Here is a 72089-nt window from a genome sequence, read left to right as displayed (position 1 = left end):
GCGCTTGGCAGTGAGCCCTGCCCTGTTAGCAGTTCCTGACAGGTGAGACCCACGGGCCCAAGATCAGAAAGCTTGCTTGCTTTGCAAAAGGACCCGCCTCACCTGTCAGCTGTCACAGTCACTCTATTTACACTGCTCCACTCCAGGAAAGGCGGGACCTCAGTCCCGAGAATAACAGCCTGTGGTTCTGAAGTACAAATGAAGTGTTGGCTGTTGTTTATTGGATTGTGCGTGGTGTTTCCTAGAACGGGTTTGCTTTCAATGGATACATTGAGAAATGGCCTCTTCCGTGGCACTTCAGGGTCACACCTGAAGGTTGTGAGGCTGACTGCCTAGCTGCAAAAGTGGGGTTTGTTGCTTAAAAGATCCCCAAATTCATCCGTCTATTCCAGGTGACAGGCTCAGGGTATGGTGGCTGTGGGAGCACGGTGGGCCCCACCTGTCAGCTGGGCTCCTGGGCAGTCTGTCTTAGTGTAGAGACCTGGTCTATCCATGAAATACTGAGCTGTGTAAAGTCAGTGGTCTACTCTCAGCATCCAACTGAAGGAGAACATCCTTAAGAAACAGAAAATAATGTTCAAGAGCACATCCTGCCTCCTCAGTACTCAATAAGCATAAGCACCATCTAAATTCTACTAAAACTCTAGGCTGTAAGAACTATGGCAATGGCATCTCTTCAGCTACTGACATGCATAAACACACACACAAGGCAAGCCCATGCACACACACGTGAACATGTGTGCATGCATGCACATGCACACACAAGGTTTTTCTTATTTTTGGTCCCCCCAAAGATCTACTCTCTCAGAAAAGGTCTTTCAAATACCAACTACCTAAAATTAGAAATAAAATAATATACCCAAATATTAGAGTAACACAATCAGAAAGACAAAAACAACAAAAGGAGAAACAATAGTAACAATTTTAAAATGCACAATTTTTGTTACACCAGTAATTCAAAAATTGGAATACATAAAATAGAACATTGACGCATCTTCTTCCCTCAGCTGCTTCCAGAGATCCCTATGACATAGCTTTGTAATGTAGCTTTTTAACTCACACATGGACTCATTGCCTCTTCCCTCATTGAGATTTCACTTCAACCAGAGTTTACTGTTTGTCTAGCTCACCATAATTTCACCAGTGTTGAGCTCAATGCCTGGCATGACTCAGGAGCAACTGTGCCTGGGATATGTGTGATGTGATCTACTGGCTGCCAGGTTCTCAACAGTCATATGACCTATTGGTCTCCCTTGGGAAGAAGGAAGTATGGAGTAGAGACTATAAAGCCAGAAATAGTCCCTTCAAAACTCCCCAAACTGGCCCCTTGTATGGGAATCCTATCTAATAAAAGAGTAATATGTAAATTAACCATCACTCTGCAACAAAGATAGCAGCGCCCATAGTGGCCAGGGCAGGACACTGGCATTGTCGCCCTAGCAACACGAGACCAGCATCCGCACCCCAGCTGCATGGAGGGAGGGGCCTCAGGCCAGAGGCCGGGGGAGGGATGCTGGTGTCGTTGCAGGCCAGGCTGAGGGGACCCCCCCCACACACACACACCCCATGCATGAATTTCATGCACCAGGACTCTAGTATAAAGATAAAGGATTCCTCCTTTAAAAACCTACCTGGCAGGACTGGTAAAATGATTAAATGAAGTATACATGGAAAGCTCCTAAATATAACCATCCACATAGTAGGTATTACATACAATTAGTCTAAAAGTAAGGATAGTACTTTAACTACTATGTCTGAACTCCAATGGGAAGAAGTTGCCAGTAATTACTAATTACTAATAATGACTAATTTTTCAACAAGCACTTTAATCAATCCTTATATATCATTGCTATCATTAAGTACCTAATAAAGTTTGTTGGCATAGAGCAATGAATTGCCTTGAATTGAAAACAGGCAGCAATTCAATAGAAAAATTTATAGGCAGTGTAGAACCCTTTAAATTGAATTGGATTCTTAAAATAGTGCTTATAGTACTCTTGATGTAAGCTTTGTTAAAGCATTAGGGGGGTTAACAAAGTCTATATTTTTGCATAGGGTGTTTTATGTTCAATGCTGTAATATTTGTGTTTGGCACTATTCATTCCATAGGAAAATATAGGCTGTGCGTCTTTTATTCGCTTAATAGTTTAGACTCACTGATACCCAACCACCCAGAACCTCATTGTGTTGAGGGTTTAATGCTTAAGTGAGTGGATATGTAGGGGAGAAGGAGGTGGGTCAGTCAAGGTGCTGGATGGATAAGGCCAGGCAGAGTCAAAAGGAAGGAAAAGAGAAAAGTTCGTATGAAAGAAATAAAGTTTCTGTGTGGTTACATTGTTGTCATGTGAGAGAAAAGCTACACTCATCAAATTGATCATTGGTGTTTAATTTGTACAGAAGTTCTGAGCTATCCAGATTCTAGTCCACTGCCATTTACCAGCACTATTTCTGTAGGGAGAAACTACACTAATGTCAGCTCAGTCATGCTGATTTAAAGGATGTATGATGATTAAAAACAACAACAAAAAACTCTGGGATTCAAAAAGGTTCTTCCATTTTTTCCAATCTATCAAGTTGACTCTTTGCTTTAGAATCAGACACTGCTACATAAAGTGTTGCGTGTTCATGTAATCTTTTTAACAACGAAATGGCATTAAGACTCATTATAACAGTTCTTACGCAAGAATTTGCTTTTTTGATCTTAAAAGAAATTTATGGGCATGTATATTGGGTTCATTTTATGAAAGAGGAATTAAAAGCTCAGAGAACAAGCCAGCTGCCAAAGAATACAGAGAAGGCCGGGTCTAGTTCTCTTAAACAGAGTGGTGGCTACACAGACAGATGGAATGAGACAGGCCTAGGGCCCAGACCCCACAGTGCCCTTCACCATAATATGCCAGGCTCTGGACTAGACACAGGGACACCAAGGAAGACTAAGTTCCTTACACCTACTTTGCTAATGGCAGCAGCATCTTTGATGACCCAGTTCTGTGGTACAGGGGTCATTATTAAGAGTCATTATTGAGAGCTCAGCCAAGAGTCCATTTTTTCTACTCTTAGGATGATTTTGCAACCCATCGAATTCCCTGTAGAGAACTCCTTCCTGCTTAAAGAAGCCGGAGTGGATTGGCTCTCTGTTATTGAATTACTGATACTCTTGTGAGTTGAATGGGTTATTGGCATTTGTGAATCAGCCTACATAATTTACACCTTAGTATTCCTTAATATTTTAGACTTTAGACATCACAATTTATGAAAATGTGTACCTTCGCTGTTTGTTTACTGAAGTGGCAGAGGGTTTGACTTCTCTTTAAACTCAAAAAAACTGGGAAAAGATGGGACTAAATAAATTTTTAAAAATGCAACAGAGGCAGTAGATAAGATGGCAACCAATGGTTTGTTTGTAGCATTTTTTCCTTCTTCTTACTTTGCTTCATCCCTTTGTGTGCAGTGAAAAGAGAAAGACTATAGGGGAGAATGAACAGTCATAGAGAACATATTTTAAAAAAATAGAATAAAAACGAAGAATAGGAAAAATACAAACAAAAGAAAACACAAGAGCCAATCCACAGAAAGTTTAAATATTGTTTAAAATTATCTCTTGATGTTATTTTAAGACCTACAAATGGATTAGAAAATGAAGGTTTAAACACACTGTTCTAAAGAGATGGTGTCCAAAGAAGTTCTAATTCCTCCCCCACCTTTGGTTAGCGATGAAGTCCAACCACAGTTCGGAGATGTGTCTCTCCCACAACTCCTGCCTTTCTATACTTGGCTTATTTTCCTAAGAAGTCTTTAGTGTGTCCTATTAGTTGGAATCTTCCCACTGATATCAACCCTTCTTTCTAGCCCTGCCCTTAACCATCCAAAATGTTAAACTTGTTGACTTTTTTTCTTATCCCCAAGATGTCAAGAAACCAAATATTAAAGTAAATCATGCCCAAACTTAAAGTAGCAATTCTTATGACAATATCCCTGAAGAATGGCCATTTCGCCTCGTCTGAATAGTTGGTTATGTTAATGCTTTTGTTGCATAATTAATTAAGAAAAGGAATCCAGGTCAGAGGTGAAGGACAGTCAAGTATTCTTCCCTAAAAGCAATTAGCCACTTGGTTTTAACATTTATAATCATTTTAAAACATTATGTTTATTTACATGTGCTCCCCCACTCCACCTCCCCAATTCGTGTGTAAACAAAGTGATAAAGTGTTAGCCATTTCTGGTGCATCTGTTAGGAGAATACTTGCTTCTAACAGCTGAAGATGACTGGACCTTCACCTCTACTTGAATTCCTGAAAATAACAGTTGTCAGATGCATAAATATGTCTATATAAATAAAACCTCAGAAATAAGCATATGCAGAGAATCATATGCTCATAATAAAATATCTTACCACAACTCAATTAATTGAGCTTTTAGCTTTTTCAAGTTCAAGTAATTGTCAAAGATCTATTCTGAGGCAGGTTGATACAGTCAAACACATGCAAATACAAGATAACTGGGAGCCCTAGAGTGTTTGGGTATGCTAGAATGAAATAAAATCGTTCTTCTAGACCGGGAGCAGGAGTTACAAACTCAAAAGGCTACAGGGGCCCGGCAGATGGCAGAAATGAGTGAAGTGGTGGAGAATAGTGGTCAGCTAAGGAGCCTGTAGTCCTACCCAAAGGAACTCCCATTATTAAGCACGAGCAAAGCTTTTCTATCAAAAGATGCAATCTCAGTTTTCTAGCTTTTTCTATTTTTTTTTAAGAGATGCCAGACAGCTTTTTTTTTTTTTTTAAGGAAATCTCTCATTTTTAAATGTTGGACACTAGCTCAATGAATAAGTAACAAAAACTCAAACAAAATCCTGGCCAAACAAAATATATATGCAGGCTCCTGTGTCTCCTTTTAGGTAAACTTGTCTTAGGCAGCGAGGCCAGTTTCAGCTCCTTCCCTAAATTTCAACATTTATATTCATCTATTTATATACTTACACTTGAGCAAATTATTTTTTTCTAATGTTTTCAAAGTGCTGAGGTTAAATTAGATAGGAAATTTCTTCAAGCTAAATCATCTTAGATCAGTGTCTGCTAGTTAAGGTACTGACAGTTCTGTTAGGTTGTGGAAGAAGGAGGGAAGCCAGAAAAAAAATATTTCCTTGTAGAAATTTTTGTTAAAAAGCATTAGGGTCACTGTCTCATTGAAATACCTGCAATGATGAAAATGCTATACAGGATGGGGGAAAAGTAGGTTTACAGTTGTGAGTATGTGAAACACAGAGTTTATTCCCATATTATTCTTTATTAATTATTAGAGGCCCGGTGCACAAGATTCGTGCACTTGGGGAGGGGGTTCCTCAGGCTGGCCTGTGCCCTCTCACAGTCCGGATGTGGTGAGCAGGACTAAGCTGTCAGTTTGACATCCTTAGCACTGCTGCAGAGGCAAGAGGGGCTCCTGCCACCACCACTGCACTCGCCACGGCTTCTGGCTGAGCGGTGCTCCCCTTGTGGGAGCGCACTGACCACCAGGGGGCAGCTCCTGCATTGAGTGCCTGCCCCCTGGTGGTCAGTGCACATCATAGCGACCAGTCATTCCACCATTTGGTCAATTTGCATATTAGCCTTTTATTATATAGGATTGTATTATTTTCCATACGAACAACTGTAAACCTACTTTTGCCCCACCCTGTATATCTGCTCAATTCAAAAAGTTGAAGGGATTAAGAAGTACAAATTAGTGTTACAGAATAGTCACAAAAATGTAAAGTTCAGCATAGAGAATACAGTCAATAATATCGTAATAACTATGTATGTGGCAGGTGGGTTCTTGAAATACCAGGGGAAATGCTTTGTAAAGTTTAGGACTGTCTATCCACTATGCTGCAAACCTGAAACTAAAACAAAAAATTTTAATATAAATTGTAATAAAAAAATAAATTGGTAAAAAAGGGGAATTCCTAGATTCTATTAAATCAGTCTTTGAGGAAGGGACCAGGGACATGCTTTTCAATAAAGCACCCCACGTGACTCTTGTTCTTTTTAAAACACGAGAAGCCATTATTTAGTAGAACCCCATGAAAACAGCCTGGGAGCCCCCAAAGCTCGGGCTTTTGTCATTTGCAGGAGTCAAACCCGCTGGTGAACAGATCTGGGCTGAGACCTGGACTCCTCTGAAAGGTGATAGCTATTCCGAGTCTGAGCTTTCAAGACAGAAAGACTTGAACTCGAATCCTGGCTTTGCCACTTCCTTGCTGTTGAATCCTGAGGTTACCAGATCGCTGTGAGCCTCAGTTTCCTCCTGTGTAGGATGTGGGTACTAATGATAGCTACCTCAGAGGGCTTGGGGGTGCTTAAAGGAGGTCATGATGCAGGTCAAGTACAAAGTATGACACCTGGAATAGAAGGATTGCCCAATAAATGGCTGTCATTTTCATCAGTCACCACTGTCATCTGCTCTCGGGAAAGCACTGGAAGTTTTCAACTAATAAAGCGTTTCTTGAACACATCCAACAGTGAAGCTGTGGAAGGGTTAGTTGCTCAGCGGGACAATAACTAGAAAATAAATTTTTGACCTACAATTGGGGTGCCATGAAACTTGCTATCCAACTGGGCCTTTTTTGTCCAAGACAAATGCTAAAACCAGTGGACTGCCAAGACAACAGATGAAAATCGGGATCTTCCCAGGAAAATCAGGAGACTACACGACTTACCCTATTTATAGTCCAACCTCCATACTACGAAGAGCCTGTCTTTGAAATGGAAATTCCCAATATGGCACAGTCTGTCATCTTCTGCTGGTATCTAAAAAAAATGATCCCTGTATTTCCCCCAATTGTAGAATAAACCAGGGCTAATATTATTCTTTTCAATTTTGCATTAAATAAACTATCTCATTGTTTAGCAGATTGTATTTGCCAGGCGAAGTTACGTTATAGATTTGTCACCTAGGCACAACAGATACTACAACGGATAAAAATTACAAAAATTGGTGGCTAGCAGGTCATAATTCCATTTCTGTTGTTGTGGGGTGACATAGGATGTCATGGAGAACCGTAAATAAGGACAGTTAAATCCCTCGGATTCTCAGCCTGGTGCCATCACCAGCTGGCTGTGTGATCACAGGGAAATGACTGTGCTCTACTGTGTCACCGGCTGCATCAGCTGCAAAATGAGAAAATGCCACCTGCCCTAAGCCCCTCAGAGACTGGTAATAAGATCAAATGAGAATGTCAGAGTACGTGCTTTGAAGAAGTATGACAGAAGAACGCATTTCCAGTAAAAGATGGAGCCTCACTTCTTGAGCAGAAAGCACCCACATCTCTTTGTCAGCTAACCAATGGTATTGAAAGAGGGCGGGGAGAATTATCATAAAGACCTGGTCTCGTGGGCTTCATTTTCCTCGTGGCAGAGGATTAATCACCAGGTTTTTGACTTCCCCCTTTTCTGGCTGGCCACCCTAGGGTCGCAGCCACTTTTCAAACCCATCTTTGGGCTTTGCCGCTTTTCAGAGCAAAGAGCCTTCCCTGGTGTTAGGTCAGGCCAGAGCTCAACCCAGAAGCCCCATTAGCCTAATTGACAGCATGACTTTTCCTTGGGGAGGAGAGTAATCATCCAGCTATTTATCTTGTCTGGAGGGCGATCACCACGGTGCTTAGGCAGCCACGTTTGCCTAGAAAGACGAGGTGAGGCACATTTCCCAGGCCAGGTGACATGAAAGCCAGGTCGGGGGTCAGAAGAATGAAAGGGGAGCATCTGGGTTTGTTTGTGGTCCTCTCTGCTGCTGTTTAATGTCTCAAGTGGCCTTGGAGTAAGTGGCTGCTCAGGAGGCCACTAAAGGACATCTCTTTGTAATTGGGAGCAGGCTGGAGCGGCGTGGCCACCACGAGCCATGGAGCTGCTGCCCGGAGGCGGCTAGATTGCTGCTTCTCTGCAAGGCAGGGGAGGCCCATTAGAACCGTGAATGGGGTGGTTTCACTCTGCAACAAGATGTGTACAAATGTATGCCTCCTATTGAAACCCATGCAACAGCTTCCAAAGTTAATTAAAAGCTAATTTTCTAATGAGGTGGCAACGCTGGCAACATGTCATCAGTGTGAGAGTGGCAGCCAGCAGCCGGCGAGGGACCAGGCAACCCCCCTCCCTCTGACAGAATGGAACATCCTACCTGCATCTATTAATTAGCCTCCAGCAGTATCGCTTTAGTATTAGACACCAGTATAGACTGTCACAGAAATCATAAATTGCTTTAAACCGTGTTGCCAAAATATTGTTGCTACTTATTTTGCAGCGAGACTCTTTCCAGCTATAACCTCACAGGCAATCAAATGCATTCCGGGAAATATTAAATCCAGGCAGCAGTGCCATGTGACGTGAGCATTTTAATCCTTTGGGCAATTATTAATTAAGCCAGGATTGCAATTAGCTTTAGTAAATAGGAAGTGTCTTAAATTAACTCCACCTATGTTGGTTTTTGCCTCTTATTTTGACTTCAAACACATAGTCCAAGTAAGATGACTCATGGTCATTATCCTAACGATGTGGCTCTCCTGGCCATAGCCAGAATGTGCCAGACACCTGTGGCCATTCCTTGGCATTCTCCACAAGAGGTGTATAATGATGTTATTCAAGCAGATACTGACAATTATAAATCTATGATAATAAAAGCATAATATGCTAATTAGACCGGACATCCTTCCGGACGACTTTCCAGATGAAGCGAAGCCGGGGCTGCAAGGGAAGCCCGGGTCTTGGGTACCTGCCGGCAGCTGGAGGGAAGCCGGTGCCGGCAGCCAGGCGAAGGAAAGCCTACTCTTGCACGAATTTCGTGCATCAGGCCTTTAGTAAATAAATAAATAATACAATTTCCATAGAAACTCCAGGGTTCTGGCTATTTAAGACATAGCTTATTTGTTCAATTATTTCAATAAGTACTTTGAAGACATATTTAGGGTCTCTGTGATAATCTAATAAATTGAATCGTTTATTACATAGTCATTGAATAGTAAGCAGCAGTTAGAAAGATTCATTTTGAATGTGCTGCTTCTGTAGGAAGCTGCTTGTTCTCAGCTCAATAGGAGAGTAAATTTTTATTATGTGCACATCCTCTTAGAAAATAGGATAGGGTTAGGTCTTTTCAGTTGCCTGGTCTTTATGTTCGCTTTTCTCTCTTTTATTCTCAAACTCATTCTCTCTCTCTCTCTCTCTCTCTCTCTCTCTCTCTCTCAGCTTCTCTCTCCTCCTCTCATTCACTTCTTATTCTCTGTTTCTTGTATCTGTTCATTGTTTCTCTTTCTGTCACTGTTGCTCTCTTGTACTCTCACATGCTAGTGCTCTCTGAAGGTTATAATATGGTCTATATCAGTGATGGCGAATCTATGACACTATGACACGCGTGTCAGAGGTGACACACGAACTCATTTTTTTGGTTGATTTTTCTGTGTTAAATGGCATTTAAATATATAAAATAAATATCAAAAATATAAGTCTTTGTTTTACTATGGTTGCAAATATCAAAAAATTTCTATATGTGACACGGCACCAGAGTTAAGTTAGGGTTTTTCGAAATGCTGACACGCCGAGCTCAAAAGGTTCACCATCAGTGGTCTATATTGTTATGTCTATGGAAACGTCAAGAAATGCCCCTCACTGGCCAGTACTGAGTCACATATCCATATTAAAGCCACTCATCAGAAAAGGGAATGAAACCATATGACTAAATTGGATTATAATGCCCCATTCCCTGGGACTGGGACTTGCCTGACTTCCCCTGTAGCAATGGCTGTGTGGATGTGAGGACACCTAAACAGATCTCCGGTTCTGTTAGAAAGGAGAAAGGGGAAAATGGCCGCTGAGTCAGCAACAATAGCATCTGCTAATGAGGATCATAAGCAACATTCAGAGTATGGCAGAGAGAGTAGAACAGGTTCTGAATAAAAGAGCTCATGGGATTGTTCCCAGAAGAATACAATGACTAAAGCTGGACCTTCTAGAGAAGGCGTCTCATATTCTGTGTGACTAATATCCACAGGTGTTAGCAGGTGTGAGGAAAACCTTAGCTTATCCTAGGAGGATTAAGAGTTACATATCATTTATACGTTCTTTAATAAATGTTGATTGGGTGCTCACTATGTGCCTAGCACTTCAGTTGACTTTTGGTTATGACACATGAACAAGACAAAGTCCTCACTCTCATAAAACTTACTCTCCATCAGAATGGTGAGCAAGTTAAACACAAAGTAATTTTAGATGATAAAGAAACTGAAACGGTGCAAAATAGTAGAATTCCTGGTTTAGAACAGGATCAAGAAACCTTAACTAGCTTTGCCAAGAAAGGCAACTCTGAGGAAGTGACTACAAGGAAAGGGAATTAACAATGAGTCAAGTAACTGCTGTGACTGCACTATAGCTAAAAAGCACGTTCCAAAGAATTCTTAACTTGCCTGGTGATGATTTTATTTCTGAAACAATATTGTAACCACTGTGGGATTTAAAAATCATTACTAAGGACATACCATCTGCTAAGAATTTGGGTACTTTATTGATTCATTCAATATGTATTCATGAAGCACCTACTATATGCCAGGCACTGTTCTGGACTCCACTAAGAAATAGCAATTAACATATCTGCTACTGGGGAGCTGACATTCCCATTAATCTATTTCTCATCAATTTAAAAATAAAAAACTAAGAAGTATATCCTAATCACATTTAGCAGATGGGAATATTACAATATTAGAGATTTAAATACCTTCATTAACATAATATTTCAAACTCTTGAATTTTGCTACCATACACACTGCCTTTAAATAAACCAATAATATAAAAAGAGTTGTAGTAGAAGATGCAAGTGGTAATTAAATCGTCTGAAAGCAGCCTTCAAAATATTCAGAGTAAAGACAGGTGTAAACCTGTGATGTGAAATCTTAAAATAAATACTATTAAATTATTTCTATTAAAAATTTAGTTGCCTTAATACAGTTGTGATAATCCTAATGAAGACAAAAATGAGAAAGTATTTAATAATGGAGGTTTTAATTAGAACTTTGTCCACAAGGGTTTGTGGATGAAAGTCATTATTTTACATAAAACTCCTAGAAGAAATCGAAGACAGGAAAATCTCAGACATCTTTCTTAGTATTATTTTCTCTGATACACCTCCTCAGGCAAGGGCAACAAAAGAAAAACATAAGCAAATGGGACTATATCTGATAACTGTTCTTAATTTTTTGAGGAGCCTACATGCTCTTTTTCACCATGGTGATACCATTTGACATTCATGGTGATAGCATTGTTCTCAGCTAAGGAGTTTTTGCACATCAAAAGGAAACCATCAACAAAATGAAAAGACAACCCACTGAATGGAGAACATATTCACTACTGATACATCTAACAAGGGTTTAATATCCAAAATTTATAAAGAAGTCACATAACTCAACACCAAAAAACAAACAATCCATTTTAAAAAAATGGGCAAAGGACCCAAATAGACACTTCTCCAAAAAGGACATGCACATGGACAACTGACACATGAAAAGATGCTCAACATCACTAATCATCGAAGAAATGTGAACTAAAACCACGAGATATCACCTCACACCTTTCAGAATGGCTATCATCAATAAATCAACGAACAAGTGTTGTTGAGAATGTGGAGAAAAGGGAATCCTTGTGCACTGTTAGTGGGATTACGGATTTATGCAACCACAATGGAATACCTCAAAAAATTTAAAAATAGTACTACCTTAGCACCCAGCAATTCAACTTCTGGATATTTATCTGAAGAAATCCAAAACACTAACTTGAAAATATATACACACCCCTTTGTTCTTTGCAACATTAGTTATAATAGTCAAGATATGAACGCAACCTAAGTGCCCATCAATATATAATTGGATAAAGAAAAAGTGGTACATATATTCAATGGATTATTACTTGGCCATAAAAAAAGAATGAAATATTATCATTTGCAACAGCAACTGAACCTAGAGGGATGACCCTAGCAGTGGTTCTCAACCTTCCTAATGCCGCGACCCTTTCATACAGTTCCTCATGTTGTGGTGACCCCCAACCATAAAATTATTTTTGTTGCTACTTCATAACTGTAATTTTGCTACTGTTATGGATCATAATGTAAATATCTGATATTCAGGATGTATTTACATTGTTCACAACCCACAGGTTGAGAACCGCTGCAGGCCTAGAGGGTATTATGCTAGTGAAATAAATCAGTCAGAGAAAGACAAATACCATATGATTTCACTTCTATGTGGAATTAAAGAACAATATAAATGGACAAACAAACAGAAACAGACCCATAGATACAGAAAACAGACAGATGGTTGCCAGTGGGAGGGGTGGGGAGTGGGTTGGAGGACTGGGTGAAAAAGATGAAGAGATTGAAAAGTACAGATTGGTGTATACAAAATAGTCATGGGGATGTAAAGTATAGCATAGGAAATATAGTCAACAATATTATAATAACTATATGTGGTTCCAGGTGGATACTGGTAATAACAGGGGGGACACTTTTGAAAATATATGACTGCCTAACCTATATGTAGCACACCCGAAACTAATACAAAATAATATTGAATGTAAATTGTAATTGAAAAAGAAAGAACTGTAAAATTCTCTCTAAGTCCAAGGCCCATATTTAGCACCTATATTTTCTTCTATGTAATTTATTGTTTCAGGTCTTATGCTCAACTTCACTAGCTCCTGGGAAAATGCAAATCAAAACTACTATGAGATACCACCTGATAGAATGACTGTTATCAATAAGACAAGTAAAAACAAGTGTTGGTGAAGGTTATGAGGTTGTGGAGAAAAGCTCTCATTCACTGCTGGTGGGAATGTCAAATGGTATCACCATGGTGAAAAAGAGTATGTAGGCTCCTCAAAAAATTAAGAATATTTATCATATGGCCCCTTCTTCTTCATATACACCCCAAAAATTTGAAAACATTTATTCACAAACATATATGTACCCCTATGCTAATTGCAGCATTATTCATGATAGCCAAGGCATGGAAACAATCAAAGTGTCCTTTGATAAATGACTGAATAAAGAAGATATAGCAGGTATATACAATGACTATTCATCCATCAGAAAAGATGAAATACTGCCATTTGTGACAACATGAATGGATCTTGAGAATATTATGCTAAGCAAATAAGTCAGACAAAGTTACAAACCATATGATTTCACTCATATGTGGGATATAAAACTGAAAGCAGCAAATGAACAAACAAGAAAAACAAACAAAAACTCATAGACAGACAACAATATGGTGGTTACCAGAGGGGAAGGGAGTGAAGGTGTAACAAAGGGAAAAGGGGATCAAATATATGGTGACGAAAGAAAATCTGATTTCTGGTAGTGGGCCCACAAAGCAATATACAGATCATGAGTCACAGAATTGTAAACTTGAAACCTTATAATCTTGTTACCCAATTCATCTCAATACATTTAATTAAAAAATAAAAATAAAGTCACTGAACTTAAATTAAATGTGAATGTGTAGGGGAGGGATGTCCAGAGCTTCCATCAGATTCCCAAAGTTTGTTCATTCAAAATGTTTTAGAAACATCTCTTTAGAAGTTGCATATGTCCCCAAAGGGAACTTTCTAATACATTTCAATGTTAAAGGGTTTCTTGAAGGAGAAAATTTAGCAGAGATTTCTACAGAATACCATCAGGGAGCCTTAGCTCCTAAAAGAACTGAGGTTAGTGAAAATCGTTAAAGACAAATACTGAAAAGTTTCACTTACTTATATTTCAAATAACAACCAGGAAGGTCCATGTTTGCTACTGCTCAGGTCTGGTTGTAGAATATGGACAGATGACAAGTTGATGACAGATGTGATAAAATCCGACTTGTTTTCCTGCCTGGGTTGCCCAGCAGTCTTCAGATAGGAAAAGTAGGACAAATGCTGGGAAGAGGAAATGGAAGCCAGAAATCAATGAAAGACTGGAAGAATTCCTATCTGTATCCATTGCACCTGTCTCTTAGCTTTCAAATATTATTTGGATCTCAAAGAACACTTAATATCAGTTCATTAGTCTAGTGTGAATATCCTTAAGAGATTATGAAGATTTGAAATTTTGGAAGACTGGAGGTGAACAAATTTAGCTCTGGTATTCTAAAACAGGTCAGAGAACTTGACTGAAGCCAAGAACCTGAAATGGACTGTTTAAACTATAGCTTGTGAACACTTAACGTGAAGCTAACCTATCTCAGGCTCATTTTCTTGTACACTAGTGTTTCTCAAATAAAAGATTAGGAAAATGCAGGAAACATACTGCCTACAATAGCATGTTTAATGAGTTCCCTATTTAGGAACATTTATTTTTTTTTCTAGAGCAAAATACAACATGACTTTATGGATGTTAAATATGAAAACTGGGAAAGTAAATGGAAGTGGTATCATCTACTCAGATAATGTCTTGCTGAAAGTAAACAGATTTAGAAACAAAATAGGCATGGTTATAAGACTGGCTCTGGGATCAGACATCTTTATTTTTGGAAACTCAGATAGATTATTTCTAGACTATGGCCTTGAAAAAGTCACTTTACTTTTCTAAGCCTCAATTTTGATGTAAAATGGGAAAAACAGTGTCATCTACCTCCAGGGATTCTGTGAGAATCAAAGAAAATGATATACATAAACGGTTCACCAGTGAGCCTAGGCTGGCATGGTGCTCAGTAAATGGTAGCTTTTGTTGCTTTTATTATTCCTAGCTAATTAAATGTAATGGTTTTGGTAGTTGCAAGCCCAAGGGATGCTCAAGGGAAAGGGGCCAATATAATGGCATAATAAATTTTAAAACTGTTAAAGGAATTATCATATGAGGAATATTAGTAATCAGTCTAATAAGCTCTAATCTCACATGTTAATATTAATGCTCCATTAAAATATAATTAATAATCATTAATGTTAATTTTATTTCAGAGTGAGGTTTGCCAAGATACTCAGAGAACTGTGAAGTCATACATAATAAATGTCTAAAACATTATAAAAATGTGAAATAACAGTATTGATATACATATAAATGGCTCGGTGAAAGTGACTGAAGATGACTGTGATCTGCATATTTGTAATTGTGTTTCTATACGTTAGCATCCAGTCATTCAGAGCTGTGGGAAGATGTCTACTTCTAAGTGAAATTGTGTCATACCCATCACTCACTGAGATGCTTTGTTAAGTACAGTATTTAAAACAGGAAAGGAATTTGTTTGCTCAGTCCTTAATTTGGGAGTGTGCTAGGCAGTTCTGGAAGTTGCTAACTAAATGACCTTTTCATAGTGACTATACTATGTCATTGTAATATTAGTACATTCTTCTTTATCTATTCTCCATTCAGTTCATTTATTGACTTTCAGCTATGTTATCTATGTAGCGCTGTGGTGTTTGTGAAAGGTACAGCTGAAGTGCTCTGGGAGGGAGGGAAAATTCTCCTCCAGTTGAGTCTTGAACCCCCCAGTTCTATATGTAGATCTTGGAGCGGGTTGGTGGTGAAAGTCAGGAAAGAACCTGGAGAATAGGGACAGCTTATTAAAGAACAAAAAGAAAGATACAAGTGAACACTGGAGAATGAATGAGTTTAATTAGATTGGAACAAGGGTTCGTGTAGATTGAAGACTAAGGAGTACTAAGGGAACTATGGATTGAACTCCGAGGAACACCCACAAGGCTGCAAAGAATCAGGAGAAGTGAAGGAGGTGATATGGTGTGACTGAGCCACGAGAATAAAGGGTGTCAAGCAGAAGATAGCTTCCAACAGTGCCAAATGCTACCGATAGGCAAAGTCAAGACTGAAAATTGTCCATTGCTTTGGATAGTTAGGAGATTCTTAGTAATCTCAGCTAGATCAGAGCTGGTGGTGATGTGAGGACGTAAGTCAAATGCAACAGAGGAGTAAAGAAATGGAAGTGAAAAGGAGAGTGAGTGAATACAGATGAACCTTAAGAGAGATGCATTGGGTTACGAAGGGAAGACAGAAAGGGTACTAGGAAGGGCCTAGAAGACGTCCGCAGTAAGGAAGGAGAAGACAGAAGGCAAGTGAAAGTGCAGAGGGGAAGAGGCCAGGATGTGAAGCCAACAGCTAGTCCCTTGGCTAGAAGGGAGGGAAGAGCCAGGCTTCTATACAAAGATGTGCCATTGACCCGAGTAGAAAACATTGGAGAGCAAAGACAATCGAGAAAGCAGGTATTGAACTCTTCTTCAGACAGTCTCAACCTGAGGTCCCTTTGAGTCTTCTTTTGTAGATCGATGGTCTCCACAGTAGAGTTGTGCATCTTAAGACTTTGACGATGTTTGTTATTCGTTGACTGGGACACCCTGCAGTTTATGTGCATGTGTTGCATGTGGCTAATTGTATGACAATTAGAATATAATACGTTCTAATATGATTAGAATGACAATAAAATGTATTTATGACTTAGAAATACAGAGGTGATCTTGCAGCATAGTACCAAAGAGTGAAAAACACAAAAATATTTCACATTTGCTCACATTTTCTTTATTGAAACATTTTCTTCGCTTGGATTATAGGAAGCCATGCTCTGTTTATTTTACTTTTCCTATCTACTTTTCTAAGCCCTCTTCCCTAGAGGTTCCTTTTCTGGCAGATTTAACATTGGCATGCTTACGGACTTTTCCAGAGACCTCTCCTTTTCTCTATTTTCACTCATTCCCTAGGAGGTCTTCAAATTTTCTGACTGAAAGTGTCACTCCATACAACTCCAAAATTTGTATTTTTAGCATGAACTTTTCCTCCTAAACTCAAATCTTAGGTATTCAACCATGGATACAACATTTCCACTTTAATCATCCCACAAATATATATATATACTAGAGGCCCGGTACACGAAGTTTGTGCATGGGGGAGGGAGGCCCATCAGCCTGGCCTGCACTCTCTCCAATCTGTGACAGCCCTCTCGCAATCTGGAACTGCTGGCTCCTAACTGCTCGCCTGCCTGCCTGCCAGCCTGATCGCCCCCAAACTGCTCCCCTGCTGGCCTGACCACCCCTAACTGCCCTCCCCTGCCAGCCTGATCACCCCTAACTGTCCTCCCCTGGCGGCCTGACTGCCCCTAACTGCCCTCCCCTGCCGGCCTGATCACCCCTAGCTGCCTCTGCCTTGGCCCCCACCACTGTGGCTTGGCTGGAAGACATCCAGTCTAATTAGCATATTACCCTTTTATTAATATATATATATACACACACACATAATATTTAAGTAAAATACATATGCACAATGTTCAAAAGTAAAAAGTGCTAAGTACTGAATAAGACTATAGTAAGTGGCTTATGAGTGCCGGGGTAGGACAGGTGGCTTCGGGTTGCAATTTTAAATTGAGAAGGTGACATCTGAGCAAAGATTAGGAAGAAGTAAAAGAGTGAGTCACAGAGGCAGTCAGGGCAAGAGTCAAGCAGGTCTGAGGACATGGAGAACAGTCTGAATTGTGCTGTGGCTGAGCAACCAGGATGAGTGGGGACTCATTCTCCGCCTCCCTCCCTTCCGTTTCTTCAGTAGCACTTCTCACCGCCTGACATATTATGTGTATATGTCTGCATGATTTTCATGTTTATTTCATGTCTGCTCACTTATTCCTCCAGAATATGAGCTCTGTGTTGACAGAGATTCTATTAGTTTTAATTCACTACTATATTTCCAGGTGCTAAAAAGTACCCTGTAGATAGTAGAAGTGCAATAAATATTTGTTGAGTGAATGAATAAATAAGAAAGAATATAGTAATTTCTATATGTATGCATTTTTTTTTTGGTTAAAATAGCAAAAATTTGGGTATTACTGTAGTCACAAGCCATTGAGGCCTAAGACCAAGTAAATTGCATATTTTTATAACAATATGAAGGTATCATGAAGTTTAGAAAGCTAAAAGCAAAATAACAAATATGTAAACATTATTAGGGCATATTTCTGGATACTATGACTTGAATTTTTAATTATTTTTTTGTATTTTTTTTAAATCCTCACCTGAGAATATGTTTGTGTTGATTTTAGAGAGAGAAGTGAAAGAGGGAGAGAGGGGAAAAGGGAGAAACACTGATGTGAGGAACATCAATTGGTTGCCTTCAGGAGGTGCCTGCAGCAGGGATTGAACCTGAAACCTGGGTATGTGCCCTGACGGGGAATCGAACTTGCAACCCTTTGGAGTACGGGACAACACTCCAACCAACTAACTGAGCCACCCAGCCAGAACTTATAGTTTTTATTTTTTCTATAATAAACATACAATTATATATTAAAACTACATTTCTGCATTTGAACTTTTTTTGAAACAGAGAGTGGGTAAGTGCATTATTAAAGCTTTGAGCTGGAATCATTATAGTTGTAGTTCAGTAAAATGAAATTGTGGTATACCTCCATGAGCTACAATTTAATGAACCTGGAGCCTCATTTCTAGGACCAAAGAAGTTTGGGAAACGTGGAGCTCAACAATGCTGCTTTGTTTCATTAAATGCCCTCCCGGCCTGTGTCGACATAGATGCGACTTGTCCCTAACAGATGATAAAAGGCAGCAGACATCATTAGTGCCCATCACATGACTCCTGGCACCTACTGGAGGGGCCTCTGTTTGCTCATGATCAGAGGTAAAATCTTTCTACAGATTGACCTGAAATTACTTCTTTACTGTTCAGATCTAGCCAGGAAGCCAAGTGTGGCTTTCTATTTCATCCTTAAAAACCTACTTGTGAGGTTTTAATCATGTCAGCTCTGCTTTTCAGAATGTTCCTAGGGGGTAACCATGTTCACAGAAGAGGGCTCATGGAATAGTTTATTAGAATTTCCAAAAAAAAAAAGGTGCCACCTCTTGATCTGCTCATTACTAGGTACAACCTGGTGCCAGGCATTTATTTTTTATTAAAACACTAAAAAGCTACAGGTTGTAGCTTTCTGAGGGGCTACTACATACAGTTAGATTTTAAGGCTTCTGCTGTTAGGTGTTTGTAAATATTTCATGGTTTCTGTACTTTCTTGACTTGTGTATGGTAGCACAGCAAACGCATAGGAATCAGCAACAATAGTAAATTTTAGGTTTTCTAGACTTGCATTTCTTTAAACTTTGTAATAAAATTATGTATATTAAAAAAACAAATGAATTGCTGAAATTTAAGAGATTTTTGAATGTTTTTAATCTCACTTTATAAATATGAAAACAGAAAAAGGATCCTCTGAATTTCATGTTATCCTAGTATGTACAGGCTGGGCACACCAATGAGGACCTGCCTTGTCACACTCCATAGAACAGCAGCAGAAGCAATTTGTTACACGCAGACCGATAGCTCAACACTAAAACGGACGATAAACTAGAATGAAACTAGATATTGAAATATATTTCTTCCAGGCTTACCAAGAAATTTCAGATTCACACAAATAATTGCATTGAAAGAAGTCAGGGGGAAATGCCGTGCTAAAATGGGTGTCCGTAAAAACAGAACTTTACACACGCTATAGCCTTTATAGTCACCATTTACTTGGTTGGTCCAAATATTTACAGTTCATTGTTATGACTGCCAAAACTGGCAACTACAGGATTGTTGTCTCAATTAGGACAGTAAACAGACTGTCTCTCTTTTTTTTTTTAATGAAAAAAAATCTAAAATGTAATACTTCACAGTTTAACATGTTTACTCATTCAAACGAGCTAAAAAATAATGGTGTGACATCTGTTCGAGAGGCACTGGTACCTCAGATTTTGGCTGCCTCCCCACCAAATTGGTTGTTGTTTTTAAAAAATAAAGAATAGAGGGAGGTGCTGTCATCAAAAAATGTTCTAGCATTTAAAGGATCTTCTTTTTCTAGAAATAAGGATCGCGAGTCTGTTGCTGGTGATAAAAAAAAAAAATTAACAAAGAGGCAAATGCAGAATACAGCAGCAGTTCCATGTTTTTGCATGAATTTACTGACTCACTATGGATACTGCCCCGGTGCTATAGCTATTTAAGTGACTCCTCCTCCGGTTCCCTCTATATAGACCCTGTACAAAATACAAAAGAATGCTTATGTAGGTACTGAATTCATCTGTTACAGTTGTTGTTTTGTTTGTTTGTTTGTTTACTGTGGGTTGCAGTGATTCTAGATATGGTGTCAATGGAACAAACTCTAGCAAACAGCATTCTATGGAGGCGCATGGGAGCCAGTCACAGAAAAGAAGGCAGTGATGCTAAGGGCGAACGAAGGGTAGAAATCTCCCCAGAGAAGTTTCAGATAAGTGTCAACTAACTGTTGGTAAAAAGAAAACAAACTTATTTTAGATAGTCTCTGCCTCGACAACCTTCTATTATGAAAGAAAAAAAATACATTAAAATTTACGTTTATAGAAGTTGACTTTTGAAGTTTATTTATCTAAAGCATACTTTGCACTACTGAATTATCACTGACTATATATTTTAGAATCTGGAAAATATAGTGCTTTAGCATTCATATAAATATAAACATCATAATGAAAATTTAACGTTACTTTCATGAGAAATGAAGATGCATACTGAGTTATATTAAAAACATTCGCGTATAGAAAAAAGGAATTTGTCTTTTCGACAGTAAATGTAATGCTGGTTTCTTGATATTAAAGAGAACCAGGATGAAACATATATACGTCCCAATTCAACCAATGACCATAAATGCTAAGTGTTAAGAGTTGATGAATATTGTAATTTTTAAATTTTATTTATTAGGTGCACATAAATTTGATCATCTAATACATACAAAAACTGTGCCAGACTCTAGGAGGACTAAAAAATATTAACTGAAATTTTAACATGCATTTATTAAATACGTGTAGATCACTATATTATTGAAATTATAAAAATGAATAAGAACATATTATCAGTATCTTACAATCATTGGTTGGGATGGGGGTACTCCTTCCATCTTTATGAAATATTGAAAAGACAGAAAATCTTCAAGTGTTTTGCCACCTTAAAACAATAACAAACCCCATGCTGCTACTAAGATAGACTTTTTGTTCATTTGTTTTAAAAGAAATTCTAGATGAGGTTATATTTTTACAATATTTCTTCTCAAATGAATTTTAGTCTTTATTTTACATCCAAGCTTCATTCACATAGGCGATATGTTAAGTCTGCTGCATTAGTTGCAATTTATTCTGCAGAATATGTGAGCAGATTCTAACATTCTGAAAAGTCATTATAATTTTCCTGTATTTGTCTTCTGGGTTACTCTGAGCAGTCAATTATTGGGGGGGAAAAACCCATGCTTCAAGTTTGTATCTGGTGCCAGTCGCAGATTTATGCCAAACACCACTTACTACTCAAACGTGTAGCCCCCTGGAACTGCAGTTTGACTACCGCCTACCTCTTCAAAGATTGAAACCAGACTACGATCTGGGATTTCTCTGCAGAGGACTGGCTGCTTCCCAGTTAACGTGAGTATGCAATATTTGCACTTCACAAAAACAGCATTATATAAGCATATGTTGTCTCACTTTACCTGCTATTTATTAAAATCAGAGTTTAGCCTTTGGGACTTACAGTTGTCTGTGGCTATCCTAAGTCAATCAGTCATACGGACTAGCCACAGGTTCAGGGTATCAGAAAACTAGTTAATGAAACTTTATTATTACCTAGTGGGTTTTGTTTTGTTTTGTTTTTTTCACGATAATATTCAAACATTTCCAAGAGTATAATCATCTATTTTATATATTACGAATTCTGTTATATGTCACTTGGATTGGTATTTAATAAACAATTACTACATATCCTCTCATTTAAATTATCACTGAAATTAGCAATAACTTTAGTAAGTCTGTTTTTAATGCCATATGGGAGGGGGAATAACTACATGAAAACTGTTCACGTAAATGGAATAGGAGTGGAGAAGAAAGTATTTCTTGACATGTGGCCTGTCACTTGGGAAAGTAAAAGGCCCATCAGATCCAAAATGCCAGCTTGGATATTCCCTTGCCACCCACTCCACAGACAGACATACCACATGGCATCAAATGCTGTAACCTTTCCTAAAAATGCCATTGGGGTTGGTCTGCTGCGGTGAGTGTAGAACTCTTGGTCTGCCTCTTGAGTTTGTGATTTCAAGGGGAAGAATCCAGTAAATAACACTGTCTAAATTTTGCCCTCAAATGTTTGGCATAAATGATTTGTGAGAATATTGGAAATTTTGGCTGTTTTCACACTGATGAATAATTATGCAACTTAAAAACATTCTGCAGAACATAATGCTATAGTCACATCCACTATTTGCAAAAGTCTCAAAGAATCTGTAGGGTATTTATGAAAGCTTTCTTCCCTTGGCAAGTATGGAAACAATTTTAACATTTTATTTATTCTTCATAAGTAGAATGCATATACTATAAAACATTTTGTGCACATGTTTCAAACTATTCCTTTTCTATAAATCTTTATATAAGAAAGTAGTTATCTATCAGTAAACAGTAAACACATATTCTTCCATTTTCTAACCTTTATGTATTCATGTGTTCTAAAAATATGAAGAAATTCCATTATCAATAAAAATATTGAATATATTTGTCATTATAGTGTAACAAATGCAAAATAGCTTGAAAAAATTATATAAACAAAAAGCTGTATATGCCAGTAATGAGACATATATTTCCTACTTTTTTTTTCATAAAAGAGTTCTAATTGGTTATCTGTCAAGAGAAAAAAAATGTAATTTTGTAAAATACCTTGTATCGTTCAGCTTTAAAGGATAACCATGACCCACGAAAATTACTCTGAATAGGTAGGACTTCTCCTAGTACCGTATGTGAAAAAGACTGCACAATTATATGACAGATTGCTGCATAAAGCCCGAACAAGAGAAGCAAACTGATACCGCAAGCAGCCAGAACAACATAATTAAAATAGAATTCCAAGTTTATATTAATAGTCTCGTAAGTTAATTAAAATCAAGATCAACTGAACTTTCTATTTACACCAGCTTAGACGGCCTAGGAGGAAAGGAACTCTATTTCAGAGACATATGTGGCTCTTTGCGCTTCTGTCATCCAGGTGCCACTTCTGATGGAGCACATGTGCACTGAACAGTTGGCAAAGAAGGAAAACGATTACTGTAGCTGTCTGTGCAGATAGTCTCTCTAATGATACAAAATATGTCTGGAAAGAAAGCAAGACTTCTTCGTAAAACGAAAAATTTCCCATGACTTTTCGCTCCTTCTTCAGCCCTGGTTGTGATTTGAGTATGTTTCTGTAAATAAGGATATATACTTTGGCTTCTGATGTATGCATGGAACAAAAATAGGTTTAGGAATCTGCAAGTGATGGAGTTATCCATGTAGACTGGTAAAACATCTGAAGGATTTGGGATCTGTTTCCCATTTTATCTAAATGCGCCATGAACAGGTTTCCTGTGTAAGTAGGAGGATTTATGAAAGTATTCAGTGGCACACATCACACTACATTGCTAGGGTAAGGTTCTTTTCTTGATACACTACGCAACTATTTAAAAAATATTTCTCCAAAGTGAAAATACTAGCAGGAAGAACTCATGTTGTAGTCTCAGTATTCAGAAAGCACTGCTCCCCAAAGGCCCTTTTATAAATATTTTCTTATAATGCATTGATTGCTGCTCAGCTAATTTTCATCCGGTTCCAGACGAGGGTCAACATCTGTGGACAGTCTGAGATAAAAGAAAGCATAGAAAGCCAGTAGGAGGGCCAACAGAGCTGCGAGTACAAGGCCAACTTCCTGAGGAAGAAAAAGAAAGTAGACTTGAAATTGATAAAATGAGATTCGTTAATGTTATCAGTTTCATCAGATAAAATAATCACGATTCCAGTCTCGAATAAACATTTTTAAACTAATAATCACATTCATTTGAATACTTTTGCCATTAAGAAGCATAATTTGACAATATCCATTTCAATGGCAAGTACATCAGTGAGTGTGTCATTCTATATTATTTTTATTTAATTTGTTTGCGTTTCACTAATAGTGAAATTAACATTTATACTTTTAAATATGTCTTCATAGTTTGGATATCAAAATGTTGGGGACAAGAAATGTTGTTTGTGCCTACAAAGTTTATCTATTCTCTATTTGGTTATTTTTAATTTTATTTCTTGCTTCAATAAATTTATTATTAGTTTAGCACTTAAGTCACAGATCTTTAAAATTAAATGATCATTTCTTTTCTAATAGATTATGCCTCTTTAACATCTTTATTAAATACTAGAGGCCCAGTGCACAAATGGTGGGGCCCTCAGTCTGGCTTGTGCCCTCTTGCAATCCGGGACCCCTCAGGGGGTGTCAGAGAGCCGGTTTCAGCCCAATCCCCACAGGCCAGGCCGAGGGACCCCACTGGTGCAGGAATCCATGCACCAGGCCTCTAGTATGCATATAAGATCTTTGGTTAATCTCTTTCCACCCTCCCCCTTCTCCCCTTCCCTCTGAGATTCATCAGTCTGTTCCATGTTTCCATGCCTGTCCGCTGAGCATCTGCCCCCTGGTAGCCAGTGCGTGTCCTAGCTACCAGTCAAATGGTCGAATGGTCTCTTAGGCTTTTACATATATACTAAAGGCCCAATGAAATTAGTGCAAGGGCCCAACTCAGCTGCCTCGGCCCTTGCAGCCCCAACTGCCTCGGCCCTCACAGCCCCAACTGCCTCGGCCCTCACAGCCCCAGTTGCCTCGTGGCCCCGCGTCCCAGCCCACTGGTCATTCCAGAAGGTCATCTGGACGGTCGTTATGGAAGGTCGTTCTGCCATGCGGTGTAATTAGTATATTGGCTCTTTATTAGATAGGACTAGAGGCCCGGTGCATAAGATTCGTGCACTGGGGGGGGGGGTGGCGTCCCTCAACCTGGCCTGTGCCCTCTCACAGTCCAAGAGCCCATAGTGGGGAGCGGGCCTAAGCCGGCAGTTGGACATCCTTAGTGCTGCCGCGGAGGCGGGAGAGGCTCCCACCACCACTGCTGCACTCACCAGCCGTGAGCCCGGCTCAGGGCTTCTGGCTGAGTGGCCCTCCCCCTGTGGGAGTGCACTGACCACCCGGGGGCAGCTCCTGCATTGAGCGTCTGCCCCCGGGTGGTCAGTGCGTGTCATAGTGACTTGTTGTTCTGCTGTTGGGTCAATTTGCATATTAGCCTTCTACTATATAGGATAGATTATTTTGTTGAACCTCTAATTTTTATATTCTAAATTCTATAGATTATATAATGTGGTAAGACAAACTGAACACTCAGTTCATGAAGCATGATACAGTATAATTCATCACAACTGTGAAGAATGGCTCTGGATTTTTCCTTGGTAATTTAATTTGGGTCATATTAATCAATTATGTTGAAATGAAATAATAGTTAAAAAAATACTACATATAAATGGCAATATTCATACTATGTCTCAAAAAGTCTATAAAATTTTAAAATATATACACACCATCAAGGAATTTCCTCAATAGTAACATATCACTTGGCTAAATACAAAAAACAGCAAATAGTGCCAGTTCCGTATCCTAAAGGGCCTACCACTGCCTTCTAATTTTCACTCCTTTCTTACACCCCTTCCTGGCATTATTTTACGAAGCAGTAATTTATTTGCACTCACATGAGTGCATTTTACATTTCATTAGAATGCAAAAGCAATAATTCAACATATGCCAACTAATAAACGTTAAAAACACTAAAATGAATATGTTGTGGAGAAAAGGGGGCCATGAGAAAAGCATTTCGGGGAACCACACACTGGCGGGCGGATAAGGTGTAATGTTAAGATTTATTGGAGCGAAAACAAACTGTGCCCAGGTGTCGGTGTTTCACCCACAGCTCTGTTCTGTGGAGTCCCGCTTCTGGGGTCTCAGACCTGCACCTGTGCTCCCCAAGCCCAGGAGGGCCAGGGTCCTCTAATGCCGAATTCTCTGTGCCTCATTTCTCCACCTGCTCATCCCCCACCAACGCTGCACTGGGGCCACACCTGGGCCATGTGAGGACTAGAGAGAGCGAGCACATGAATGAATGAATGCACTCGTGCTACCCCCAAGGGCCTTTGTTAAGCTTTGCTTATACGACATTGCTTTGGGGAGAGAGCAGGCCTTCTTTCAAACTCACCAATCTCTTTCCTAATCCTTCCCGGGTCTATGCTGGGTCCTTCCCCTAACCAATCCTTTTTCAGGATCTACTGGGTTTCCTGTCCCTTATCCAATCGGATCCTTTTCTGAGGTTTCCCAGGTTAGGCTCTGCCCTTTATGTGGCTATTTTGGCTCCTACTGTGCATGCCTCAGAGTTTTGCCTCCTCATTTGGTTTCCGCTGCACACATGCTTCCTCCCCATGTGCCGTCTTGGTTTCTACTGCCCATGTGCCTAGCAAAGAATTTCCAGGGAGGGAACTGGTCGTCCCCCGGGGAGACTGGAAAGCCAGTCCCTCCCCACTACCCACTGGGGTGGGGGGGAAGGGGAGGTGTGAATCCTCTTGGCAGGGGTTCAGCAATCTCCTGGGGTATCTGAAGCTATAACTTCCACACTTAATCAGGCCTAGGCATAGCCAGTTCTGTTCCCATTCCCGTTTCTTTCATTAATTTCTAACTAGCTGCCTAGCTGCCTAGTTGCCTATGCTAACAAACATGGTTTATAGTCAACAGGAAATGTTTACCTGATTGTTGAAATTATAAATGGACACCTTATACAGATTTTTAACTTCATAATTACATTTACTTAGATTTCCAAACTGTGAGAATAAATATTAATAAAAGCCATGGGGTTAAAAGATTCAGTGTCAACTATTTTTCTAAGATTTGATTTCTTTGATCTGATATATAACGTCAAATGAAAGTGAATTTTTCTTTGCTGCAGTTTGGAACATTCTGGCATCTCCAAAGGGCATGGTAGCATCAGACAGGTTTCATTCATTTTCTTACAGCCACAGCTGTGCTCCCAGACCCATCTGGTTACACAGCGACCAATTCTAAGAGGACGTATAGACAAGTGGCCCACATCTGCAAAGTCTACCTGTTCTCTATAGTGGACAAAAAAGCTATCCAACAGCCTTGATGTCCACTCACACGTATTTAACGGAAGAATAACTTTTGTGCTCTTGACTGGAGGCCATGATTCTCATCTCATTGATAATCGCCTCTAATTGGTGCTTTTCAACCTCTTCTTGTCCTTTCAAATAACTCTATATCACCTGACTGTACATTTTCAGAATATCCAGAGGCATTATAAAAGGTCTTAAGGGTAGGAAGCAGAGAACATTCATAGGATACAAGGTCAGAGGATCCATTAATTCAATTAAGTCTATTCAATATATGGTGTGGGAGGGAGGGCTTAAAAAGTATTGGATGGAGAGGTGTAGCAAATAAATTTTTTTCCAAATGTCCTATTCTGTTAAGAAGATGCGTATTATAGGAACTGCATGTTTGGAGGGTAAAGCATGGTAAAGTTAGAAGATACTTCTTTCAGGAAGCACTAACCATAACTTAGAAACCTGTAGGCATTGATGGCTCCACCCCCTGGCCATTTTTAGTTTTAAATCAGAAATAACAAAAAATAAAAAATGTTTCCAGCTGGCTCATCTGAAGGGGTTGTTAGAAGGATCTGGTTAACACTTGGATATTTTTGTTTATATAAAAGAGAATTTTTTGATACTAAATTTTTTATTTTTATTCTTTTATTATGATTATACCTTTCAACTAAACATTTCAATAAACTAATTAACTATTTATTTAACAAATTCAGCTTATCTTTTTCCTTCTAAATACTAGGAAACATAGGTATTTATATTCTAAAAATATTTTTAGTGATTTTGTAATTTTTGAAATATAATCTTTTAATTGGACAGCAGCCAAATAGCACATATTATTGTGCAGATATATTTTAGGTGATATTCATTGCATTAGTGGGCCATACATTAGGGCATTTTGTTTACATTGGTAAGACACAGGAAATAAAAATAGCTTCTCAATAGAAATTAATCCTAGATTCTGACTGCTATTCTTATTCTAAATAATGACTGTTTCCTTAAAACATTTTCTATTTCTAAACATACACTTAGAGAAAGTGCTAGAGCCTCTGAAGTTAATGACCCTATTGTAAAATTCTTTATATTTCCAGCTCATGATTTCTCAATAAATATGGATGACTTTACATGGTACTAAAATCTGGAAATGATTTTTTGTATACATTCCTCTAAGATAATCATGTCTTATTAATCTTTCCACAGGTTCTACAACATCATGGTACTTATAGTAATTTTTAAATTAATAACAAAGGATTAAGATTTATACAATTTAGATGTAAAGTTTATTAAAATTACGTAATGCTTTGGAAACTTCACATCAGTAATAATACTACTACATAACACTATTTCCACAGCAAAACTGAGAACATTTTGTAATATATAATGTAGTCACACAATGCAGACTTAGTTGAAATCGGGGATCATCAGGCCAGTGACAAACAACCAAGAAAACTCTTATTTATACAAACCAGTAATAACTAACACAAATAAATACTTATTCGATCTGCTAACAATTCATAAAGGACTTCTATGTGCTAGGTTCAATGTTAAGTATTTTCCTTTTAATATTAAACTCTCCTAACACTGTGAAGTAAATGGAATAATCTCCACTCACAAATGTGCCAGCTTGAATTCAGCTGGATCACGGTAAGAGCAAGAGGCAGGAGGGATTTGATCCTGGGCCTCTTTATGTTGTGTTCATTGTTGTCATTTCTGTGATTTCTCTATTCCATGCAGCTATTCATAGTTTCTGTAGATTTAAGTTATTTTAAGACCATAACTATAATTCATTTTAAAGAATAAGCAGTGAAGTGGTAAACTATTGTCATATTATGGCCATCCTGTATCAACCAGATAAGAGTCAAACATGTTTGATGCTCATTAGTCCCTAGTTGCTTCTCTGACATTATCAATATGGGTAAAATGACTCGCTGGGGAAATTAATAGCATTAAATAGCAAGTGCTAAAAGAAACTTTGTTATTTAAAATCCTATGCTAAAATGACAATGTAATCAAACTTTGACAGGGCAAACTAATTGGTATGCCAGATTTGAAATGTAAAACACCTCCACGGTTCTGATTCTAAAAAGTTTCATATTATTTAATGAGCTCTTTACATAAATTTGCAAGCAAAGTAAACAATATTTAAAGTTAAGGCTTTTCTCCCATACGCTCATAAACCAAAACGATATGCTAGCTTATTTTTAAAAAGTTATGTTCTGATGTCAGAAACTCTTATGCACATACTTCAAATTGTAAATGAAATCTAAGAAAAATTTTCTCATAAATAAACAAATTCCACATTGCTTTTTAAAAAGACAAATAATTGCACTATAAGGTAGACTCATCTCACACTGGGAACATAGTTATTTCCTTAAGTTAAAACAACAACAACAATAATAAGAGCAGCCCGCCTGGTGTCTCAGTTGGTTGGAGCATCCTCCCATACAACAAAAAGACTGCGGGCTCTTTCCCAGTCAGGGCACATACCTAGGTGTCAGGTTTGATCCCCATTGGGGGTGCATACAGGAGGCAACAGATCAATGTTTACAATTATCTCTGATAATGTCAGAGAACTAAAAAAAATTATAAGAGCAAATAAAAAGGAGGATGTGTATGAGAAAGTGGCATATATTTATAGATGAATGGCTGTACTATTTCTCAAGTTTTACATTACAGTTGTTCATTTTATTGTGCCACATGTGGAGTTAGCTGGCCCAATATTTTCTAAAAACAAAAACACAACATTGTGAAAAGTCAAAGTACATATCATATTACCTTGGTGAAAAATGACTTCTGTAATGTTCTCATTAAAAAAGACAACAATCGGGTAACTAATTGTAAAAGAAAAAAACTAAGCACTGCTTTTAGAAAGGTTATATTATGGAAATAATTTTTAAAATGAAATTTCATATGAAATTAGAAGAAAACTTCAAAAGATTAATCATCTCTCTTTTAAACAAAAAGGCAATCTACTTTTTTATTTTCATTAAAAACTGACCCAGCACTAACTGAGGAGATTGCATTATAAAAACATATCACATCACACGGCAATGCTTGATCAAAATCAGCAATCAGGAGTAAAAAGAAGCAGTGTTTCATCATAATAGCAAATTCTGGAAGACAACCAAATATATCATCTGGCAGTTCAACAGCTGTTACAGCTTGGTAGTAATACCTTGGCATTTGCTATAAGCTATAACTTTGAAAAATTGATTTTTCAACTGCCAGATAAAATACCCAAAATCTTCTTTTAACATTTTAATATTTAAATAAAATATATATACTAGTCATTACAATTTGACACACTTGACAGTAAAGCCACCAAATTAATTTTCCTATTAATAGTTTGATTTGAGTATAAATACTTGGCAAAGAATTGACATGGGTAATAATGGAAATGTAATTTTGTTGAATTTCACTGTGCTAGCACAATGGATTAATATCTGCTAATATCATTCTCAGTTCCTTTTCTGAGAGAACAAGTTTGGGAACATGATTAGAATTCCATCATAGAGAGAACTGACAACAATAATAATTCAAAGAGTAAACTGACATATATTAATGATCTAAGAATATATAATTACAACTAAAATTTAAACAACTGTCAAATGAAATTTACTGAAAATGAGAATTTTTTATTTAGGCCACATAAATCACTGAAATGTATATTTAGTAGTTGGAAAAATAAATTGCAAATTTAAGTAGAACTGGTTCTTGCAAGTGACACAGTGTTTTATTTTAAGACCTGGTAAAATCTCCGGATAAGAAGGATGTTTCCCATTAAGTAAATCCTTTATAAAAACCTTCAATTCTGGCATTCGACTTAGATTTTGAAATGTCATAAAACATTCAGAACTCAACATTTATGCAATCCAGTGATAGAAAACAAAGTGGCATGAATAGATCACATCTTAAAGTAATCAAGTATAGGTACCTTAATGCCTATTGCTGTTTTCTTTGCTTCTGCTTTTAATTTGGCTGCTCGTAAAATAGGTTTGGTTTTTTTATAATCCTGTTTACCTAGAAAGAAATAATTTCAGACAATGAGTTATGCTTATGTATACTTCCAGTTTAACAGCCATCTGAAATGTCAAAAAACGTTTAAATAGAGTAAAATTGGGACACGGTTGCAAAGTAGTTCCCAGTTATGGAAACCATAAACTTGTCTCCCTAAGATCAACTTTTCCTCCTCCTTTACTTTTTCAGGAAGAAGATTTGACAGGCATCTTTGATTTGCTGAGCAGTGATTATAAGAAAAGACAAAAACTTCTTTTAGCGAATAAGATGTTTAAAGTACAGAGAGTAAACCTTGTGGAAACATTTGGAAACAAATGTGTAAATAAATGAGTATACATCAGGTCCCATTAATGGGTAAAGCTAACTTTGTCTTCATAATTGATTATAAATTCATTCATTATAAATTTATTTTATTATTTTATTATGGATATTTTAAGTATTTAAGTAATTAACTTGAGAAATATTGTCAAGTTTTTCCAAGTAAGAAACTAAAAAAGGTAAATAAATAACTTTTAGTCACTGAATCTTTTAGAGAACATACGTATTTAACTTTTGGTTCTTTTACTAGAAGACAGAATAAATATGGCTAGATAAAAGATGTAGGATAGCTACATTTAGATATTAGTTTTCATTTTCTCTACCACATTTCACAGCCAAAAACGAACAAAACTTAGTGCCACCAAATATCTTTTTTTGGGGACCATCTCATGACGCCACTGAGTAATGCCTATTAGTCTGTAAAGAAAATAGATTTAACAATAACAACAAAAGCACTGACTAATAATATATATTTTGTTAACCACACTTTTAACTAAGAACTGGGTCAAATGAGTCTCAAACATAACAGTATGTTATTCTGAGTGGGACTGAACATTTGACCATATAATCGCTTCAGCTGTTTTATATTCTGTTATGCGGCCTTGTTGTTTCCATCTAACTCTCTTTCCTTTCAGTGGTCAGTTCTTTCCAAAAATTACCTCTTTTTTCTTTAATTTCCACATCTTCCACACACTAAAATAAATTCGAAAGCAGCTGATCTAAACTAAAATACATCATGCACATGCAATGCATGATATATTTCTCAATGTATCTGTGTGAGCGAGTAGAGGGATTGAGCAAAAAAAAATAAAAGAAAAAAACTCATGGATACTAGTATGGACAACAGCATGGTGACTGCAGGGGAAATGGGGTTGGGGGTAGATGGAGGAGGGAACAGGAGAGATAAATGGTGATGGAAGCATACTTGACTTGGGGTGATGAACACACAATACAGCGTAGAGATGATCTGTTGTTGAACAGTGCACCTGAAACCTGTATAACTTTGCTAACTAGTGTCTTCCCAATAAATTCAATAAAAAAGGAAAAAAATAAACATACAAATAACTAAACAACATTTTTAAAAATTAGAAATGGCAGAGAGGAGTCAACTGGATGGGAGCGATGAAGAAATGCTATAGTTGTGTCCATTAGACACATAAACGTGTTTGTTTGGCTAGAGGTATATTTTTTAAAAAGAGTAATATTCACTGACTAATATTCACTCTGATTTCATATCTCAATGGTCAAACTATTCATGCCATTATTCCTGCTGAGATATGAAACTTTCCAGAACAATGAAAATGGTGACATATCAACTGCCTCTGACAACCACGGTTACAAAGCAAGTTTCTAATGAGAATCTACAGACAAGTTTACAGATTATAGATTTGAGGTTAAGCAGGCATTCTTGTTCTATCTCATATGTGCCCTATAATAATCTCTAGATGCAATAGGGGGAAAATAAGCAAATGAAAAAAGATTATCTTACATTAACCAGTACGCTTTTCATACACATATGCAATATTCTGGATGGTGTGTCTGCCATAAAACAAATTCAAATATACCTCAAAGAGTAAATGTTAAAGTGAGAATTTATCACTCTGCTTCACATCCCATATAACCATTGGTTAAATGTGTTCTATTTCGATTCAAATCCTATAATCTCAGAGAATATTGCAGATTTATATTACATTTGATATGAACATTTGAAACTGTATTATAAGTAGATGATTTTAAAAATTATTGTACATCTGGCACTGCTCCACATAGTGAATCTGTCATGAATTCAGTCTCTCCTTGCTGACTATGATATCCAAAAGTATATACTGCAACACATGGTTTCAGTCTACTCAGTGAAAACATTCACAGCAGCCATCTATTAACTTATTTATAACTAAAACCAGATCTTTCCATTATATCCAAAGAGGTTTTCAACATGTTATTTTTGTTATGGCTTCAAGAAGGAAACCACCTGGTCGATGTGGCTCAGTTGGTTGGAGCATCGTCCTGTGCAGAGAAAGGTCATGGGTTCAATGCCTGGTTTGGGCACATATGGGAGGCAACTGATCAATGTTTCTCTTACACCGATGTTTCTCTCTCTCCTCTCTCTCTCTCACACTCTCTCTCTCTCCCCGCCTCTCCCTCTCCCTTTTCCTTCCTCTCTTTCTAAAATCAATAAAAATATATCCTCATGAGGATAAAAAAAATAAAGGATGCCATATGTTCACGATTATAAAAAGTATATATAACATCTAGAAGGCCCCACCTTCTTCTAAGTACTTACATTTAGAAAATACTAGATTTTAGATATAGATGGTTTCTTGACTACATTGTGTCTGATTTAGGTTATACTAATAATGCAATAACCAAAGTAGCTATTTAGCAATTGTTTATTACATTTTATCTGTGGGAAAATCTAGATAACCCAAGCCTATGAAGCCAATCACGGGCAACTCTGCAAATCACATCTCCCTAGGATTTTTTCTTGCTGCTATTAATCTTCTTTTGTTAAAGTTAGTGTTTATTTATTTAATTACTTTTATGGTCTAATTCTGTAAAGTTTGTTCTTTGTCATATACAGGCACTTAGCTTAATTTTCATCTGACTGACCGATAGTTTTCATAAATGCCTTGAACATTAAGTCTTCTGGCTTCACTGAGGGGCTGTGTGTGTGTAGGGCGGTTGGGGGGGAGGGGTATACATTTTCCTGGATCTGCCTTAGCCTTCACTTCCCGCTAGCTTCCTCAAGATCATTAAGAGAAGAGATTATAGCCCTTTCTGTCTTTCTTGGCCGTGGTATAGCTGTGCACTGTCTTATGACTTTCTATGATTCCCAGGAATGTGTGTCAAAGATTTTTAAAGCCTCTATGGACATCTTATTGCCTGGTTTTGTTTTATTTTAGGTTTTTTAGGTCAGCCACATACTAGCCCCAACTAGTAATGCTGACTCAGGTAGTTGTAATGTTAAATACCCCATACTCATTGTTTTTGTCAAATGACATGGGAAAAGGGCTTTTCACAAAGACTGAGCTCTAAATCAGGTCAAATAAAGACAAGTTCTGAGAATGGGATTTCAGTGGGCTGCCAACCAGGTCCGACAGTGACAATTCTCAGAGATTTCTGCCTTCTCCAGTGCCTGCAGGATGTGGCTTTTCACAACCACTATAGTTGCAAGACGAAGGAGAGGAAAATGGAATTACAACAAGTTAAACAAAACAAAGCACAGCATTCTTACTGAAATCCAGCTGTTTTTCTTGAATAAACATTCTATGGATTGTTGTAAGACTTTTGTTAATTTCCAAATATCTGAAAAAGTTGTTTTTAAGAATTTGTTGCCACTGTTTGTTTTGCTTTTATAAAGCACAACATTCAGAAATAAAGACTTGGATTACTCACTAAAGGCAAAAGGCTCATCAAACCAAGATACTTAACAGAGACAAGAAGATCTAGAATGAATATTGGAGGAGACAGGTCATAAATTACAATGACCAACCAGAGAACTGATGATGATAACCTGAAAGTGTATTTATTTGCTTGCTCCTAGAGTGTAATGCCCATTTCCCCAGACAACCAATTACTCTGTAAAATCAGCATTATCAAATTTTAAAAAATATTTCTTCTTCTTCCTTTAGGCTGGGTCACAACAGGAGAAGGAAGGAAGGAAGGGAGGAAGGGAGGAAGGAAGGGAGGGAGGGAGGGAGGGAAGGAGGGAGGGAGGGAGGGAGGGAGGGAGGGAGAAAGGAAAGGTATCATTCAGTATCATTCAAGATCCTGGCCTTATAGAACAGCAGTGCTAGGCTTGGTTGGGCAACACCTGGGTAATTGTTGAGGATCTTCTTAGATCCTCTTCGGGTTTATCCTATATAATAAAAGGCTAATATGCAAATCGTCGGAAAGGTGAAACAACTGGTCGCTATGACACCCACTGACCACCAGGGGGCAGACACTCAACGCAGGAGCTGCCCCCTGGTGGTCAGTGCACTCCCACAGGGGGAGTGCTGCTCAGCCAGAAGCCAGGCTGACAGCTGGTGAGCGCAGCAGCAGTGGCGTAGTGGCGCTAAGGATGTCTGACTGCAGGCTTAGGCCTGCTCCCTGAGGCATCAGTCAAACATCCCCCAAGGGTTCCCGGCTTGCAAAAAGGCACAGGCTGGGCTGAGGGACTCCCCCCACCCCGAGTACATGAAAGTTGTGCACCGGGCCTCTAGTTTTCATGATAAAAGAAAGACAAAAATCCAAATTGAAATAGCATGAAAATGAGGGAGAGGGAGGGAAAAGAGGAGGGAGAGATGAAAAGGTTAACTGATTACTGACTGATTCCAGGAGTTAAGCATAGGAGTTTAGTTGCGATTGACCTGAATTCAAGTCTTGACTATGCAGAACTTTCTCTTCCCACCACCAGTTTCTGTTTCTTGCTTCACTCTGGAATCATGGCTATATCCAGCTCTGGCTCACACCCCTTTAAAACTAAGACCAAAGTGTAATGGGTACTTTTCCTTGGATTCATTTTAATTATTCTTATACCCAAAACGATTATGAAGTTTCTTCCTATTACAGAAGAATAAGATAATGTGTCTAGTTCCCACTGCAACCAACTTTAACAAATCAAAGTAGTTTGTCTTTAATTTTTCCTGTTAAACACAGATTGATATACTTGAAAACGCATCGTACATAATCAACAGAATTTTCAGTCTTAAACAGGGAGTATGAGTATCAACTAAAAGCAAAATCATAACTAAAAAGAAAACACTGATGCATAAGAATTTTCAAATTATGCCTGGATTTTTTTATAGCAAAGATGATACTACACATGTTCATATTTTTTATTTACATATACTTTGCAGACAATCTATGTAGTATCTGCTTTTCAAACAATATTTTAAAATGCCATTTTCAGTAATAATTTCTAATAAGTAGGTATTATCTGTTTTAAAAGTCCTTTCTTATTCAGTATGATTAATATATTTAACTTTAGCATAGGCACTGTTTCTATAAAGAACCACAAGTAGCTATAAAAACATATAGTTAATAAAGATCATAAATAAGTTGGTACCATAATATTATCATTTACTATTCTTATGTTACATTTAGAAAAGAATAGAATTTATATGCTCTATTTGATACAAAATAAAAACCTATGTTTATGTCATTATTTGCTATTTAATGCAATACTCATTTACACCTATGCCACTGCTTAATGAAAAAATACATTACTTAATTGCTTTATGTATTTGCTTTTCGATTCCTTAGCTTTGCTCACATATAAGACTGCATCTTTGCCCTGGGTTGGTATTGCTACCCAAGTTCATTATCATGTGAATATCTGGTTATTGTTTTATAAATGTTCCTCTTTCAGAAGACCGGGTTTTTTTCTTTCTCGTCAGTGGACTTTATACCAACCACACTCATTATCATCATGTGGCAGCAATGCTCTTCCTCTGCCTTAGCTGCTTTAAAAATTAATGCACGGTTATTTTCTGAATACTATATAAGCTGCTTATGAGTACATTATGCTATCAAGCAAGCACATGCAGAAAAGCTTCCTAAACTGTTATTCTTTCAGTGAAAATACAGCTGGTTCTGCTTCAAAGGCACATCTTTTCACCTGCAAATGGACTTGCTTCTACACTTATTCCTCAATTCATTGTCTTCTATTTGTGTCTGGAAATCTTTAATTGCCTTTAATTAGGAAAAAGTAAACTCAGTGCTTTAATCTTGCAAATACATTCAATCATAATTCTGTTTGGGATGAATACCGAGTTCTATTCACTGTCTGATCGCTATAACACAGATATATAATTTATTGTCCATTTATATAGACCACACCAATTAAGATACAATAGAAAAGCAGAGATGAGTCAAAATATTTGAAAAAAAATCTGCAGTCTAAATTTAATTGCTCAAAGAAATTACTGGAAGTCAAGTTATTTACAGCATGCCATAAATATTGAAAAAAATTAAAATTTGGTAATCAACAGTAAAAACTTTTATATTTCCTTCAACATTTTTTAGACTAGTTTCTCATCAACTGCTCTAAATCCCAACCCCCTTCCTCAAAAAACAAAACACTATTTGGCATCTTATTTTTCTCATGTTACCAAAATTACTTATGGAAGGGCAGTACAATTGGCATATAAAGTAATTTCTCAACTGCCATATGAACACAATTTTAGTAACTACATTAAAAAATACAAATAGCCTGGCCGGTGTGGCTCAGTGGTTGAGTGTCAACCTATGAACTAGAAGTTAGGGTTCAATGCCCAGTCAGGGCACATGGCCAGGTTGCGGGTTCGATCCCCAGTAGGGGGCGTGCAGGAGGCAGCCTACCAATGATTCTCTCTCATCATTGATGTTTCTATTTCTCTCTCCCTTTCCCTTCCTCTCTGAAATCAATAAAATTACATCAAAATAAATAAATACTACAAATAACTGTAGAAAACTCATTACAAAAGCAAGGGTCAATAGTCTTTCTTATGGAGTCCTATAGCAAACTCAGTAGCTATGTCAATAAACAAAGGGTCTGCTTTTTGATGGCTACAAGATGAATAAAAATCATAAATGGTATGTTCACAAGCAAAAAATAATGAAAATGTTAGTCAAGTTAATAAAAAGAAAATTATAAAACCAGAAACACAATAAAAAATTCATAGTATACTTTTATTGTCAGCAAGACATACAAAATGATGCCACATAGTCACTCAAGAAAAAAAAAGGGGGGGTGTATCTATAGAAGTAAAACTTGCAAAAAGTATTTTTCTCAAAATTATTTAGAAATACCTGGGCAGATGAGAGGAAGCTGGTAAATTATAAATACCCTTATAAATAAAAATCTCACGCAAACTTTTTAATATTATGTTATAGAGGCAACTCAAATTAATAATTTTTCAATGCTTGGTCAGAACAGCTTAATATTAGTCATAAATTGTAAAGGATACACCATCACTTAACACCACATTAAGTACTAAGAAACAAGTACTATGGTTTAGTTTGCTACAAAGGTAAAGCAACAAGTTGCTCATGAGATATAAATTACTTTCCAAAATAATCATATTAAAAAATGCTAACCAAGCAACAACTTATTATGTACACAGGGAAATGTAACTAAGTAGAATATGGTATAAAATATATCAAAGTCTACTTTGCACTTAGCCAAAAAATTTTCACAAACATTTTTAAAAAATACTTGCTGTGCGCCATGTACCCTTGGGGGTTCGGATACAAAATCAAAGGAAAGCAACAAAAGTATCAAAGGAAGATTTAAAAAACTTCAGGAAAGTTAAACAGCATATTTAAGTAAGTTTTCAAGTCAGTTAAAGATATTGCTTAATATTTTAAGAGAAATAACAGAGCATTTAAGACTAATTCAAATCTTAGCCTTTTTTGTGCAGAAAAAAAATTCTCCCATGGTGATAGAAATCAGAAGAGTGGTTGCACTTGGAGATTGGGTAGAGACTGCCTGCAAGCAGAGATGGGGGACTATCTGAGCAGATAGAAATGTTCTACGTTGTCTAAATTCTAAGAACTGTGTATTGAAGAGTTGGATTATGGATCGATTTCCGATATGGTTACTCTTCAGTTATGTGGTTAGCCCATCCCATTTGATCAGAGACTTCAGTCTGGTAGGTCAGTCCGATTTAAACACATCAGTAACTAACAACTCACAATATTTATCCACAGCCATCCTACAAGTGAAGAAAGGATAATACACAATAAATCAAACATCATAAACCTCCCCTCAAGAAATTACCCAAATAGAAATACTGTTTTGTAATTTGCATTTATCTATCAGTTAAGTGAGTTAGATATTTACATAAGATCCTTTAATTTCATTTTTTATTATAATAGTTGTTTGTTTTGTTTTTGTCTATTTAGGTTTCCTTTTGCATGAACTATTTTTTTTTGACCATTTTACTACTGAGTTTCAGGACTATTTTATTTATTTGTAGTAGGATTTTATTTTTCTACATATAAGTTTTTATTGGTTCTATGTATTCTAAATATTTTTTCACTTTATTTACATCTCTTTTGTTTTGCAGAAATATATTTTCTTTTATGGAGAGCACCTTATGTATCATATTTATGTAATAGGTATATATTCTTTTGGTATCAATTATTTCTACTTATCTTCTGATTTCTATTGCAACCTCTTGTTTATCCTTCAGTTATTTAGAAGGTTTTTTATTAACTATTTTTAATTTTTAAAAAAGTGGAATAGGAAGAAATGTGAACGAAGAGAATAGAGGTGAGGTAAGGAGAAGTTACCTTTTTTGCTTCTGACTACTAGTTTATTACAATTCGTTCAGAGTTGTGGTTGTAGTATATTGATTCTTTAAAATCGGGGGTCTTGGTTTGTAACTAGTGTATAAGTAATTTTTTTATAAATACTCCACACATCCTTGAAAAGAATGGGTAGAAAATATTACATAGAGTATAGTATAAAACAGATAAGCTTCTTATCTTCCTATGCTGATGAGTGGCAGTCCACCATTTTACTAAGGTAAAAGTTTAATGGAGCATTTTGAGGTTATCAAATTATTACCATTAATAAACAAGAGAATTACAAGTTGTTACATGGATTAAAAAGATTAAATAGATGATAATATTAAAAATAGTGCCTATATAAAAGCACCTAGCCTTAAGAATAAATGTATTTTTTGCTTTTATTAAGTTAATAAAAACTATGAAAGCTTTGAAAAAAATTATAGTTACACAAAATGTATTTCTCCATTAGTAGGCAGGACTGCACATTTTTGCTCCTTAAAAACTCTATACGGTCTTTTATTAACCACATTCTGTATGTTATAAGTATTAGGGGAAAGTGATTTTCTTAATACCACATATAATTGCTTTTTTTCTTTATCTGAATTTGCAGAAATGTATCAGAGGAAATTTACCGCTTACCAATTTGCTTTCTGTACTGATCAACAGGAAGTTTTACAGTGGAGACATCTTTTCTACCCATCTTTGATCTCCAAAATGCCTTCTGCAAGGAAAGAAAAAAATTATGATGAAATCCTAAAAAATCCAAAGCACTGTCTACACACTTCCGGAATAATTTATTCCATAAACTTCATTTCTAAAGCAATGGGTAAGTGCCTTTGACTTATTCCCATTAGATATTAGTAAAGAACACAAAATTATTTCAAAAAAATTATCAAGGATACAACTGCTGATAATTAAACTTCCCAATCATTTGTTCTTGGTAACACTCACTTTATCCAGAACTATCAATGCTAATTAAACCACACAGAGAGGACACGTCTGTAAATGTGGAAATAACGTAGTGCTGTGTTTATTCACATGGTTTGAAGCTGCAGGCAAGCTCTTGACAGCGTGTTTCTCTCCAATTACCTCCTCTGCTACACAACGAGGCTGAAGTTTGAATCCCAGGTGCTTCACATGTTATTTTATAGGCATGACACAGGTAACAAAAGCACTTGACTTTGAATTCTAGTTCTGCCTCTCTTCAGTCAACAGTTTAAACTACTACTGCATATTCTAATATTCTTATTCTTACTACATTATAAGCCCTGTTCGATTCAATCTACCACATATCTTTCAGATCCTATTAGTTTTATTGAGTTTAAATATTGCGGCAGAGACAAGCTACTCACCAAAATCCATATTCCCCTTTTCTTCCTGGCACAGAGTTACACTGTAATTCCTAAGCTCAGTGCAAACACGTAACTGAGGTGTTGTTAGCAGAGTATGAATGGAAGTGATGTGTGTCACTTGCAGGCCTGAGCATTAAGATCTCCCTTGTTGAGATCTCCCGTCCCCATCTAATTAGCTAGAATGGAAATGATCCCCAGACAAGCCCTAAGGGTACACTTACAGGAACATAGAACCTTGGTCAGCCTGGGCTGGAGGGGAGTTCTAACTTCTTTACCATCATAGTGCTCTGCTGAAAATGGAATGAACTTCTATTATGGTTGAGCACCTTACATACATTGGTGGGGTCTCATTGCAGACCTAAGAATTCCCGAGTGGCCTGGAAGTTGTTGCTCTGCTTCTAGTAAGGATGCTACTCGATAAAGACTAGGTCTGACAATAATTGACCTGTATTTAAGCAAGGGAATACAGAGCCAGAGAATCTGGAGACTAACAAGGTTGGAAAAGCCAACTTGTAAAAGCCAAATATTTCTATAAAATCAATAAAAGCATATCTTTGGGTTAGGATAAAAACAAAACAAAAACCTGGCCCCCACCCCACCAGCACTTCCACATACCTGTTCCCCTTAACGCCCTAGAAACTCACTTGAATGCCTGACTGGGAAGTTCAGGCTTTTGAGCCATAGCTTTCCCGTTCTCCTTGCTTAGGGCTTTGCCAATAAAGTGACTCTAAGTTCTTCACTGCAGTTCTGTGTTTAGTGTTTGGCTCTTGTGTGCTGCGTAGACTAACTCTCTGTTCAGTAACACAAGCAAATAACTTCTACTGTCAGTATAATCGGCCTTCTTAGTAGTCTCCTGTGCAGCACGTTTCATCATCATGATGGACCAAGACTCCTGTGTGTTTCCCATTCTTCTCTTTCAAAACAGCAGTAATTGTTGGAGGTAAGATGCAGTTATCCTCTGCTTTACCATTATTCATTAGGGGACTAGTGGCCCGGTACATGGATTCGTGCACATTGGCAGGAAATTAGAAGAAATATTTTAATATCGCTATTCGGCCTTTCTCTATTAATAGAAGTGTCAACCAAATTCATGATCGACAATGACAGATCGAAATACATGCATGCGACTGGTGCCAGTGAGAGCTTTATATGTCTCGTGCATGCGCAAGTCAACTTAGCCTTTTATATATATACTTGCTTATATATATAAAAATAAACTTGCTTAATTAGACCTGCTCTCTGATGTAGCTAAACTTTTTCCACCCCAACTTCTCTTTCAGGTAATTTTCAGCAGCACAGCAGTAAATATCAACATGAAGGAGATTATTATTGTAGATCACGCAGGGAGAACAAGAATAAAATATTTAACTGCAGCAGTGTTTGACTATATTCTGCACAGTGAGAAAACCTGAAATCATTTTCAAGTTCCATCATTTCTGACTTCTTTTTAGTTGAGTCAAGTTTCTAAGCTATTTAAATCTCTGTTTTCCAGCTAATGAAAAGAAAATAGGATTCTACCGAGTGTCCTACCTACCTACTCCAGGACTTCTGTGAGGATCAAATGAGATGAGGCACAGGAAAACACTTCACAGACATTTGGTTAAAGTGTGAAATGTTTGCACTTGGCTATGAAAAAACTGCGAGGCTAGTTGTTGGTAGGGAGAGGAAGCTGGGCCTTACCTGGATGGAGGGAAGGACACTTAGCATATTAGCCTTTTATATATATAGATTGGTGAGACTGGGAAAGAGCAGGTAAATTTCATAGTCTGTAAACCTCAAGGAACCACATTCCAGTTTGAGAGGGGAGACCACATTGGCTTCAGATCTTTGACTTTCTCCTGGATGCAACGAATGGGAACTTTAGGATTTCCCTTCTGGGAAGGCAGGAAAGAGGATGTGCATGGCTATTTCATGACAAGAAAGATGGACTATAGGAAAAGCTGTTGGCTACTCAATGAAGTACATGTTCTCTCTTTTGTTTACTGAGCACACTGGACCACATTTTCCAGCTTCCTTTGATGCTAGTTGTGGGCATGTGACTGAGTTTCAGCCAATGAAATATGAGTAAATTAATGTCTGCAACTTATTCATATGCTCCTCATTCATCTGGCTCAAATGGAGGCAACCTCCAGAGTGACACTGAAAAAAATGTGATGAAGACGGCAAACACTACATCCTGGATCCTGAGTGACTGCACAGAAAAGGGCTATTCAACCAACCTGTTTTCCTCTTTCATGCTGACATGAGAACAAGAAATAAACTGTAGCATACGGGCCTCTGTCCTTTTTTGTATCTATTAATTATAGTCAGTAGTATCACCCTAATTAAAACAAACATGTTTAGATGTCTCCATATAAACTGATGTAATTGTCAAGGTATAGTTTTACTAATAAGCATTATTAAGGTTCTCAAATGCCAAATGAATTTGAATGCGTTCAGACCAAACTGTACTGTTCACATATGTATATGGTCACACAGAGCAATGTTAACAATGATCCCACCTAGTACAGTAAAAGGCATCCCCAAATTAATAATTTTTACATATGTATAAGAAAATTATAAACTCAGCAAAAATCCATTTTCCTATTCATAAAAATCTTCATATTTAATATTATGCTAATATTTAAGAATATACAAATGAAGACAAAAGTCAAATTACATTTTCATTCCTCATAAACCATGTAGTTATTAAATACAAGCTAACACATCCTTAAAATTCCAGAAATGAAACCAGGACATCACCTAATCCTATTGTCTCACTTTTAATAATTCAGAACATTAAAAATTAATACTGTTAATATAAATACCATAAAAATGTCAAAATATATACTTATTCATATAGAAACTATTTGCATAGTGTTTTGTATTTCTTAATTGTAAAGAGGAGTCATTTTAATTCATTGTGTGGAGCTAAAAAAATATATCACTTCATTTTAAAAGTTAGGAGAAATGAATAAAACAGAAAAAACATTACTTCCTCTTCAATTTAGTTTTGCTTGTCACCTTTATAGAATAACTTAAGTTTTTAAAAATTACTTACACTATCCACTAAAACAGTCACTCACTATTCTTCCTCCAATTCCTTCCTAGTCATTTAAACCAACATCCTACCAGAGATAACATTTAGAGGCCAGTATTTTATTGATTCATTACACGTAATAAACAATAAAATAAGGGATCCACAGACAATATCTTTTCATCAAAGTAAATTAAATTTCATTTATTTTAAAATGCACTTTAAATAAAAAAATTATACCCCCAAAATCTTAAGAACCTAAATTTTTATAAGGACATACCATCTATGAACAAACACATTTTATATTATGTGAATATTAAAACTTTAAAAGAATTTCAGCCTAGGAAAATTCAAGAGAAACAAATTTTAAATTTTTGTTCCTATTTTTTTTTTTTTTTAGTGGTTGGTAATCCCTAATCAACATGTCAAAAATGTAAAATCTTCATCTTGTCTCTAAAATTATTATATTCTACTAGAGGCCCAGTGCAAGAAATTCATGCATGGGGGAGGGGGTGGCGGGGAGCAGGGGGAGTCTCCTCAGCCCGGCCTGCACCCTCTCACCATCTGGGACCGCTGGCTCCTAACTGCTTGCCTGCCTGCCTGCCTGCCTGCCTGCCTCATTGCCCCTAACCACTCACCTTCCTGCCTCATCGTCCCTAACCATTCTGCCTGCCTGCCTAATCACCCTTAACCCCTCTGCCTGCCTGCCTAATCACCCCTAACCCCTCTGCCTACCTGATCACCCCTAACTGCTGGCCTGCCTCCCTGATCACCCCTAACTGCTCCCCTGACTGCCTGATTGCCCCTAACCATTCTGCCTGCCTGCTTGATCGCGCCTAACTGCTCGCCTGCCTGCTTGATTGCCCCGAACCACCTCTACCTCGGCCCCCGCTGCCACAGCTTCGTCTGGAAGGTCAGTTGGCTGTCTGGTCTAATTAGCATATTATGCTTTTATTATTATAGATTCTTTGAGCAAAATGACATTCTACCAAATTTTAAGATGAAAGTGCCTAGAGAATGCAGGCATGCACAAAGGATTCACAATTTATTAGCTACAACAAACAAGAAGTTAGAAAAGAGATACCCATTCATGTGATGGTGACAACTGTCAGTGCCTCAGACATCTACAACCTCTAAAATAGTCTGACTTTTCTTTGTTCTTCAAAGCCTTACAGTAATCACCATTCTTTTCTATTGCTGTGATGGTTAGACAGCAAACTCCCGAGAAATCCAGGGAGACATTAGCACATACAGCCCCAGTTTCTAATAAGACATCTATTTGCATACAGCATCGGCACAATTTAAAATGTGCTCTGATAGATGCGGAAAGGGAATAACAGATTTATATTAGCATGTACAATACCAAGATTGTTTTCACAATTTGATTCCTTGGAGAGGACATCTCATCACCTTCTTTTACAAAGAACACTACATTCCCTGAGGAACTAACTTGCTCTGATAGCTAAAGCAACTAAAATATGAATTAATAAGAAATATTTATTATTTATGGACATTGCTGTAGGAATAATTTGATTAAATCATCAGAGATTTTAACATTTTTGAAACTTGATAACACATACTTAAGGAAGAAGGTATTAATTTTATTAAATATCTAAAACTGCATATTAAAATAATTCATAATTTCTTATTTAATTAAAACTTTCTACTCTTTAGAACTTTTGAGATTAAAAAGTGTTTTTGTTTTGCCCTGGCTGGGTGGTTCAGTTTTTTAGAATATCATTTAGAGGTTCAGTTTTTTGGAGTATCATCCCAAATACCAAGAGGTTGTATGTTCAATCCCCTGATGGGGCAAATATGGGAGGTAATTGATATTTCTCTCACATCAATGTTTCTATCTCTTTCTCAAAATAAATCAATAAACATGTTCTCAGTTGAGGAATAAAAAAAAGTGTTTTTGTTTTTAATATCCTTTCTTAAAATGGTTTTGCACATTAAAAAGTTGTTAACACCATTAGTAATCAGCAAAATGCAAATTAAAATTAAAATTTAGGTACCACTATACACCCACTAGAATGGTTCAAATAAAGATTAACTATACACAAAATAATTGGGAGGATGTGAAACAACTGAAACTCTGATACATTATTAAAAAATAATAAAAGAAAATTAAAAATTAAAAAATGGAATTTCCTTATGACCCAGAGATTCCATTTCTGGGAATATATCCAAAGAAACCAGAAGCACGGATTCAAGAGAATGTATGCACCCCTATGTTCACTGCAGCATTATTTACAATAGTCAAGATTTGGAAGCAGCCCAAGTGACCATCAGATGAGTTGATAAAAAAACTGTGGTACATTTAGACAACGGAATTCTACTCAGACAAAAAAAAGAAGGGAATCTTACCTTTTGTGACAACATGGATGGACCTGGAGAGTATTATGCTAAGCGAAATAAGCCAGTCAGAGAAAGACAAATACCATATGATTTCACTTATATGTGGCATCTAATGAGCAAAATAAACAAAATAGAAACAGATTCATAAATACAGAGAACAGTCTGACAGCTTTCAGAAGGAGTTTGGGGGGTTGGGTGAAAAAGTAAAGAGGTAAGCAAAAAGAAAACAAGCAAACATCCTCCTAGACATGGACAGCAGTACAGTGATTGCCAGAGGGAAAGGTGGTAAGGAAGTAGCAGAGGGTAAAGGGGATATAAATGGTGATGGAAGGAGACCTGACTTTGGGTGGTGAGCACGCAATACAATACCTATATATATAAAACCCTAATGTGCAAATAGACCAAACAGCGGAACAACCGAACCACTGGTTGCTGTGACGTGCGCTGACCACCAGGGGGCGTGCGCGGAACATGGCGGGCGTCGGCCATGGTGGGATGGTGGAGCAGGTGAGTGGGGGCGCCAGACCAAGGCAGGGTGCCGGTCGCTGTCATCGGGGCAAGCCGCTGGTGGTTACTGAAAATTCTTTGCCCCCATGCGCTGAGGTCCCACCAGGCGCTCGCACCCGCTGCTGGCACCCAGCGATGGCCCCGATCGCTCGGCACTGTCAGCAGGTGCAAGCAGTGGCTGCCAGCACCGATCACCCCTCAGAGCTTCTCCATCTCCCCCTGCTCCTGAGGGACGATCGGGGCAACAGATGCCTCTCGCACCTGCTGCTGGCGCCAGCCCCAATCCCACCTACTGCAGTCAGATGGGACTGGGGGCCATGGCGGGAGGGGCCAGGTGGGGGCGTGGAGGATGGGCTGAGACCCGCCCCTGTGCTCACTGCAGCTTTGTGGCCCACAGTTCCTTTCAAGGTGCGTGAATTCATGCACTGGGCCCCTCATATACACATAATGTATTATAGAACTGTACACCTGAAACCTATATGATTTTATTTACCAATGTTACCCCAATACATTCAATAAAAATGTTAAGAAATTAAACAATAATAAGTGTGGGAAAGAGAACGTATTTAAAGAAATAAAATAAAATAGGGATATCATCCAAGTGGGACTGATCTAATATCAGCACTTTCAATCTAGAGGTCAGAGTCAGAGAAGTCAGAGAAATTCAAAGTGAAAGGGATATGATGCACAAGAAATTCTCTACTGCTGATTGGGGCCACATTGCAAGAAATGTGTATGGCCTGGAAAAGGTTAGTCAGACAAAGAGGGAATGAGGACACCAGTCCTACAACCACAAGGAAATAAATCCAGCCATCAACCTACATGAGCTTAGAAATGGATTCTTCCAGAGAGCCTTGAACAGCCTGGTTGGCATTTGATTTCAGGTCTGTAAGACCCTGAGCAGAAGACATTATGTTGGCCTACTGATCTATAAACTTAGTGGTAAGTTGTTTCCACTAAGTTTTTTTTTATAAATATATTTTATTGATTTTTTTACAGAGAGGAAGGGAGAGGGATAGAGAGTTAGAAACATCAATGAGAGAGGAACATCGACCAACTGCCTCCTGCACACTCCCTACTGGGGATGTGCCCGCAACCAAGGTACATGCCCTTGACCGGAATCGAACCCGGGACCCTTCAGTCCACAGGCCAAGGCTCTATCCACTGAGCCAAACCAGTCAGGGCTTACTAAGTTTATGATAATTTGTTATGTGGCAATAGAAGCTAATACACACCTGAAACCTAATGGTAGGTTTCATAGATTTAAGCAATATTCTAGTCTTCATGATGATACTGTAAATAATTTAGATGTGAGTGCTAAAAAGCAACATAAACTTTTAAATAATATTTTTGGTTTCAATTATTAAAAAGGAAAAATATACAAGTCTGACATAATCATATTTCATATTCAGGAAGGTAATATCTGTAAATAGTGAAACTATTTAATTTGACATGCAAGCTATGTAAGTTATCTCTACATGAATCCACAATCACATTTATTCACAATAAATCAATATATTTATTATAAAAATACTCTAGAAAATTTGTTATGTGTAGGCACATATACAGTACATATAAATACAAAGATAGTATGTGTGTACAGGCACAGACATTCATCCTAGTGCTATCTTGTGGTCAAAGAAATAGCTCCATGCATTAAGTTTAGAGCATAAAGTATAATTAATTTTCAGTTAAATAATAAAGTTTCTAAAACAGGGGTGGGCAAACTTTTTGACTCAAGGGCCACAATGGGTTCTTAAACTGGATCGGAGGGCTAGAACAAAGGCATGGATGGAGTGTTTGTTGAACTAATATAAATTCAAAGTAAACATCATTACATAAAAGGGTACGGTCTTTTTTTTTTTTTTTTTAGTTTTATTCATTTCAAACGGGCCGGATCCGGCCCGCGGGCCGTAGTTTGCCCACGGCTGTTCTAAAACATATCCAGAGAAATAGCATCATTTGTGATAAAATATAGAGGCAAAGAATAGAAAATAAAAAGAAGAAAATTATATCTTATAGTAAATAATCCTATATAATAAAAGCCTAATATGCTAAGTGTCCAGTGGTCTGTTCAACCAATCAAAGTGTAATATGCTAATGATATGCTAAGGCCGCTCAACCACTCGCTATGATGTGCACTGACCACCAGGGAGCAGAGAGTTGATCAGTCGACCAGTTGTTATCACATGCACTGCCCACCAGGGGGCAGATGCTCCAACCAGTAGGTTAGCTTGCTGCTGGGGTTCAGCCAATCTGGACTGAGCAAGACAGGCCGGACACGCCCTGGAGTCCTCCCTCAGTCCCTCCCCGGCCTCAATCGTGCACCAGTGGGGTCCCTCAGCCTGGCCTGTGCCCTCTCGCAATCAGGACCCCTTGGAGGATGTGGGAGAGATGGTTTTGACCCAATCCTGCTCAATGCAGGAGCTGCCCCCTGGTGGTCAGTGCGCTCCCACAGGGGGAGCACTGCTCAGCCAGAAGCTGGGCTCACGGCTGGTGAGTACAGCGGTGGTGGTGGGAGCCTCTCCCAGCTCCACAGCAGCACTAAGGATGTCCAACTGCGAGCTTAGGGCCACTCCCCGCAGGAAGCAGGCCTATGCCATCAGTTGGACATCCCCCAAGGGCTCCCAGACTGTGAGAGGGTGCAGGCCAGGCTGAGGGACACCACCCCACCGAGTGCACGAATTTCGTGCACCGGGCCTCTAGTGTAATTATATAAGAGAACAGAAAATGTTAATTTCCCAATGTAACAGATGCTCAAGGAAGAATGAAAATGACTAAATTATCAAAATGGAAAATTAGAAAGTGGTTTATTCAATACATAGGCTAACTCTGAATGAAAATCTCCTGCATACCTAGAATACACTGATAAAATGAAAATGATGAGTAAATTATTTCTCAACTGTGATATATCTAGGAAATAGCTCAGTGAGAAAACAGCATACAAACAGAAAAATTCACAGACAGAAGCAAAAGAAAAAACTGTTTACACTGTATTCACATGAAAAATCAAACATCACTCTTTCACATTCTAACAATCCCCACCTCCTCAGCTACAGAAAGAAAAACAAGCCATGGCTTTAATATAATATTTTTTTCCAACCTAAAACAGCTGCAAAAAAATAAATCTTGTTGGAGATAAGCCTGTTATAAATATCAACACTCCCTTTAAATAAGGGAGTCCAGTTTTCATACCATCTGCCTCTTTTTAAAAGGGAAAACATAGGAAAATCATAAACCAGAACATTGTTTGAAATAAGGCATTTAAAAATGAATGCAGTAAAAAGGCTATGAATGACTCTGAGCCCCTGTCTTTGAAACTGTCCTGTTTACCTCAGATCAGAAAGTGGGATTTCATGAAAGTAAACAACTCTTACTCCATTGTAAAACCTGCCTGAAGTAATGAACAAAGACCAAAAGAGTATTCTCTGTAATGTGCCACACACACCACTGTTGATTTTTTAACTACAATTGTGTGACTTTTCTTATATCCACTTTTTCCAAAACTTTATTACAGCCCATTCAAATATGCTCATGTCACTGTATTTAAGTACAAAAAAAATTGTTACTAACAGAACTGGACTCTTCTGTTAGTACAGGTTCTATCCTCTGCAAAAATCATTCCTATGCCTCACTCAACAAAGTGGTTCTAATACTCGAGTTTGGATTTTATCTTAAAACCTTCTTTCTTCTTTTGCCCTTGATTATTTTTCATTCTTTGTTAACGACCTTGTGATTGAACATTTTAATTTTTTCTCTACCACATCATTACTACTTCAGTAATTAAGTCCATAAACCATATTCATTATTGAACTCCTAAAAGCATTCACCAAAAAACACACACACACAAAAAAAACAAAAAACAAAAGTGGATTAATGCGAGATGGGTTGTCCAAGTAGAGGTGTTCAGACTAGTACACTAGCTATGCCTACATAAAGGAATATGCAGTACGGTGACACTCCCGTAGCTTAAAGAAAGAGGAAGAAGCATAAGGTGGAGAAAAATAGCATCCTCTATTTTAAACATAAATGTAAATGTTTAGTCCATTTTCTCAATTCCAGTGGCAGGACTCTGAAAAGCTACTGAAACAAAGGCACCTAGGGCATATTTCATCCTCCTTCTCCCCCTGCCTCTTTTTCTCACTCACACACAAAGACACCCCTCTATATTGCAAACAAAACAAAAAAATTAAATCACTTAATCATGAGCATTTGCAGTTATTTTAAAGGGCTAAGACTGCACTTAAGTGTGTCCTTCATAGGAAAAATATGTCCTAAGACATTTTTTAAATTTAATTTTATTCTGTTTTAACGATGGACCACCTAGGCCTGTAATTATACATACATGTTATTTTACAAATGATAAATGACATTTAATTGCTTTCTTGGAATGCTGAAACTTCAGTGTATGAGGAGGAAAGAAGGAGATTTCTTCAACGTAATGGTCAATAATATTTAATCTCAAATTAATTATTTAAAATAACCATTTTACAGCAATCAATATTTCATCTTTTTTGTAATTTGATGTAGGTACTATAAATGACTGAACAATTAGATTATCGGTGTTACAATAGAAAAGCAATTTACCTTAGACCTATCAACTATTTGCTTAAAAGTAAAAGGCTTTTCTTCATATTACATTTAGTCTACTGTTTATTTTCTAACTTCCTTCCACTAGAATGTAGTAACACAGGAGCAGGGATCTTTGTTTCATTCACTGAAGAATCCAAACAATATGGCATATAGTAGATACTCAATTTTAAGTAAATATTCTCAAGACAGTTAACTTAAACATCCATGTTATGCTTAATTATTATAAAATATAAAAACAATTTGAGTTTTAAAATATTACCATAAATTTTCTTTTATGAGAATATGAGCCTAATTAACTCTTTTCCTTTCTGGTTCTGTGACTTTTTATTTTTTTTGTTTTTTTACTAGATTTATTGGGGTAACATTGGTTAATAAGATTATATAGGTTTCTTTCTTTTTAAATATATTTTATTGATTTTTTTTACAGAGAGGAAGGGAGAGGGATAGAGAGTGGATTTTATATATATATATATATATATAAACATTGATGAGAGAGAAATATCGATCAGCTGCCTCCTGCACACCCTCTACTGGGGATGTGCCTGCAACCAAGGTACATGGCCTTGACCAGAATCGAACCTAGGACCCTCAGTCTGCAGGCCAACGCTCTACCCACTGAGCCAAACCGGTTAGGGCTATATAGGTTTCTATAATACATTTCTAACAATAATATGCATACTGCATTGTGTGCCCACCACCCAAAGTCAAATGATCTTCTTTATCATACATCTGACCCCTTTACCCTTTAGTACACCACCTCCCTTCCCTCTGGCAACCATCACACTGTCTGTGCCCATGAGTTCTTGTTTGTTTTTCTTGTTTACTCATTTGTTGCTTTCAGGTTTATAGCCACAGGAGTGAAACTTGATGGTTCTTACATGTTGGTTCTGATTTATTTTGCTTAGCATGATATTCCCAAGATCCATCCATGTTGTCACAAATGGCAGTATTTCATCTTTTCTTATGGCCAAAGACGACAAAATAACACAAGTAAAATCATTTTTACATTGTTATACTGCTTTTCATAAGAAAAAACAACATTCTGAAGCCAGAAGCAAACAAACCAAAACAAGAAAAACAAAGTCAAATAAAACAAACCACAAGTCAAACAACCTTTCGCCAAACGTTAAAGCAAATACACACACCTTGCGTTGTGTTCTTGACACTGCCAGGTCTGAGCTCTGGAAAGCTGCCAAGGGCTAAGGTGTTTCCAAAGGCAAGATTTTTACCGAGGAAGCTGTGCTCCCATTCCTCGCAAATTCAACTCCAGATACCAATAATAATACTCCTAGTCGCCTTCTCTTACTGGAAGTCAAAATATAACATCAACATTAAATGGATCATCTGCAGTTCCCTAATTGTCCACAAAACAGAATCACTGTGGTAGCATTTTCCAAAAGCTCTTTTCAGGTGTGCTAATTCTATTCCATGTTCAATTGGATTGTTTCTACGGCCAGAAATACTTGGAAAATGTTGCATAATATGCCCCTTTTTTTCACAAGACACACTTTCATAAAAAGGCTTTGAGCTGTGCTATAAGAGAAAATCCTATTTAAATGTATGTAATCCAGTGTGTCCCAAATTTACTTAAGCGAAGACCCCTTTCTACTGTAATAAATAGTAATGTTATTTTTGCACATTATACTTTACGAACAGTACACGGTATAGCAAATATCTGAAAGGTAGTGAAAGATGCTTCCACAGTATTTTAAAGGTGAATATGAATGTAAAGAGACCAATACAAATTTATTTTCTGTATTGCAAGGTGTAGAGTTGACCTATAAAAATAACGATATTTATTCAAACATAAACTTTTCAGTATATGTTAATTTTTAAACTAAATGTTCATTTAAAGAGCAACAAGGAAAATAATCAAATAATGTATGATTTACTCATTTTTGTTCAATGAGTATTTACTAAATAACTATCATGTGCCAGCCACGAAATTATTTCTTGTTTATGCGACATCTGCTCTCATCTAGTTGAATATCAAATTTAAATGGTTCCAAACACTATGTAATAATAACAATAATAATACCAACTCAAAACATAACCCCAAATATTTGAAAGCACAAGTTTTACTCATTCTAATCATACCATTAAATAATGGCTTATCATTTGTAGACTAATATTAAATAGTGATAATAATCCAGGTCAAGCATCATAATATAAAAGCACAGTCTTCTTTTAAAAATGTGCTGCAAAAGAATGAAGTTGAACTCCTACTTCACAGCATCTACAAAATTTAGCACAAAAAATCAACTAAAAAAAAAAAATCAGAGACCTAGATGCAAAGGCTGAACATATTAAATGCTTAGAAGCAAATATAGTAGTAAAATTTCATGACCTTAGGTTAGGCAACAGTTTATTAGACACAACACAAGCTCCTATCATTTATCAAACTGTTTCCACCTTTCGATTCAACAAAACAGTATTAGTTAAACCTCCCAGTACAGAGTTTAACATTTCAAAAGTAAGAGGTAAGCTAAGAAATCACATTTTCTTTTTCATGAAAACATACATCTATCTCTATTGTTGTAAACAGACTTAACATTTCTATTGTATACAAGAGGATTACATGTATGTAATATGGATAAAAAAAACTTGGCTCTAAGGCTCTATGATCCTTATCTGTTAAGTAAAAAGTATCCTGAGGATATCAGATATGATAAAATGTGTATTACTATTTTCAATTATCATTTTAGCCATTCTGAAAGAATAAAAATAACTATATTATAAGCAGAATGTTCACTAAGACCTTCACACTTAGAGCCAAATCTACTGATATCAAAAACATGGAGATATCTATATCTATCTATCTATCTAGAGAGAGAGAGAGAGAGAGAGAGAGAGAGACAGAGACAGAGACTGATTGACTAGGGGGGAAAGACTAGCTTCGTGTTTCTACATGAAGGAACTTCCACTAGAAGTGTGGTCCTTAACAGAGATGTTTTTGGCCTTGAAGTAGGAGAAAATTCTTTGAGCTGGTGGATCTCAACATAAATCAACATAAATATTTAGCATCCCTAAACTGCAGGGTCTCAAAGCCAGTAAAGTGTTTTGAAGACATTGTTATTTAAGATCACCTCCACATATTTCAAATGGCCCAGAGGTATCACCCAGGATGGAAAGCTGGAGCAGTCTTGGCCGTCCACTCCTTATTCACAGCTTCTCAACAAGAATTATCAGAATGGTGGCAGAAATCCATTGGTCCATATTATTCCAATAGGTAGAGATTATAGACCTGTAAACACTAAAGGTTTGCTTGCTCGCCCCCCCCTTCCCCACTCCCCCGCTATCCCCCACTCCCAGCCCCAACAATTCAGAGCCAAACTCTAGGTGAGTGTATCTGTTCTGCACAACGAAATTTCCTCTCAGCTGGATCAAGTCTAGGTTCTGATAAACGGAATGGAAGCAGTAGAAGGCAGGAGTTACTAGTTCTCCCATCTAGTCTCCCATCTAAAACAATACGCCCAATGGGCTCTTTGGTAACAAAACTGATATGGCAAACTCCACCTGTTTGTTCACAAACCCAAGAGAAGAAAAGAGCTATTAGTTACTAATCCCCGAAAAACTGTAATTCTCTCATCTATTTGTCCCTACTCCACGTTCTCCACCAGAAATGAACTGAGTAAAGAACGGAATAGTTAAGTACTTGGTAAAAACAAGACAACAGGCCCAAAATGGGGTTGCTCATGCTAAGCCCCACATCACCAAACCAAGACAAATACAAGTTCAGCTCTCCCAGAAATGGAATCTTAAACCCTCTTATCAGGAATCACCTGACCAGCACTAACTAGTTAGGTAATCTGCCTGAGAGGCCCCTGCCAGCTCCCAAAGGAGAGCAACTTGCAATAACCAACCCACGTGTTGGCCAGTACAAATCCCTTGTTCCCACTCCCCTCTATGCAGAAGGCTCTCATTTTGTACAGCCCCTCAGAGCCCCTTTCCTATCTGCAGACTGAATGCTGCCCAAGTCAAACCAATTTTTGCTCAAATAAGCTCTCAACATTTTCAATATGTCTCAGTTTATCTTTTAACAAACTAAACCGTTTGAATAAAATTATGTGTTAAAGAAACAATTATTTAATGACATATTTACTGATGCCCACTTTTATTGATAAAGCTGGATAAAGGAACTTCAGCAAAGAAAAAAAACTATTTTTAGTCTTCTATTTTAAAATAGAAATCAGGAAAAGAGCCACACTGGAACCATCCCTAATATGTTTTTAGGCACAGGAAATTAAAATGCTATGTAAGATTGTTCACTTAAATTTAAGAAAAGAGTTTTAGGAGTCAGGTAAGGATATTCCAGTGGCAAATACTAAATGTAACCAACTTTCCTTTGTCCAGAATGGACTTCGATTTAAGAGAAAATTTATGTATTTAATGTTTACTTCAAAAATACAACTTAATCTTTTCCCAAAGTATTTGATACATTCTCTCTTCACTTCCTTAAATATAGAAATATGGTTTCAGAGAATGATCAAAGGGCATTTTGGAATAAAATACAGCTGACATGGTTTTGAAAGATGATAACAATTTCTTGAACATTGGTAGTTCCTGTTTGTTAAATGTTTGTTTGTTTTTTGCTTTGTTTGTTTTTTAATCCTCAGCCGAGGATATTTTTCCATTCATTTTTAGAGAGAGTGGAAGAGACAGAGAGAAATATTGATGTGAGAGAAACACATCAATTGGTTGCCTCCTGCAAGAGCCCTGACCAGGGCCCGGGCCCAGGAGGAGCCTAAGCTCTATCCACTGAGCTAAACCAGCTAGGGCTGTTAAATGTTTTTAAAAAAGAAACAGAAAACAGACTGGGGATTGGCTGAAGACCTTGAATTAAGATAAACTATGGTAGAGAAAAAAAATACCCAATTCTGCTCCTGGCTATGTAGCTTTGGACATAAGTTACCCAGTCTCTCTGTGGGGTAAAGGAAAGAGTAATTTCCTTATGTCTTAAGAACTTGATAGAAAACACATGTTCTTAATCCAGCTTCCACTTACTCTTCAAATTGTGTCTAAGAGTAGAGTCACTAGCTTTCCTTGGCATCTCAAAGTGGTATACGTTACTGAAAAGACTATTCATCACTGGATTACAAAGTACTCTTTTCCAAAACTTTCGTGATATGCATATTCTTGAATAAAAAAACTAGTGATGTCAAGGGGGGAAAGGTGTCATGCGGAACATTCCTGGTGCTCCCTAACCAGAACCAATCAACAATGGCGGGATGAATGGGTTTCTCCCCCATTTCTAAATAACTCCAAGATGAAGTTTGAGAAATGCTATAAGCAGATGGATCACAATCACGTGTGTTTACACATTCAGATCATACAGACTAATGGAGAGGTTAAACGTGTAATCAATAACACTTTACATCTGTGTAGATGATTGCTTTGAAGCTACTTTCACAACCCATTGTCTTCCTTACATCTTAGGGACCAAGGGCACACAAGCATCCTCACTTGATCGAGAACCATCGTGTGCTTTCTGGCCCGAGGACCGACATTCCCTAGCCCGGCCAGCTTCCTGCTCTGGGCCACCGTCCTTCCCGGTGTCAACACGCTGTAAAGGCTTCCTTCTTGGAGATGCATCCAGGAAGCCGAGCAGAAGGAAACAGAAGCAGACTTTTAGCTCCTTTGTTCTCTCTCAGGAATGTTTGTTCTGCCGAATCAGGTGGGGCCAGGTGACGCGAGCAAAGAAGAGGTAGTTATTTGTGGTTACCATCTCAAAGTTAATCATTTAATATGGGCCAATGAAGCTACTATCACCCCTCCCCACAGCAGGAACCGAAAGGGAGATCACACATATATTGGCCACGAAAGCATTGCCTCAACTTCCCGAAAAGCTCTTTGACACAAAGGGGCAGCAGCAAGAAAAAGAATTCCGGAGAATAGAAACCAGACCTACTCTGCTCCTGGTCCTAGTCACCCACGTGGGCACCAACACCCTGTGGGCTCAGGGGTTCATCCATCACCCGGAAAAGACACCCCTAAACCCCATCATCACCCCCCCAAACCCCCAATAAAACCACCTCTCGCTACCTACAGCTCTTCTCTGCACAGGTCTTGGTCGGCAGATACTTGTTGATTAAGAAAGGAAGGCGGGGAGGAGTGTGGAGGGGCGTAAAATGGCAAAAGAAGGCCTTTGAGCTTGAACTCTAGACCCCAGAGAACGGAAAAATAAAATAAACCGACGCCAATGACCCGACAACACAAAGGAGCCGGCCGGCCTGGGAGGTGGGCGGGGCCCGGCTGTCAGAGCCCAGCAGGCCCCGCCCCTCCACGCAGGCAGAGCGGAAGCCGCGCGTTCCTTAGCAACCGTGGAGGCCACGCCCACCTCGGCCCCGAGTCCGCGCCGGTTATTCCCACCCGCGGTCCCTAAGTCGCCACCATCCCCCCGGGGTATCCCGAGGCCCGGTTCCTCCTCTCCCAGAGGCTCCCTCAGCCCAGCCCGCCCCGCGCCGCCCCCGGGAGCGGAGAGGCCGTCTCTAAGACGCTTTGGGGGCCCGCCGAGGAGGTGCGCCCGCCTTCAGTCCCGGACCCCGAGCTTCCGGGCAGGGCCTGCCCGCCTCCCAGCCTCGCCCTCGCCGGACACACACACCTCAGCTCAGCCGAGGCGAGGGCCGACACACTTCGGGACCGGCTGCAAACGGTGCCCAGGGAGGGTCCTGTCACTGAGAGGCAGTGGCTGCGCGAGCCGGCGGCAGGCACACTTCCACCCCCGGAGAGCGGGACTGAAGGGGGCGGGGCCCCAGGGGCGGGGGCGGGGCCAGTCCTCAGCCCGCGCTCCCATTGGCCGGTCTCTCTCCCGCCTCTGGGCCGTCCTGGAGGACGCCAATGCGTCTTCCCTGAGGCCTGAGCGTATTTTGGACCTGAATCCTAGGTTCAGATACCGACCTGGAAATGAGACTGTAGAAATTTAAGATAAGGACACCGCCCAGATGGTGTGGCTCAATGGTTAAGCATCGCCCTATGAACCAGGCGGTCAGGGCACGTGCCTGGGTTGTGGGCTCCAGCCCCAGTGTGGGGTGTGCAGGAGGCTGCAGGTCCATGATTCTCTCTCATCATTGATGTCTCTCTCTCCCTCTCCCTTCCTCTCTGAAATCAATAAAAATATATTTTTTTAAAAAAATAAGGACACCTACTTGTGTTATAAGTATAAAACACGAAAGTACGTTCCTTCCATCATTGAAAACTTGTCATCATCCAGTCTCCAGGGAGCACCCTGGATGCAAGTCCGCGCACACTCACCCATTCAAGCCTTGAAGATGCATCACCATAGGAAAGGTGGTTCCTGAAACATGACCAGCAACTGAGGGTTGGAGGAAGGTCCAGGAGTCCAATTTCACATCTACAAAATCCGTTGGAAAACATTTGACAATTGAATCGTGTACACATTGTACTCATGTCATCCTCACAACACCCAACGAGATATATTATTATCCACAGGCTACAAATGATGAAACTGAGGTTCAGAAAAGTTACCTTTATTCAATAAGTTAACTAATGAAAAAGTGCCTGGAGTCATTATTTTTATACTTGTGGTACATTCAATTTAAAAATATTTCAAAAACTCATACAACTTCCAATTTAATTTTTCTCTTGCTCAACTGTCACTTTCCTTTAGGCCAGTCCAGTATAGCTTTAAAAAACATGCCTTAAGAAAGGGAATACTATACAAAAGAAAAAAGAGACTAACTAGAAGGTTCTCTGAAATCTGGAATTGAATCTGAGTAGGAGGTTTATTTTCTCTCCTCCTAAATCATTTGCTGGTCTCCAGTTCCTCCCACAGAAATAAAGGTACAGTTAAATGAGATTATCTTAGTGATCACCAGATTGGGGGGTGTGGAGTTAAAACAGTGAAACTCTTTTCCAACTATATTAAACCAATACCCAGAAGTATTTACCTTGTAGATACAGTGTAGTAAGAAAGGAAGAAAAACAAAAATACCTTTGGAGAATTGCTTTGAGATTCAAATATTAACCATACTATAAAATTATTGGAGTAAAAGAAACATTCCAGATTCTTCTGAAAGCTTGCTAACTACGAATACCTCTATCTAATATTTTTTTTTACTTATATGACTTATAACCCCATTGTTTCTTTAAAAAATATTTGCCTTTAGGCTAAAAATAGAGAGCTATCATATATATTAAGAAGTACATTATATAAATAAATACTGTAAGATTAAATAAAAGTTGTGAATTATTTGAATTATTTCTCAATTGCATATTTAAATAAGTACAGCAAAATCATTTGTTTGAATATTCTCACATATATGAGATTATACATTTAAATAAATGTATTATAGTCATGTAAATGCGTAATCATTGAAATAAACACAGCTGTATATTCCCATATGTATAGCTCCAGATGTTTGAAACATACATTCAGAATTCTGGAGCTCGACACCTTGGTATCTAGTTAATCATCCAGTAGTAGAAAATGCTGAATATGCACAGGAATACATCCTAAAACTCTATCAAGAGTGGGAAGAAAACAAGCTGAAAACAGTGAATAATGAATTTCTACCCCTGAACAGATCCTTATGAAATAGCTTGTCCTAGAAAGTTGTTCTGAAAACAGTTTACTGATCTGTAAAATGGACCCTAGCCAGCTAGTCGTAGGAATATGAGTATTGCAAAGTAGTCTTTCTGCATCTTTCTAAGTAATTAAACTCCAAAAAACAATGTTTAAATTAACATAGGTTAAAAATAGAAGAATATTGGTATAACAATATTCAGGATTTGTCAGAATGTGGTAAGAGTGAAACAATGCTGGAATTACTAAAGAAACCAGATATTATGCTTTTTACCTTGCTCTTTAAAACAACAAAATGGAATATATTTTATAAAGATTTTTTCAAATGTTGGAAATTTCTCTTATATTTGTCAGTAACAAAATTAAATTAACCAGAACATCTGTGTCTCTAAGAATGCTAGTCAAGTTTGCTGTGATGTTTCTGTTTTATTTCCTATGATTTCTCTTTGTGTTTTCTCTGTAATTTTTTTTTTTTGGTCAGATTTGCCAAAGATCTGTGTATAATATAGGTTTATAAATTAAAAATTATTATCACACCAAGTAGGATGTATTGATATTAAGTAACAAAAACTGACTTTGATTAACTAAAGCCATAAAATTGAATTTATTGCTGGGTCATAGAATTGAGAAATATGAGTGAGAGGATCTCAGAAGCACCAGCCTATGTATAATTTTCTGTTACTATTAACAGAAGAACTCAATTCCAGTTCTATCTACCACTGGGGAGGTATAAATTCCCCCCCAGATTTAAATTGCTGGAAGAAAGGATCTAGCTCCTACCGAATAGCTCATTAATTATAATATTTTTAAATTTTTTATCTTGGTTTCTTAGGTTTTCTTGATATATGCAATTATCAGAAGAAAGAGGCAATTTTGTCTTTTCTAACCCGGTTTTCTTATCTTATTGCATTAGTTATTACCTCAAAAGTATAATGAAATAAATTACTTAAATTAAATTTCAAATTTATTTAATTCTTCTGCACTGTTCAAGGCTCAGAGGAGTTAGCAGAGAACAACAAGAAAAAAAAAAACTCCTCCTAATGGAATTTAGATTTTAGAGGTCAATATGACGGACAATAAACAAAACAAAGCAAAATATACAGGGTGGTATATAGGTTTTTTTAGTGTTGTTGTTAATCATCACCCAAGTATATTTTTTCCATTGATTTTTAGAGAGAGTGGAAGAGTGGGTGGGAGGGAGGGGGACAGAGAGAGAAACATTGATATGAGAGAGATACATTGATTGGTTGTCTCCAGCATGAGCCCCAACTGGGTGGCCAGGGATCAAACCTGCAACCTAGGTGCACACCCTTGACCAGGAATTGAACCAAAGATCCTTTGGTGCACTGGCCAATGCTCTAACCACTGAGCACACTGGCCAGAGTTAGTGCTATACAGTTTTAAGCGCTGACGATAAAAATAAAACATAGAGGTTTATGGACAACGTTGTGGGTGGCTAAAAAGAATGATAACAAGGAGAATACCTATTTTATTACTCATTTTAGAATATAGAGTCTCACTATTTATAGGAGTCCTCAAACTACGGCCCGTGGGCCACATGCAAATACAAATATTATATTTGTTCCTGTTTTGTTTTTTTACTTCAAAATAAGATATTTGCAGTGTGCATAGGAATTTGTTCATAGTTTTTTTTTAAACTATAGTCCGGCCCTCCAACGGTCTGAGGGACAGTGAACTGGCCCCCTGTTTAAAAAGTTTGAGGACCCCTGATTTAGAATAGTAGTTGTTGCTGAAAGTTTTCCTCTTTTATATTTATTTTCTTTCAATTTCAGTTTTTAAAAATTAAGAAGGGCAGCTAAATTTGACCAAATTTTTTAAAGCATGTAATTATATATATTCATAAGGACTTCCTCCTTTAATTCATTAATGAAATTAATTTATAAATATAAGCTCATCCTACCTTTCTTGACATAAACTATATTTTATAATAATGTATGATTATTTTTAATTTGGTATAGTCAATTTCCTAATATCCTTGAATTATAACTTTATTTATAAGTAAAATTGGCCTACATTTTTCTGTTTGTCTTATAGTGATCAAAGAATTACTTCAATGAGGGATTTTCCACCTTTTCTATGGCATGAATCATTAAAATAGCTTTAGATTATATCTTTAATATAGGAGTAGCTAACATTTATATGAAGAGTAACATATTACAGACTGTTATAAGCACTTTAGGTATATTAACAGTTAATTATCACAGCAACTCTATAAGGTACACATAATTATCTATATTTTACGGATGAGAAAACCTAAGCACAGAAAAGTTACACAGCATATTGAAGTTCTTTTGTGTGATGCCCTCTTACATATGGTTTCCAACTTATTTTATTGTCACTGATCTACTGATCCTGTCTACCTCTTGGGTTGATATTAACTTAAATTTTGCTAGAAAAACATGCATTTCCTCTAAGTTCTCAAATTTGTTGCCAAAAGTTGCAATTTTTTTCTTTTAAATCTGTTTGCTTACATATCTCTGATTCTGTTTTTAATATTCAAATCATATGTATTTTTACTCATAACTTTTTATAATCAGGCTCATGAGGGGACTTAGCTATTTTAGTGGTCTTTCTATATAACTTGCTTTCAATTTTTTATTTGTTATTCTCTGCCTACAGTTTTCTCATTTCAATTTTATTTTTTCTAATTTACTGAGATGAATGTTCCTTTACTTTTATTTATTTTTATTCATATTAAAAGGTTGTTAAAGCAATAAACATTTGCCCATACTTTCACTTTCAAACTTTTTGTGTCTTTGGATCTCAATTGAATCTCTTGTAGGCGTGACTGCTCTTACTGTGTCTATATATCCCTGGTATCTATTTGCTCACTCCTTTGCTTTCACCTTTTTAAAAATCCCTTTGTTTCTATTGTTTCATATAAAATAATCACAAAACATATTTTTCTTTCCAGGCTGATATTTAGAAGAATAAATGTTTATTGCTTCTTTTCTTTTCTTTTTCTTATTTTTTGCTAGATCATTTATTCCTGTTTTTACCTTTATTAATTTAGAAGTCCTCATATTTACATGTTGCCATTTTAGTTCATAGGGCCCATCTACTTTAAGGTTCCGTTTGGTCTCTTTGAGAGCACAAATGTTTTCCCTCACCTACGCGCGTCTTTATTCAACTCTGCTGGCTAGGCCAGGTTTCCTGAATTATTCATGTGATTGAAAATCTAAATAGTAGGTACACAGATTGGCTTCCTGTGAACAGGTGATGTATAACTAGCAACTGTGAGGAGGCACCAGAAGGAGGGTTCTCCAACCTATGTTCAGTTAAAAGTCTTAATGCAATTCCAGTCTTGGGCATAAGAATTATCTTAGTCCATCCGTGTGTCTTTCCTTGCAGTACTTTCTGGGTCCCGGGAGATCCTGAATTGTTGTACCCCTACTCCCACCTCTAGGATTTCGCATATTTCCTCCTCCACAAAGCCCTTGAACAGATACATAGTGTTGCCGCTCTGCTGAGCTACTTATCCTGTTTCCTGCATTTCAGAAAACATTTAGTTGGTAGGATACTGGGAATGTGGGTGTCCTGAACTTGAGTTCAGAATAACATTTTCCAAGAATCTCCCTGAATGAGCTTATAACAATAGAAGTCAGATTATATCATTTCCCTGGTTAAAATTGTTCAATGACTTTCCATTGCACTTGGAATTAAATACGAAGTCCTTTCCGTAGCCTGCAGAGTTTTCCTGATCTAGGCTCTGTCTACTTCCCCAGCCTGAGTGTGTACCATGCCTGTACTTTTTCTTTCTGTTCTATTTTTCTATTCTTCAAAATCTGGTCCATTGATTATACCCTATATTATTTTCTTATGAATTCATGCACCTTGAAAGGAACTGTGGGCCATGAGGCTGCGGTGGGCACAGGGGTGGGTCTTGGCCCGTCCTCTGTGCCCCTGCCTGGCTCTTCCCTCTGCGGCCCCAGTCCCCTGTCTGCCAGCAGACCCTCTTCTGCCACTGCCACTCCCATGTGCTGATGGCACCGGGCCCGCTTGCACCTGCTGATGGTATGAAGTGATTGGGGCTGGTGCCAGCAGTGGGTGAGAGCGGGGCTGGTGCCGTCAGTGGGTGCAAGTGGTGGCTGTGCCCCAATTTCCCCTCAGGAGCAGAGGGAGGTGGAGAAGCCCTCAGGGGTGATCAGGGCCAACGGCTGTTCGCACCCACTGATGGTGCCAAGAGATCCGGACCAGCGCCAGGCGCCAGCAGCGAGTGTGAGCAGTGGCTCCAGCGCTGGGAGTGGGTGCAAGAGGCAGCTGCTGGCTCGATCATTCTCAGCAGCAGGGGGAGGTGGAGAAACCCTGAGGGGCGATTGGGGTCGGCAGCTGCCACTCGCACCTGCTGATGGCACCGGCAGCAGGTACGAGCACCGGGCAGGACCGGGCATGCAGGAGCAAAGAATCTTCAGTAACAACCAGAGGCTTGCCCTGTGACAGTGACCCAGTGCCTCGACTTGGTCGGTGCCCCCACTCACCTGCTCCACCATCCCGCCACGGCCGACGCCTGCCATGTTCCGTGCTTTGCTGCCTGCTGCCAACACCCGCCATGTTCCACGTGCACCCCCTTGGTGGTCAGCACACGTCATAACGACCAGTTGTTCGGTTGTTTGGCCGTTCGGTCTATTTGCATATTAGCCTTTTATTATATAGGATAGCCAAGATATGGAAGCAACCTATGTGCCCATCAATAGATTGATGGTTAAAGAAGAAGTGGTGCATATATACAATGGAATATGACTCAGCCATCAAAAGGATGAAATCTTGCCATCTACAACAACATAGATGGACCTAGAGGGTACTGTGCTTAGTGAAATAAGGAGAGAAAGACAAGTACCAAGTTCACTTATATGTGGAATCTAAAAACCAAAATAAATAAACAAAAGAGAAACAACCATAGACACAGAAAACATTTTGATGTTTACCAGATGGGAGGGGGGTTGAGGGGCTGGGTGAAAAAGTGGAATGGATTAAGAAGTACAAATTGGCAGTTACAAAACAGTCATGGAGATGTAAAATATAGCATATAGAATATAGTTAATAATTTCGTAATAACTATGTATGGTGTCAGATGGGTAATAGATTTATTGGGGTAATCACTTCATAAGTTATATAAATGTCTAATCACAATGATGTACACCTAAAAGTAATATGATATTGTATGTTAACTCTAATTTAAAAATAAACATTTATTTTAACAAAGAATATTATTCATGATTTCAGTCTTTTTATTTTGATTTTTGAACATTGTGTTATCATCCCTACCCTCTCTCCTGGCCAACTATCTTGTATATGTCACCACAAGGAAGATATGATGGAAAATAATTGTAAATAAGAATAATTGGAACAAATCTTTTGTGGGTCCATCAATCTTTTGTCATATTTAAAGAATGTATTACAGCAATATATCTCAATATAGAAATCAGAAGACTAGTTTGCTTTTTGCCTCTGATATGCTTTGATACTGAATAAAGCTCTTCAGCACAGTTAAAAATAGGAGTTTGTGAGATAAAGAATGAATGATTAATAATTACATTATGTAATCAAATATTAAATATTCAGCCTACTTAATATTGATATATTGTAATTCCCTTTCCATATTAATTTAGGTCTCTCTATTAATTTTTTAGTGTTATAATAAAAACGTTGTGAGAAAGAGAAATAGTTTTAAGCTTCATTGTGAGTATTTACATGAAGTTTAAGAAAGACAATTGGTGGATAAGGTTGTTGGATACGAATGCATTCTACTGATAGAGATGGGAAAATTTTTAAGGAGTTAGTGTTAGCACAGTAAAAAGGTAGAAAATAAAACTAAATCAATGCTTTTTAAACTTCTGTACTTGATAATTCATCAAAGACTGTCAAGAAACTTGAGAACTACCATGCTAACATTAAAACATCTTTATTTTGTGAAACGGGCAGGTATTTTATGTGTAGCGTAAGGTGAGTTGTAAGTGAGTGTATAAGTACAGTGGAAGGGATGGGGTAGTGGAGATTCTAGCAACGTAGGTCTGGTGTGGACACAACTTGTGGGAGAGGAAAAGAGAAGAAGAAAGAGCAACACCATCAATTAAGCATTTACTACGTGCCTAATCCTGGGCTGTACTTTACAAACATCGGTCATTGAACCATTGTCCCAAAACTGTATCGTGGGAAATAACCCTATGTATAGATGAAGCAACTGGGAACTGAGAGGTTAGAAAACTTGACTCAAGTAGCACACTACTAATTAGGAAGGATAGGACTCAAATTTAATCTGAATATAAAGCCCATTATCTTCCAACTATCCTTCTACTTGAAACCGCAAATACACCAAAACCAAATATAGGCAAACTAGTAGCCCTGCGCACAAATCCGTGTGCCAGTAGCTCTGTGTGGGGCCTGGCAGCTCCGCGCCCACTGCCCAGAGGCTCTCTGCAGCCAGGGTGGAACGTTTGCCTCATCGTCCCCCCACCCCCCGGCCACTCCGTGCCCTCTGCCCAGACGCCCTCCTCGGCCAGGGTGGAACGTTTGCCTCATCGTCCCCCCACCCCCCGGCCACTCCGTGCCCTCTGCCCAGACGCCCTCCTCGGCCAGGGTGGAATGCTTGCCTCATCGCCACTCATGCTGCCCACTCTCAGCGACCGCCCCCCTGGGACTGGGAGACTCCGGCAGGCCTGAGAGGACTGGGCGCCACCATCTTTTGTGATGGAGTGATGGTTAATTTGCATATTACCCTTTTATTAGATAGGACGCTAAGAGCAGAAGAGAAAAGTGTATGATGGAAAGTTGAGGGGAGAAAGAAGAAATATTTGTAAGCCTTCAGAAAACTATCTGGAGAGCGATCGAGTAAATATCTACTGCAGAACTATTATTAAGGCAAGAATTTTATTCTAAGCCAGGGGAATTAGGTAGGAATCAGAAATGAGTGGGAGGGCCCTAGCCAGGTAGCTCAGTTGGTTGGAGTATCATCTGGATACGCCAAGTTGGCAGGTTCAATTCCTGGTCAGGGCACATACAAGAATCAACCAATGATTGCATAAATAAATGGAACAACAAATCGACCGCTCTCTCCCTCTCTCTCTAAAAAGGAGGGGGGGAGGGGAAGAAATGAGTGGGAGGACATATAGACTGATTTTGGACTCCTGGAATTGGATGTATCAATCTTATCCTGTACATCTTGAGCCAAGAATTTTGGTGAGAGGGCAAAGATCATTTGAACTTTATGCATTAAAATGATTACCGTGTGTGTGTATGTGTGTGTATGTGTGTGTGTGTGTGAGAGAGTGTGTGCGCGCACACGTGCGCACGCACACACGCATGCACCAGGAAACATCCTAATTAAAGATTTATTCAGTAACTTAAAAATAATGGACATTTTTGTTTATGTGTCTCTCTTCCTCATTAGATGGTGAGCTTCTTGTGGTGTGGGACCATGTCTTACTGACCTCTGAACTGCCTTTGTCAGCTTACAGATCCTGGAACACAGTACAGTATGTGATCAATACATGCTGATGAAAGAAAGAAGGACAGGAGGAAGAGAGATTGGGAAGGAGGGAGAGACAAGAGGAACCAATTTGAATGAGATAAAGGAATTAACAGAGGGTTTTCAGACAAGCAAATTCAATAAAGATTTTATTCTGTTACATGAATTTCATTCTCAAATCGTGTGTGGTCCATGAAATTAAACACCCCTCAAATTACTCAACATATAATAAAACTACAGAATATAAATATGCAGTTAAGCAGATGCTGTTAGAGTGCGTAGGTGCCAATTTTTACATATCCTTTTGTAACAGTATGCATGCAGTTTTCCTGTGTGTTTCCCCCCCACAAAACAATCCATTTTTCTTTAATAATAATAATTGCTAGCAGCCCAACTCTAATAAACAGCCCTGCAATAATAAGTCAGTATGTGCCCACATAGAGGAAAGAGAAAGGATTACTTCAGAAAACAGATGTCAGCTTCAAGCTTCCAAGGATTTATTATAAACAGAAATGAGCAAAGAACATGAAAAATACTTTGGCAGTGCTATTTGAATACAGGGCTAATGAAAGGCTATATTCACCACCAATGTACGCTAACAGCCAAATCGCCAGGACCTCTACTGTTTCGGAATGGCCTATGCCAAAACACAGACTACAATTATCCATAAAAAATGGTTAAACAAAATGTGAAACAGCAGGGTTAACTTTCTACTGGGAAATCTCTTTCAGTATAATTGCATTCTGTTGTGACAAATAGGAAATACATACAAATAATAAATTAAAAATCAATTTTGGATAAGTAGTGCTATAGAAAAAAATAGAGTCTGAGTAAAACTTATACATTAGCAATGATTCCGAACCACTTCTCTCTTTTTAATATTCGTTTCATTAAACACTTTAACCATGGAAGCCCATGTACAGCTAACTCTGAAAATGATTTTATCATTTTTCATCCTGGTCATTGTGCTACATAAACAGAGTAGTAAAAAGTCTTAACATTTTTATTGGTAAAACTCAATGTTTTTAAAGACATGAGTCTATTATGTAAAAGAAATGTTTTACACTTTGCAGTTTTGTAGAACTCATTGGCTATTTTTCATTTTTGTTTTTTTGTTTTTTGTTTTTTTGGTGATTCTGTTGCTGTTTTGAGCACCAACCAACTGATGCCATGAAAAGTAATTTAATAATTTTAATCCCATATATTTCAAATATCAAATAGACTATTCGGACAATGCACTGTTTAGAAGATCCTATTATAACACACAATAGTGTGGGGTGAGGAGATGCCACATTTATTTTGAGAGGAAGAAAAATCTGTGTTTCATTTGTTACACTGCTAACTTCACTTTAGGTAATTGCATTCAGCTTTATTATTGCCCAGAGCAATAACTGATGGTTAGTTATTGAAGTCTGAAGTGATTTTCTCACTTCCCAGGGGAGTCTAGAGATTTACATGGTACACAGCAGTAACTAATAGATATAATCTGGTCATAATGTAACCATATAATGTGTTATTTACTTGTGGAGAACATAGATGTTTAACACTTTAAAATTTCCTCAAGAAGAGTGGAATATTTCATGCAAGATATATAAATATGAACTGAATACTGTTCTACCGAAAAACTGACCAGAAAGATTTTGTTAGGACCTATGAAATTATGCATAGATGTATATGCATTAATACATAAAGTTTGTTGTAATCTTTTACATTTTATTTTTTATTTAGAGACTCCAAAAAGTACTTAATATCATTTGAAAATTCTTTTCAGATTGCTAAAATTTCAGCTAAATCACATTTAACATATCGTCAAAATCATACTGCAAAATAAATTTAGTGTGTGGTTATTCTGTGAGTGTTTATTTACTCTTTTGCCATTATAAATTTTTAGTTTTGTAGTTTTTACTTCCCCCGCACTCAGAAAATTAAATAAAAATAAGCTTTCTCTTCTTTATCATGTTCATTGGAGACTCAGATAGCTTAACATCCGTTTTAGAACCCAAACCATGAATGGCATACACACAAACCAGGACAATGAAGAAATATGCAAGTTTTTATCAAAATCCTCACTTTCATTGTGCAGAGGCAATTGTCTTTAACATGAAGGTATTGGTGTGCTCTCATTGTTTGCAAAATGTACATGTAATGTAAATTTATTGTATGATTCTTCAGTAAAATGCTCATGGCAGCCTAGTGTAATAGGGGCAAATGTTTTATTAAAGGAGGTTTCTCTGTTCTTTTTTTTTTTTTATCCAAATGATATAAATGTTTTATGAAGGTTTCAGAGTATTCCTCCTGGAAATATTATGAGGCCTGCTCTTCTCACAAAGCAGGAGAGATTTTTTGCATCTTAATGCCATTAACCCTAATGAGTGTTATCCACAAAACACCTTGTGCATCAGAAAACAAAAACATCTTTCCTCAACGAAAAAAATAATGAAATAAAACAAAACTTCCCTGGGCTATGCATAGAGATTCATATTCCGTAGCACTGAATTCGGTATGTATAATGTATGCTAAAAGCATGCTAATTCTTTTACTTATTCTGGAAAGCCTCCCTGATAACAGTGATCATGACTGCTTCTTAGCAAAGAGTTAATCGCAAAGAACATCAGTGAGGCCTCTTTTTATTCAGACTATAACATAAAGTATAAAGCATCACCATAAATAATTTAAACTAGAGTTTAAATAAACAAAGTACACAACAAACGAACAAAATACACTTTACAAAGCAATGTCCCTTCTTTAAAACAAAATACTGCCCACTTGCTAGTTCAACAAGACAAATGTCTTGCTTTTCACTGTATCCTGCAGTATCGATATCATTGAGAGATTTTAAATCAGTAGACATAATCCTACCCTAATGAAAAATTCTTCGGTGTGACTTGCTTTATTTTTCTTTACGTTTAGAATATATCTGTACAAAAAGTATGAGACTAGACATCATCTTAGCGGCAAAGGTAGGCTAGGAACAGATCTCAGTCACTTGAATACCTTGTAGGTGGTACAATGTAGGTGGGGCACATGACAAAAATTGATTGAGGCACACTGCTTTTGAACTTGACGAGCCTGAAGTCCATTTTCAGGGTAGAAATCATTTGGGACAGGAATGAGATGAAAGAGAAAGAAATCTGATAAAGGAAACATTGTGGCAGAAACAAAGGTGCTATTTTTGTATCCTTCCAGCTCTGTTTTTTGGGGTGTATTTAGGGAAAATCCCTTCTCATGAAAACCATGAGTGGAGAAAGATGTCACCCTTCAGAGCATCAGATTTCAAAAAGGTGTTGAGACAAAATACTGCCCAGGTAGCCAGGTTCTAGTTTGTGTATGAGTTAGTTTTGCTGGAGGATGTGTTCTCACAGCCAATATTCCAGCAGTGGTATGAGAGGTCTTGCCCAGCCTGTGTTGCTCAGTGGTTGGCACAGACCTATGAAGCAGGAGGCCACAGTTGGATTCTGGGTCAGGGCACATGCCTGGGTTGCAGGATCAATCCCCAGTAGGGGGTGTGCAAGAGGCAGCTGATCAATGATTCTCATCTTTGATGTTTCCATCTCTCCCTCTCCCTTCCTCTCTGAAATCTAAGAGAGAGAGAGAGAAAGAGAGAGAGAGAGAGAGAGAGAGAGAGAGAGAGAGTTCTGCCAGACTGGTGTGGCTCAGTGGTTGAGCATTGACCTATGAACCAGGAGGTCACGGTTCAATTCACGGTCAGGTCACATGCCTGGGTTACTGGCTTGAACCCCAGTGGGGGGCGTGCAGGAGGCAGTGGATTGAGGATTCTTTCTCATTGTTGATGTTTTTATCTCTCTCTCCCTCCCCTTTCCTCTCTGAAATCAATACAAATTTAAAAAATTAAAATTAAAAAAAAAGAGAGAGTTCTTTTACCCCACAAAAAGGCAGGGTTTTTATAGTAAAATGAGTCACAAAAAATGTATGACTTTGATAGTTTCTTTTATCCTTGCTTCCAAATAAGGTGAAGGGTGCTTGATCTAGGGCTCATTGCATGGTAATTAAGCAGACAGTTTTCATAGAATCCCGAAACTACATAGAGACATCCTCCCCCCTAACCCCGCCCCCCCTGCACACACACACTTACTTTACTCACTCTTACTTTCCCCAATTCCTACACCTCAAAATGGACCTATCATGGGTTTAACCAGTCAGCTACCCTCTGCAAGTTGGGGAACAGAGAATCCCATCGTACTAAGACCAGGTGGGACAGAGGCATTTCTATGTACAAAAGAGGACTTTAAAAAAAAACCAACAGTTAAAATGAGTGGACCCGTGGATAGTAACAAAAAATTGAGGGTGAATGCTTTAAATGGTATAATGTGTATATGCAGCTAGAGACTCTAGAAACCAGGAAGAGTCTTAATATTGGCAGACCAACCACTCTTCCTAAAAGTCAATCATCAGAATCAACTTCCCTAAGTGTTTTCTGCCTTCTTTTTAAGCTTCTTTTCTTTTATTTCCTTTCCTTTTCTCTTCTTCTTAATCATCAACAAAGGATATGTTTTTATTGATGGGAGAGAGAGAGAGAGAGAGAGAGAGAGAGAGAGAGAGAGAGATGTTGATTGGTTGCCTCCTGTACGTGCCCACACTTAGGTATGCGCCCTAACCAAGAATCGCGCCCTCGGTGTTTTTGGTGTACTGGACAATGTTCCAACCAACTGAGCCACCTGGC

The 72089-nt window shown here is 37.9% G+C and overlaps 1 protein-coding gene across 1 annotated transcript; it reads right to left on the bottom strand.

Moving 5' to 3' along the window:
- Nucleotides 1-20318: 20318 nt before the first annotated feature.
- Nucleotides 20319-58113, bottom strand: TRIQK (triple QxxK/R motif containing). Its single transcript, XM_059672253.1, has 5 exons — nucleotides 57982-58113; nucleotides 52526-52685; nucleotides 40194-40275; nucleotides 30895-30980; nucleotides 20319-23694 (listed from the first exon to the last, which is right to left on the bottom strand). The coding sequence occupies exons 3-5, from the start codon at nucleotides 40252-40254 to the stop codon at nucleotides 23581-23583; spliced, it is 261 nt and encodes an 86-aa protein (XP_059528236.1). The 5' UTR covers nucleotides 40255-40275; nucleotides 52526-52685; nucleotides 57982-58113; the 3' UTR covers nucleotides 20319-23580.
- Nucleotides 58114-72089: the final 13976 nt, after the last annotated feature.

Source organism: Myotis daubentonii, chromosome 17 (assembly GCF_963259705.1).
Source record: "Myotis daubentonii chromosome 17, mMyoDau2.1, whole genome shotgun sequence".
NCBI classification, from domain to species: Eukaryota; Metazoa; Chordata; class Mammalia; order Chiroptera; family Vespertilionidae; genus Myotis; species Myotis daubentonii.
This window is presented reverse-complemented; position numbering and strand designations above follow the sequence as displayed.

What these genes read in the sequence shown, in the direction of transcription:
- TRIQK (XM_059672253.1), bottom strand. Translation starts at nt 40,254, where the DNA reads ATGGGTAGAAAAGATGTCTCCACTGTAAAACTTCCTGTTGATCAGTAC. An exon ending in TCAGTACAGAAAGCAAATTG is followed by an intron (nt 30,981 to 40,193) that starts GTAAGCGGTAAA and finishes ATTTCTTTCTAG; the next exon opens with GTAAACAGGATTATAAAAAA. An exon ending in AAACAGCAATAGGCATTAAG is followed by an intron (nt 23,695 to 30,894) that starts GTACCTATACTT and finishes TTTCTTCCTCAG; the next exon opens with GAAGTTGGCCTTGTACTCGC.